Source organism: Nuphar pumila, chromosome 16 (genome assembly GCF_984573655.1).
Source record: "Nuphar pumila chromosome 16, dmNupPumi1.hap1.1, whole genome shotgun sequence".
Taxonomy (NCBI): Eukaryota; Viridiplantae; Streptophyta; class Magnoliopsida; order Nymphaeales; family Nymphaeaceae; genus Nuphar; species Nuphar pumila.
Genome location: NC_143264.1, coordinates 1,224,708 through 1,296,796, shown reverse-complemented (window position 1 = coordinate 1,296,796; position 72,089 = coordinate 1,224,708). Strand labels below are relative to the sequence as shown.

Genomic DNA, 72,089 nt, shown 5'->3' with positions numbered 1-72,089 from the left:
TCCAATACAAAGCAAGAATGTGAGTAGACATAACACATACATCAAGACACCCATTAAATATAGTTAACTAGGTTTCTCAGAAGAGCTTACAACTGTTTTCATGCAATATGTGATAGTTCAATCAATTGTTAATCTTTAAAATATGCATGTCTTCTGAAACCTGAGATCCAAATATTTACATACAAGGGAGTGGTTCGGTGATGATAATGAACGATTAGTCATGGAAAAGCTCCCCCTTAAACCCCAAGGGAATGAAAAGGAAGGGAAGCAGAGAAAGTGCTCCTCACATCTGAGTTCAAGCTTCCACAGAGATAGGAGGCCGTTTATGAGACAGAGCAGCTGAGTTCACGAAGAAGCAGTATGCAAATAAGGGATAATACAATGCGTATACCATATACCTAATGAGTAGCGTATGAAGAGCCAGAAGAGAAAGCTCTAGAAGGTAGGCAGCTCATGACATAAATATGAATAGTATCATTCCCTTGATCTGCAATGTCTAAACCACTTGAATGGTTCAGCAAATCTAATTCTTACTCCACCATTAGTGCTTGCGGCATATCACCACCACATCGCCTATCTGAAGCAGCATTGATCCTCTTCAAACATAGAAGCTATTCAAACCTCCATTGTCTGAGATATTCCAGCTGTTCAGTTGAGGGGTTAGGGACACGTGAGAGATATGCCATCACAGCTGTTTGCAAAAGAAAGCTGGTAGCATTGACTCTATTCTTATTTCTTACTTGTTTTCACGTATGTCCATCATTCTTAACAAAATTATTCTCACAATAATATCAATAACAAAAGCAAAGACTCATTTTATTTTGAACTCTTGACATTTCAAATAACAATAACAAAATACTGTAAATGTTATAAAATACATTTAAAAAGTGATAATATCAAGATAATAATGAAAACATGTTTTTTACAATATTTTCAATTTGTTGTGATATTTTTCCATCTTTTTTATCTTAAATAGAAAACTTTTAAAAGCACAAAAAATTGGAAAAAACATGTGGTGGCCATGATGCACATAAAGAGATAATCATTGATTAGGTACCAAAACAAATATAAAGAAGATAGAACAACACAAATGTGTCATGGTGTATGTTGTTTGATGATGATATTGTTTTGATTGATGAGTCTAGAGCTGGTGTTAATGCTAAGTTAGAATTATGGAGACAGACATTGGAAGCAAGAGGTTTTAAGTTGAGTAAGACAGAATATATGGAATGTCGGTTTAGTAAGCAACAAAGTAGTGATGGGAGTGTAGCGAAGCTTGGTGAACAAGAAATATCGATGGATGACTGTTTCAAATATTTGGGATCTATCATTCAAAAGTATGGAGAAATTGATGGAGATATAAATCATAGGATAAAGGTTGGGTGGATGAAATGGAAAAGTGCAACTGGAGTGTTGTGCGATCGTAGAATGCCATTGCGGTTGAAGGAAAAGTTTTATAGGACGACAATTAGGCTCGCTTTACTATATGGTACGGAATGTTGGCCTGCCAAGAGACATCATATTCAAAAAATGAGTGTAGCTGAGATGTGTATGCTTAGATGGATGTGTGGAAATACAATAAAAGATAAGATTCGAAACGAGGAGATACGTAAGAAGGTAGGCGTTGCATCCATTGAAAATAAGATGAGAGAGAATCGTTTATGGTGGTTTGGACATATTCGGCGAAGGCCTAATGATGCTCCAGTTAGAAGGATGGAGAAATGGAAAATATATATTAGTTAAAAGAGGTCGGGGTAGGCCTAAGAAGACTTGGATGGAGATGATAGGAAATGATATGAATGCTTTGAACCTCACCGAAGACATGGCATTGGATATAAATGATTGGAGGAGAAGGATTCATGTGGAAGACCCAGAATGATTTTTTTTTTTGGTTCATATCGCCGACCCCAATTGTTTTGGGATGAAGGCGTAGTTGTTGTTGTTGTTGTTGTTGTATAGAACAACACATACAAGAAAAGAGTCGCTTAGTTGAACTCATTCATTGTCTTTGTTTCACAACAGAAGATACCTAAAATGAAAAAACTATAAGCTTAGAAGATAAAAAAACATAAAGCCTAACATTGCCAGGTTTATAGAAGATATTGTAAAGCTATGTCACATGCACAGAGATACAGACGTGGGATAATGTTTAAGCAGGTCATAGTGTGTCACATGGCATGTCTAAGTGTTGTGTTATGTCACCTAGATATGCGATGATATATAGCATTTCCTCATGACATGAATGCAAAGGGCCCAACCAACAGGAATAGAAGATGAATGCAGCTAACAAAATTGAATCGAATGTCTGCTCGTACATCTAAAACAACAAAAAAATGGTGGGATCTGGTATTCATTGATCATCTAAATAATTAACTCTGCCTTCTATTAAAAGCAATCAATTGTACCAAACAGATAAGCCTATCCGTCAGCAGTAAAAGCTTAAAATAGACCTGAGAATCTGAGATTGAACTATAATAGAAGAAATCGCAGTGGGTTGTTCAAATGATTAAGATGATAAACTCTGCTTCTATTAAAAGCAAACAGTAGTACCAAACAGATAAGCTTATCCGTCAGCAGTAAAAAACTCCAAATAGACCTGAGATTAAACAGTAATAGAAGGAACCACAGAGTTGTCCAAATGATTAAGATCATTGGAAACAACTATGATTAATCAATTAATCCAGTTAAACAACAAACATCGTTGTAGCAAGAAGACCCATACTTTCATCAACCTGAAAAAAAAATGGAAAACTGAACATAAGGTTTTTCTGTACAAAACTAAAATATGTTCAACAAATTTCAGACACGAGAAAATGAGTGGCACATATCATATAAAGAGATTAATGACAGAAAGGCACCATAACAGTGTCAAGAAACATATATTTTTTAAAAGCAAACATATCAAAATGAAACTGGATTGATTAGCAAAACAACAAGGATTCTACTATGTACAAAATGAAAAAAAAAAACAAGTGCAGAGAAAACTATACCTCATGACTTTCATCCACAGCAGCCAGTAATTTCTTTGGTCGACCTAAAATTAAATAGATGCATGGAATAACTTTAGTGAACTGAAACAAATACATGAGGTTGTAATTAGCCTAGCCAACTCCTCACAAGAGCATAAGAAAAAAAGAAAAATTATATAAACAAAATTTGGAAGCATGCAGCAGCTAAAAGTTATCATGCAACATAAAGGAGTAAAGATATGATTATCCATTTATCCCTCATTCCTTTATACCCTTAAAAGGGGATTAAAGAGGGAAAGGATGGTGAGAACCCAGCTTTTAACCTCTTCCATGAAGATATTAAGTTAAAAAGGAAAAAAGAGGGAATGCTGTTTTTCTTTGCAAAAAGACTAGAACATGCAAACAAAACATTTTTTGATGAACGTGAGCTTGACTGCTCGACTCTACTCTTAAGAAATTGATGCTTGAATTCTTAAGAAATTGATGCTTGAACCCACTTGATCAAGCTTTTGTTGACATCACCTCAACCTAAGCTTGAGCATAAACATCCCTCAACAAAAGGCTTGCCTGAGCATCCCAACGGTTAAGATTAACTCAACTTTGAGCATGAGCAGTACTCAAGAAAGACACACTTGAGCATCCCAATGGTTAGATTAACTCAGGTTGACTTCACTTTATACAGATCGGACATGGATCCAGTAGAGGATCCATATATATCATGTGTATGTTATATTGTAATGTAATATACATTACTAACTAAGGGTAGTCTTGTCATTGTAAAAGATTTGTAAAACCTATTTCACCTTAATGAAGTTTAGTGCAACTACAGGAAATCTGTGTGGCTGCCGATTCCAAGAAAAGAACGTGCTCTCTCCTCTCTCCTCCCTTCTACCACTTCTCGGTTTTCATGACAAAGTCTGCCAACCCAAGGCAGTTTTAACATGGTATCAAAGTGGTGCAGGTTCTGGGCGTGAAGAAAAGTTGTCAAGCCCGTGCTCCATCAGCGTGAAAGGTCGACAGGTCACATTTCTTTCGTCTGTCTTCTTCTTTTGCTTCTTTCTCCCTTCTGCTGAAATATTTCTTTCATTTCAACGACATCATCCTTTGTTTCTTCTATTTTCTTTCGTTGAGTTTCTCTATCGCAGATTTGAAACATAGATCTGTTATCGTTGTAAGGAAACGGCTTTGAATATATTAGGTTCAATAATGAACCAATACACATGCACATGAAGTGCGAATATACCCACTAAAGGGGAAAACACAAGCACATAATGTGCTAACACATAAACCCACAAAGGGGCAAAATGCCTATAAGGCATAAGTTGATATTATTGAAAAGAGGAAGGGTGTAACACCCATTACATGGAGCAAAAGCTCCTCCAAAAGAGTGAATAAATTACAAGGGGGAGACCCCTATTTATAACAAGAGAGGAGCCACATAGGGGGCTCCCAAAGGAGTCGTTGGGAGCCCCCAACGGTCACAAGGGCTCCCCAACGACTCTTTGGGGAGCCTCCCTAGGTGGCGCAAACCACAAGAATGAATAAAATAAAAAAATAAAAATAAAAATAAAATTACAAACATATTCCAAATGGAATATGCGTAAAAAGGGAAAATGACTAAACTACCCTTATGCCTAATAATAGAGAAATATATATATATTATATATATAATTAGGAAGATACATATGCATATATACCATATATGTATATGTATCATCCTTTATATATATAAAATATATATAAGATTACAAAGATTGAATGATACATTTTAACACCCTCCCTCAAACTTTGCGTGGGGGAACGAAAAGATTGAAGAATGCAAGAGGAAGAATCTCAAGGCTTCAAGAGCCTTCAGTCCGAATGTCATTGAAATTTGCAAATGTCTTCCTCCAAAGTCTTTAACGATGAGCATCTTTCATGATCTATCCAAGGTACTTCTTTTCCTCTCATCTTCAAGATCCTGTGGAACAAATCAAGAAGAGGTCTAAGTAAAAGATATTTTTGCACTTTAATCAAGTGAAATATTCCAAATAAGATGAATTAATCAAAGAAATCATATCATATAATTCATCCAAAAGTAATGGTGCAAAAAGATATTCTATGCATAATTCATCACAGGATTTGATGAAACAAGATAATTACTTATGTATGCAAAATGATTTTAGAAAACCAATTTTTCATAATCATATACCATATTGAAGAGTGAGCGGAAACAAATTACAAGAATGCATAATGCATTCATAAAGTCCAACATTGGACAAACACAGCCTCAAAACGAGGAATAACATAATGGACACCACAAGAAGCCTACGAAGAGGCATAAGTTGCACATAATTTATTGAATGAGGGCCAAAAGGCCATAATGAGCATATGCATAAAATATCATGAAATGAATCAACACCTAAAAGAGTCATTAATGATCATGCTCCAATCATACTTTAGTTAAGTAATATGAACCGATAAGATAGAAAGACAAGTGTTTTTATTTATTTTTTTAGCAAGTCCTTTGAAAGCGATTTGAAGAGGGAAATGCTCAAAAGAGTGTATAAAACACAAGAGTTCAAAAAGATTTTAAGTCCACTTAAAAGGCAAAATAATGAGAGTTATTTGAGTAGAGAACCTTACACATTTAGGAATATCTCACTCAAATGATTGCAATTACAAAAACTCATTTTGCATATCAAATATAAAAGGTGACCAAAAAATCAATTTGATTTTAAAATATGCATATTAATGATATGATTCACTTGTATCTTAAAAAGACAAAATATGAATGAAATTTCACAAATTTCAACAATAATTCATCCAAAACCCACAAATCAAGTGTGTAAGCTACTAGATCAAGAACATAAATATAATGCCATTAAAGGCCAAGGACACACACAACGGTGTGTAAAAGAACCTCTTGTCTACATGTAAAAATACTTGAAATGAGTGCATCAACGATAAGACCAAGAGAATACACGCCAACATGGACCAAAAACATCTCTTGTCTACGTAAAAATACACTGAAGACCAAATATGTTCAGCTACTAGAACAAGAGTATCAAGCCAACCATGGGCTAAAACACAATACATCTCTTGTCTACATAAAATGACACTTGAAATGAGTGAAAGAAGCCAACCATGGGCATACATCTCAGCGACTAGAACAAGGACACAAATGCCAACATGGACTACAATCACACACCATGGTGTGAATCAACGTGCCTTGTCTACATATAATAACACTCAAGACAAGTGTGTTTAGCTACTAGACCAAGAGAGCAAAGCCAACAAAGGGCTACAAACACACAATGGTGTAATAATATGTCTTGTCTACATATGATGACACTTAGACAAGAGTTATAAGAGGAGAAGACTTTTGAGGCAATAAAACTTGTAATGACAAACATATAAATAAAACCTTGGACAATATTTTGAAAATAAATATGTGCACATACGCACAACAAGAACACTTGGAACACTTGTGCACAAAAGCATGTAAAAGTATCTTTTAACAAGATATTATAATCGATGGAACGATATAAATGTAAGAACATACACACACCAAGAACACTTGGAACACTTGTGCACAAAACACGAAATCACAAATGTGCAAAATGCACTCATAAGATTCATAATCAATAAAAGGTTGGGCAATAATCTCCAACACTCTTGAATTAAATATACCTTAAAACATTTAAGGTTCCAAGACACCATATATCCATCACATTTACATATAAATAAGAGCATCCATAAGATCAATGGCCAAAAGAAAACGAGTGACACACTCATAATTAGAGATCATATAACAAATCATTCTAGAGTCCCAAGGTACCCATAACTCACCTCAACAACCATCTTTAATATGGTAATTGGACAATCTAAAATGACATAACACAAGGTGCCCTTAACTCACCTCAACAATCATCTCTAATATAACAATAAGGTCATACAAAAAGGATTAATGCACCATATAACTTGTGATGGATAAAATTAAATGTCATAAAAAGGCAATGGGCACTTAGGGAAATCATTTTCCAAATATGTGATTTTACAAAGAGAGTCGATTCAAAGGTCCAACATAATTAATCATAACAATATGCCTTATAATAATTTTGCATAAATACGAAATTATGTTCAATCATGACAGTGGCGGAGCCAGGAGTTTTTCATTGGGTGGGCAGATCTCGGGTCTTGGGGACAATGCTACGGTCTTGAAGGACGATCCATTTATTTAGATCAATGGCGGAGCCAAAAATATTTCGTTGGAGGCACAGTCGAAGAGATAAAACTTAAATAAGCCTTTGAATTATATTGAAATCTATTGGTTATCAATGTAAAAAAAATCAGCAATATTTATCACAATATACTCAAATCATTTGAGATCAGTCTTGCATACATTCAGCTCAAATAAACAGCAAGAAACCAGAACATTACGCTGCTTTCCGAAAGCAGCTTCTAAAACGCACAATCCAGAACCCGGTTGAATGCAGATTCGAACTCGGGGAGTGACAGACGCGGGTCCAGATTAGGTGGAAGCTTAGGGTGTATGTGATACCGCTGCCACGGGAAGACATAAACGTGTCAGCACCACTTGCTGATTGCTGTCCTGGGCGAGTGATTGCCACCTAAAACAAACTGCATCTAAATGACAACACACCACGGACGATAATATTTAGAACAGATTGCTGGATTAAAAGTAAACATACACTTATTTTCTGTTTGTCACACACCAGACAAATTAAAACACACATAGCGGTAGGCATTAGCATACAAGAGTTAAAATCAGATTCTTTCTTTCTTTACGAAATATCGCTGGAGGCATAGTATTTTTTTTTTCAGTTTCAAATTCTGGGGTGGGCGACTGCCTAGTCCTGGCTCCGCCACTGAATCATGATCATTATCAAAAGACTTAATAAACACAACATGAAATATTTAAGCAATGTCATGTGTGAGGACGGATTTGGAATAATCCAAGAATCAAATCAAGCTTTTATAAATTGCAATTATATGCATACCAAATCAAGCTTTTATAAATTGCAATTATATGCATACCAAGATGTAGAATGGCAATAATCTTAAATGAGCAAATTTAGGACATGTAACAAGATATTGCGGAAGCACTTATAATGATAAAAGAAACAATCTCACAAGTTCACTAAGAGACAAAACAAGCCCTAAGGAAGGCAATATATATCATCTCTTTATTGAAAAGAGAGTACCATGTGAAAATGTCTATGAATAGACAATACGCATACAAGCATGAATACTTTATAAAAGAAGTGTATGAAGACACTCTCACAACACTTGAACAAAATACGCAAAAAGCATAATAATAGCAAACATGCAATAATGTATGTATTTTATAAAATGAGCAAATGCTTGAGACACTCAAGCTTTCACAAAGATGGTAATATTAAAAAACTCATAAAAAAACAATATTAAAAAGAAGCTTATAACAATCATGAAATCTTCTCAAAGAGTATATACTCATAAGAAGATTCACAAGGATCAAAAGGCCTTTCAAAGAGAGATCCAACAAACAAAATTCTCAAATAAGGGTACATACGAAAGGAAGAGGGAAAACTATTAAAGTGGAGAAAATCCCAAAGAGAATACTAGGATTGCGTTATGGCATAAATCTATAAACAAAAATTCATAATATTATATGACTTAATAGATTATAACCAATGGCATGAATATGTTTTAAATAAACACAACATGAAATATTTAAAACATATGTAATAAGTATGCAACATTAATGAAGACCATAAATCTTATAATAAAACATATTCTTGAAATTGAATTGAAGAATGAAAAGAGAATAACCATATTTTATGAGATCATTTTTAAAACATAATTCAACCGATATTATAAAAATGTCTTCTTAATTAAACATTGCTCGTATGAAAAAGAACTCATTAGGTAGGAAAATAAAACATCATTTTTCAAAGACACATGTTATTATGAAAAAACCTCATATAGGACATTTTAGAGGGTAAACACATACCTTTAATATGAAATAATTATTATGAGAGTATGTGAGCAATGCTACATCTCTCACAAACATTTTACTTTTAACATAACTTTCTTTAAAAAACTTATTTTTCAAGAAAAGACATACGAAAGAGAATAATATAAAAGGTTCGATGGAATTGTTAAGAATCCAAACTCATAATGACATGAAGAACACATATGCAAAAATATATCTAATTCTTTATAATGCTCAATATTTAAAGAAGTATAATGCATACCAAATATTTTAAGAAGCAAAAGAGAGAAACACATATGCAAAAACATATCTAATTCTTCATAATGCATAATACTTAAAGAAATATAATGCATACCAAATAATTTTAAGAAGCAAAAGAGAGAAACGAGAACTTCACCATTCTTCTTTAAAATTTCTTGAATAGCATGCTTCCCAATGCAACAAAGAGCAACTCGATCCCAACCTTGCTCTGATACCATGTAAGGAAACGGCTTTGAATATATTAGGTTCAATAATGAACCAATACAAAGGGGCAAAATGCCTATAAGGCATAAGTTGATATTATTGAAAAGAGGAACGGGGTAACACCCATTACATGGAGCAAAAGCTCCTCCAAAGGAGTGAATAAATTACAAGGGGGAGACCCCTATTTATAACAAGAGAGGAGCCACATAAGGGGCTCCCAAAGGAGTCGTTGGGAGCCCCCAACGGTCACAAAATGTGACCGTTGGGGGCTCCCCAATGACTCTTTGGGGAGCCTCCCTAGGTGGCGCAAACCACAAGAATGAATAAAATAAAAAAAAGAAAAATAAAATTAAAATTACAAACATATTCCAAATGGAATATGCGTAAAAAGGAGAAATGACTAAACTACCCTTATGCCTAATAATAGAGAAATATATATTTTATATATATAATTAGGAAGATACATATGCATATATACTATATATGTATATGTATCATCCTTTATATATATATATATATATATATATATATATATATATATATATATATATATAATATATATAAGACTACAAAGATTGAATGATACATTTTAACAATCGTCTCTCCTTAAGCTGAGTTTCTTTTCATTCTTATAAAGCCGAGTTTTGTTTTCTCTATTTTCATCTGCAGAGTTTCTCTGTCGCAGATCTGAAGCAGTTTAAGATCTGTTACTGTTCCTTCTTAGAGCCGAGTTCCCTTCCAGTTTGATTCTCATATCACGTAAATTGATTTGCAGTTTCATTCTCATATCACGCAAATTGTTTTTTTTTCTCACGTTGCTGTTGTTTTCTGATTTTCTTCTCTATCGGTTTTGAACATCATGTTACTGCTGGTCTGAAAACTGCCTTGTCACGTCTGCTCTATTCTCATTTATTTTAACCTTTTATCTTACACTCTTTTGTCAGTTTTTCATCTCAGTTTCAGCCACTAGTGTCTTTTCGTTGTCAACAAGCTACCAATGGATACTTCAGGCAATTCGGGTCTTTCTTCCAACTTCCTAGGACAGCTAGTTTCGGAAAAGTTAACTACCAACAACTATCTGACTTGGAAAAGGCAAATTGCTCCTTTTATTCGAAGTCAAGACCTTTCAGGCCACTTGGATGGCTCCACTCCAATGCCTCCAGAATTTATCACAACCGAAGCCAAAGAGGATGGAGGATTGACGAATATTATTCGCAATCCTGCATTTGTTTCTTGGATGAAGCGCGATCAGGCTCTTGTCGTATACATCACTTCCACATTATCATAAGTATTGATTTTCATTCCTGATGATTGCACATCCAAAGTTTTGTGGGAGGTTTTAGCTCAGACATATTCTCAGATATCAGAGGCTAAAGTGTTGTTTCTCAAACGCGAATTTCAGATGTTAAAAAATGGGGCAATGAGCATCATTGAATTCTTAAATCAAGTCAAAAGTATCACAGATCAATTAGTCATGGTTGGATATCCAGTGTCAGATAAAGAAAAGGTGCAGTAGACACTGAATGCCCTAGGATCAGAATATCATGTTCTTGTGACCTCTTTATTGTGCTTGCCTATGTTACTCAGTTTTGAGGAATTACGTGCCACACTCTTTCAGTACGAGATGACTCTGAAGAGCATGTCTGATGCTTCAGCTGGACAATCATCTACGCATGAGGTTCTTGCCACAGGGATGATAGTTGATCGTGCACGAGGAGGACATGGCAGAGGCAGGGAAACTCCCATCCAGGGTGGACGTGGGTTACTACCTACACCAAATTCCACAGTCAGTTTTTCAAGGAATGTTCCCACATGCTATTAGTGTAATAAACGAGGTCACATCAAAGCCAACTGTTGGTTCAATCCACAAAATCGAAATAGAGCTCAAAACAATAGAAATGTTGCTACATCAAGAATTGTAGGTATATTTCGGGTGAGTGATGATGCTAAGGATCTTCTCTTATCTGCGATAGCCAACTTGAACATGAAACAGAATGATGATGAAATATGGTATGTTGACTCTGGGGCAGCGGCTCATGTCACTGGCAATGCAGGTAAATTCTCTATTTTGGTTCCCTATTTTGGTAAATCTAATATTGCAACTGAAGATGGGACTCACCACCCTATTTCAAACATAGGCAACATCATTATTCCTTTGTCTGAATCATCTATTTCTTTATCTGATGTTGTTCATGCACCAAATATAAAGAAAAATATTGTCTCTGTATCTAAACTTGTTGACTCTACCAATTCATCTGTGGAATTTACTCTTATTTCTGTCTTTGTCAAGAATCTTCAAACGAAGGAAATGTTTGTTAAAGGAGAGCGACGTGGAAACATGTATGTCTTCAATGAAGATCCAGCCTCCAGTGTCTTGAAGCCCAAGTCTGATCATGTCTTTAAAAATGTCCTAAGTATATCCAAATGTAATAAGCCAGATCTCTGGCATTCTCGTCTTGGTCATTGTAGTCAAGTCATTATTGAAAAGTTAGTGTCCAATGGTTTTCTTTCAGAGTCTGTTTCACCTTCATTGAAGGATAAAATGTGTCTCAGTTGTCAAGTTTGCAAGAGTCATGTACTTCATTTTCATCAAATAAATAAAAGAGTTTTTATTCCTTTTGAGATAATATGTTCTAATGTTTGGGGTCCAGCTCCCAATCCTTTCTCTTCTGAAAGTAAATATTATGTATCTTTTATTGACAGTTTCTCTCGTTTTACCTGGATATTCTTCATGAAACACAAATCAGAGGTCTTTCTTATTTTTCGTCACTTTCATGCCTATATTAAAAATCAATTCTCCCAAAATATTCAAATTCTCCAATGTGATGGAGGTGGTGAGTATTCTTCCAAAGAATTTTTAGATTTCCTCTAAGATAATGGGATACATCATAGAGTTTCTTGCCCGTATACTCCACAACAAAATGGAATTGTTGAACGTAAACACAGACATATTATGGAAAGTGCAATGAGTATGATGCATGGTTGTAACTTGCCCATCAGTCTTTGGACAGAAGCCTTTCACACTGCCACTCATGTGATAAATCGTCTTCCTATGCCTATCCTTGAAAATCAGTCTCTCTATTATGTTCCCTTTGGTATACACCCTGATTATGATGAGTTATGAGTTTTTTGATGCACACGTTATGTACATATTGACAAATCCAATGAGAACTAAATTTCAAGACAAAGCCTCTATATGCCAATTTGTAGGTTCTGCAGATGAACACAAGGGGTACAGGTGCTATGACCCTGCCAATAAGAAGATCGAAATTTCTAGAAATGTTGTTTTTGATGAAAATAGCTTTCTGGAAAATAAAGCCAACTATGATCGTGAACATGGCGATATAGCTGATAATTGGTATGATCCATGGCTCAGTGCTGAACTTATTTCACATGCTGTTGAACGTACCACTTTGGCTCCTGAAAGCATACATGATGAGACGGCTTCAGATAAGGTATCAAAAACAGAATATCTGAGATACAAAGGGAATGTCTACACCAGAAGACTCAGAGAGCAAACAGATGCACCTGTTGGAGAACAGGTGGCATTACCAAGTAACAGAGAGGCACCAAGAAGATCAAGCAGGATAAGGCATCATATTGAAAAATGGGTAAGTTATGATCACTTCTCTATGGATTTTCAAATATTTCTATCCAAGATTGAAAAACATGAGGAACCACTTGGGTTTTGTCAAGTTGTTCAATCTAACAAATGGATTGAGGCGATGAATGAGGAGATAGAGGCACTTCATGAGTGTCGAACATGAGAGATAGTTGGTCGTCCCCCAGATAAAAATGTTGTTGGCTTGAAATGAGTGTATAAGATTAAGTATAAACCGGATGGGAGCATTGAACGATACAAGGCACGTCTTGTTGCCAAAGGTTTCACCCAAGAATATGGTCAAGATTATGATGAGACCTTCAGTCCAGTGGTGAAAATGGAAACTATTCGTATTATCCTTGGCATGGCTATTGAACATGGGTGGAGCCTTAGTCAGCTTGATGTTAAAAATGTTTTTCTTCATGGAAATTTAAAAGAAGAGGTCCACATGGAGCAGCCTCAAGGTTATGCAAAGGGAGACCCAAAAGAATATGTATGTAAATTAACCAGAGCATTGTATGGTTTAAAGCAAGCCTCCAGGTCATGATTTGAAAGCTTCTCCTTAGAGATTCAGAACCACGGTTTTATTCGTTCCCAACTAGATCATTCTTTATTCATATACAGGGATGGAACCACTATGGTTTTCTTACTTATATATGTTGATGATATAGTGATCACCGGTAATGCTCCAGAGCATATTCAATAAATTAAAGTTTTACTAAGTATGCGATTCAAGATGAAAGATCTTGGAGAACTAAGATATTTTCTTGGTGTAGAGGTGGACAGACAGGATGGAAAAATGTCATTAACTCAACACAAATACACTCTTGATCTTTTGGCCAAAGCAGGAATGACAAATTGCAAACCTGTGCCTACACCCAGTGTTGTCAATCAAAAACTCATCATTTGTGATGGTGAGTTGTATCCTTATGCAAGCAAGTATCGCAGTTTAGTGGGCATGTACAGTATCTTATCTTTACTAGACCAGACATTGTATATTCTGTAAATCAAGTATTTCAGTTCATGGATGTCGTCAAACGTATTCTCCGCTATCTAAAAGACACGGTGGGTGATGGACTCATATATGCTCAATCTTCATGGGTAACACTGAAACATGACATATTGGCCTATACAGATGCAGATTGGGCAGGGGACCCAGATGAAAGGAGGTATGTTTCAGGATACTGTGTTTTCATTGGAAACAATCTCATCTCATGGAGTAGTGGAAAACAGAAAGTTGTGGCAAGATCTAACACGGAGGCAGAATATAGATCTATGGCAGCTACCACAGAAGAAGTAACCTGGATTAGGCATCTCCTTACAGAGATGGGAGAGAGTATCTCAAGTTCAACCCTCATGTGTGATAATAGAAGTGCTATACAAATTGCGTTCAATCTTGTTCATCACAGTCGAACCAAACATATTGAGATTGACCAACATTTCATCAGACAAAAAGCAGCAGACAAAGAGATTGAACCGGTTTATGTGTCTTCAGAAGACCAAGATGTTGATATGTTCACAAAAGGTCTCACAAGTAACCGCTTTTGATATCTGAAGAACAAGTTGCACGTGGTTCAATCCCATGCACAACTTGAGGGAGGGTATTAGAATACAAATCGGATATGGATCCAGTAGAGGATCCATATAGATCACGTGTATGTTATATTGTAATGTAATATACATTACTAACTAAGGATAGTCTTGTCATTGTAAAAGATTTGTAAAACCTATTTCACCTTAATGAAGTTTAGTGTAGCTACAGGAAATCTGTGTGGCTGCCGATTCCAAGAAAAGAATGTGCTCTCTCCTCTCTCCTCCCTTCTACCACTTCTCGGTTTTCAAGACAAAGTTTGCCAACCCAAGGCAGATTTAACAGCTTGTACCCTTATCATGCAACATAAAGGAGTAAAGATATGATTATCCATTTATCCCTCATTCCTTTATACCCTTAAAAGGGGATTAAAGAGGGAAAGGATGGTGAGAACCCAGCTTTTAACCTCTTCCATGAAGATATTAAGTTAAAAAGGAAAAAAGAGGGAATGTTGTTTTTCTTTGCAAAAAGACTAGAACATGCAAACAAAACATGTTTTGATGAACGTGAGCTTGACTGCTCGACTCTACTCTTCTTAAGAAATTGATGCTTGAACCCACTTGATCAAGCTTTTGTTGACATCACCTCAACCTAAGCTTGAGCATAAACATCCCTCAACAAAAGGCTTGCCTGAGCATCCCAACGGTTAAGATTAACTCAACTTTGAGCATGAGCAGTACTCAAGAAAGGCACACTTGAGCATCCCAATGGTTAGATTAACTCAGGTTGACTTCACTTGCTTGCACCCTTACAACCAGCAATAACTAGATAATACATGAAATTTCCCATCACTAATGTCATTGGACAATATACCACTTCTATAGCTGCAGTTACCAACTTCAAAAAAAAAATAAGGAATGATAGAACACAAACAACTGCAGCCAAATGTCAAACAAGCACAGAAACCCAAAAAAACAATATAGAGATTCACAAATAGAAAAGAAAATACATAATTATGTGTATGGGAAAAATGATGAAATATCCAACACTGGTTGAAAACTTAAGTGCTTCTAGAAGTTGGTGCCTACAACAAACATATAACCTTTCAAGTAGGATATCTCATGTTAATTTGAGGTTCATATTATTTTTGAGGTCCCTTTGACTAGTCAATAATACGGATATCAGCTTCAAAAACTTGGTCAAATAACCAAAAAAAAACTACCAAGATAATTTCAGTAAGAAGGTACTTTTTCTGGGCATTATTACCAAATTTATCTGATTGTGTTTTTGATATTTCTAACTATTGTTCAAATCTTTTTTTTTTCACAATTTGAAATCCCCATTCTCGGATCCATTCTCCATCGATGTTTAGCATCCCCTGTCCTTGTTTGGCTTGTTTTTTGAATGGTATCACTTCAAAACATCAAACTACTACTAACTACTTTCGTCAACGACCATGTTATCCTGGGCCTGCTTGATGGACCCAATCACTTAGTTCAAAACAAGCAGCTGTCAGAAGGCACATTTTGTAATGATTATATATCGTATGATTTGATCAATGACTTGCAAATAACTTCCATAACGACATTAACACAAGATATTTTTTTCTGAAATGAAATAAAATGAAAAAGCTAATCAATTTAATACATTTAAACCAAATAGGAAAACAATACCCTAGGAAAACTGCAATTGATAAACATATAAAGAACAAAATGTAGAATGGAACACAACTTGCACCCAAAAGAAAAAAGGAGATTTCCAAATGCAGCAGACTCTAAACACATGATTCATGAAAAGATTCAGACCCAGTCAAAAAGAGCAATTAAATCATGAAAAAACAAACACATCCAATTCATGTTTTAATAGTAAAATCAATGCAATCACTAGACAAAATTTGAGATTCTGCAAGCAAAAATTACTGCACCTCGCTTAAGTTTCTGCACCTTTGCCCAGATAGCATCATCCATTATGCCTTGTTCCAATACTTTCTGTCATCACAGCCAACAAATGACACAACTTGGAGATTTCCAATTAATGACTTCAATAAAAGAGCGTTTCAATCCAGTTTTTATATCTTCTCACCTTCTTCCTCTTACGAACTGTAGCACCTGAGAGACTCTTCCTGTTAAGAGCACTCTGCTGACTCCTACTGGCTTTATTTTTCTTGCTTATCCTCTAAATAAGGCACATTTAAGTTGTCTCAGCCATACAGCATTTTGGTAAGTGAAAAGTTGGAATAGTACACTGACGGAACAACTCACATCAAATTCTTCATCCCTTGTCTTTGCCACAAAAGAATCCCAGTCTTCTTGTTTTACATAAGATGGCTTTTGTGGTTCTACGCCCTTCTCAAGGTCTTTCTTAACTTGAACTAACAGCTTATACTTGTGTTGTCTGTAGCAAGATGAGATTTTTTTCCTAGTGTAGCCCTTATTAAGATCAAAATTATACCTTTCCTGAAAAGAGAAAAAAATCAAATTATCCCACCATGGAACAAATAAAGACAAAAAAAAAATCATAAGTATGCAATCAAAACACAGGGTACATACCGTTAACATGCTTAACACTGATTTGTAATCCTCAACTGGAACATCTCCAATTTGCTTAAAATTGACAGGCAAGAATTGGCAGACAAATGAGTTGATTGACCTTTTAAAGCCCCCAGCATTAGGGCCAGTTGGATTACCGTTTTCATCAAAAACCACAGTCAAACGTCTCGCCAAGTTACGATAACTTACATGACCTATTTTTTTAGTCATATTCCTAGTGCCTGTGGAAATACAAAACAGGTGACAATGGGTGCCAGTTTAAAGATCTTAAATTTGGATCAGTGACCAAATGACCTGTTACAACCCCAGAAAAAGCATTATCATATTCAACAACAGTTGCATTTACCTTGAGTTTCTGCATCAGCAAATTCAGGACTCACTATTGCTTCTTTAAAAATGTTCTCAACATTTGCGTTTGGATCGAGAATGTTCATGGCAATATTATCTAAGATATTGTCTTTATATTGGAAGTCGCCATACTCACTACCATCTTCCGGAGTCAAGCATGCATCCTCGTTCATATTGATTTGAAGCATTTTCAAACCTAGGGGCAGCTGTTCTTGCTCAGTTGTCACTTCCTCCAAGTTATCATTCTGTTCATCATTCACTCTCATTACATCCATTGCGGCAGGCATTGTACAATTATTCGGAAACTCTTGATTATCATCATTGCCACAAGATAATCCTGAGCTAAGAGAAACATTAGGAACTGTGTCCAAATTTGTAACTCCTGCACAAGCCAGTCCATGCCGAATAAACAGCAATTCACAGCAATTTGCTCGCTTCGAAAATGCAGAACATACAACAATGTGGCATAGATCATTTCTCAAAGAGAAAACACAGAGTAAACAAAACAAACTCTTATGCAACTATTCAATTATTGAATTGAGAGTTATTTACAGAATGAAACTTCTTTCCATGGTGGAAATTGATTCCTATTGTAAATTAGATAACATTGCGCGAAATTTAACAGAAACAAGTACCCGATTGACGAAGCTGCTTGCGTCTTAAGAAAAGGACCAACAGATCCTCATGAAGAGCCCGAATCAGCTGTGTCTGCGACGACGCACGGAGGATCAGAGTGGATTGATAGCTCAGTAGGTTCTGCATCCTCTGTTTTTCCAACTCCCCTGCTCCGGACTCCCTCACCCGCTCCTCGCATAGCTTGATCTCCATGTTCAGGCTATCGATCTTCGCCTCCTCGCTCCGCACATTCGCACGCAGCTTCTGGTGGTCCTGAAGCACCCTGCTGATTTCTGCCTCTACCTGCTCCATCTCCGAACCGATCAAATCCTCATCTTCCTACATCACTCACAGAGAAACCCTAAGTTTCCACTTCTTTGTGATTAAAAACGCGAAAAATGGCCAATTCACAGAATCAAGAACACATAATCCGCAGCCATCCACGTTTCCGATCGAAACAAACCCTAAATTGCCTCCTCTCCTGATCAAGCAAACGAGCAAAACCCCAGAATTACATAAAGAGCATATCCCAACCCGAATTCTTCCACGACTCAGAAGGAAGAAACCATAAAAAATCGTCTTTTGCTTAAGTACGCAAAAGGCTTCAATCCGATACAGAAATCGCCCCCATTTCTCGATTCAAAACCCCTAAAAAATCTCCCTTTTCTCAGGAGTAACAAGAAGAAACGATTTGCTCGTAGACAGAAGAAAACCTAAACCGGCATTCCTCTTCAACGAGGATTGAGGGCAAAAAAAACTAATTTCTATCACGCACCAAAAAACCCTAGTTTCCGTGCAACACCCATCTCACCACCACCACCCATCTCACCATCACCACCCACCACCCTCTTCCTCTTCTCTCTCATCTTTTCACATTTTCCCACTCGAAAAAACTTTCTTTTTGAGAACTCCTCCTATCAAAAACTAGGCAAAACTTTCTTTTTCTATGAAAGTTTTTCTCTAACTTCTCGTATTAAAAACTAAGCAAAACTTTCTTTTCCTATGAGAATTTTTCTCTCTTCCAAACGTGCCCTAAGTGAAGTGTTATTTAAACATAAAACTGACACGCGAGTTCCAAATTCGAAAGAGCACAAGGACAAAGGATCTTTTAATTATGGCCCTTAATTAATAAGACTGCTTTTCGTTATTTTATTATCTAGGGTATATGTTTGTCGAAATGCAACTAAAAAACATTGAAAATATTAAAGTAATGTTCGTGCCCATAGAGTCGTGTCTTAATGACACGAACTCAAAGTGGCGTACCATTGCGACAGCGAACAAAACTCACCACGTTTTTTGGATGCCTAAGGAAATTCCTACTTTGTAGATAGGCAGTGGGATTCAGATGGCCCCACTGCCTTTTATCACGTAAGAGGGCAAGCTCATTAAAGGCACATTGGGAAGAGAGAAAAACTCCGAAAAACTCTCATAAGAAACAAAAGTTTTGCCTAAGGGAGTTTTTTATATGAAAAGTTTTCTGAAAAAAAGTTTTTTTCTTGTTTGTGTAGCATAAGAATACAGAGTGAAAAAATGAGAGAGGAGAGGAGGAGGGTAGTTGTGAGATGGATGGTGGTGGTGATGGTGAGATGTGGGTATTAGCGGTGAGATATGGTGAGATGGGTGGTGGGTAGTGTGAAAATAAATTTTTTCTTGGTACCTCCCCCTCTCTCATGGATGAATGATTCCTATCTTTAGAAAAACTCTCTCAACAAAAAAAGTTTTTCTCATTTGGAAGGGTCAGCAAATCTTTACGAATTTTTTATTTTGCATCACTTTTCCTGCATCTTTTTTGCTTTCAAATATGCTATAAGAGAAAACTCTCTTAGGAAAAAAAACTTTTGCCTGTGGGCAAGTTTGGAAGCAAGAAAAAATCTCATAGAAAAAGAATTTTTTGCTTATAAGAAATTTTAATATGATAATTTTTTAAATGAACTTTTTTTGCTTGTTTGTGTAGCATGAGAAAATTAAAATGAAAAATATTAGAAAAATGAGAAAGATGAAGGGGTGGTGGTGGAGAAGCTTCTCCACCATGGTTGTTGGGCGAGAAAAGTCTTTCCTCGTACCATATTTGCCTAATTAAGCCTCAAAAAAGAAGAATCAAGAGGGAGAAAAAAGAACAAAGGAGATGGTGCTCCCTTGATCGTATGTCCTCCCCACCCTTGTTAGGTAGGGAAGTTGACGCCTTCCTCGATTCATCGTCTCTTATCCCGAGACTCCCCGATGAGGTGACAAAGCTCTGCCTGCTCCGCCTACCCTTCCCCCACCACATTGTCGTCTGCTTTGTCTCTTCTCACACAACAAGGCCATCTCCCACCTTTCTTCCTCTCTGAGCAAACCCTCAATCTCTTGCTTCCTTGCCTCTTTGTTCTCACCTTTGGCCCTTCCATCACCATTGTTGTAATGCCTCACCTTGATTATAATTTTTTTTTAACATAATGGAAGACTTTTTTGAACCAATCTGAAACCATCTCTAAACTCAGGCGCATCACATAGTTAGAATTAAACGATAACAATTTAAATGACAAAATGATTTCATTTATATCATAGATAAAATTTTAAAGTTTGTACACAACACACAAAAGAGGACAAAAAGGTATAATACAATCCAACACGATGATGTCTATCATAAAATTTGGGACATTATGCATGGATATTGAGGCAATTGCGACAACGGGTTGCTGACGGGGTTTGGTGGCCGGCTGTAGTGGGAATACAGCATTGGCATCCGACGATGAGATCCGATGGTGGTGGCAGCCTGCAGTGTCGGGTGGTGCCTGACAATGATAAGGGTCGACGACTGAGAGAGAGGGAGACAATGACTCTTGAGGTGGGAGAGAACGATAGTGAAGAGAGAGAGTGAAATAGGAGAGGGAGAAAGATAAAGGGGGGAAATAAGGAAGAGAGAGGGAGACATCAAGAAGCGATGGGAGGTCGGTGAGAGGGGAGAGAAAGAGAAGAGGGGGTAGAAAGAGAGAGGGAGGGAGGGACTACCACGTCGCAATTTTCTAATGGGTCGGAGTCCCTTCTATGGGAAAATACCCCTATGCCCCTCACCTTCTCTAATTTATTCTTTTATTTTTTTGTTTCACCCCTTACTCTCTAAGTTCTCTCTTACTTGCCCTTATGGGCTTGGGTTATCGAATCTTGATTCAACTCACGTATGTGTCTAACCCACTTTCCGTAAAATGGGTTTTATGGATTTTTCGATCGATCAAAATCCTATACAGAATGATCTTATAGCTCTATTTCTTGTTCAGATCGGATATCGAGTCTAGTTCATTCCAACCTATATTTAACCTATAATCGATGGGTCTGGGTCGATCTCAGATATGTACTTACATAATCTTACTTAAAAATCTTGAATTTATGATTAGAAATTATCGAGTATTATAATTGCCTTCATTGCCCCTCGTTCCTCCCTCTTGCTATAACTCCCCCTTCACCTTGTTCCACCTCTCCCCTCCATCGACACTGAGGCTCTCTGTGGGGAGTGTGTGTGTGTGTGTTAAATCAACACTTTCTCTTGGTAGAAAACGTTCGTTCACCCACAGGTGAAGAATGTTCCTGATAAAAAATATATTTTTTAGAAAAACTCTCTCAAAGAAATATCCTTTCTCGTTTGGAACAATTGGAAAATTCATATTTTGTTTTCTACCTTCACTTTTCCGACATTTTCTCACTTTCAAACAAGCCCTAATGGCATGTTTGGAAGCAAGAAAAAATCTCTTCGAAAAATAAAATTTTGCTTATGAAAAGTTTTGACATGATATTTTTTCTAAATAAATTTTTTACCGGTTTGTGTAGTATGAGAAAAATAAAATGGAAAAAACAAGAGAGGAAGAGGATGGTGGTGGAGCTTCTTCGGTGTCATAGTTGTCGTACCTGTTGGAACCATTGTCTAGTGGAGTACTAGAGGCAGCATTTGTAACACCCCAACATTTTTATGTAAAATTTTGGATAAATTTTTTTTATAGCAGAAGTGAGGAAACCAAGTGTTGGGTGAATTACAGATGAGATAGAGAATTACTAAATAATTTTATTTATAGATAAAAATGTCAATTACACCACATAAATGAGAACCAAACAACTAATCAAAGTCCAACATAAAATACTAAAATAAATGAGATCCCTTGGCCACATCCAGATGACGCCCCAATGCTCTGATTTACTCGCTACCTGAAAAAGATTTAAAGCAGAAGGGTCAGACTCTCCTGTCATTATATTCATATGTAGTGCTCAGTGTCCCGTGTACAAATATGTGCAACAATTTTAAGTTTTGAGCTATCATGTAATTTGGAATATTCTACTGATTTAAACATGCTTTCTACATCACTATACAGTACAAAACCCAATACTATAGCAAAACTCATTCCCACAAACATGATCTTATTTCCATTATTTCTATGGATTCCAAGTCAATAATTTCCACATTTACTCAAGAACAAGCTTCTAAACCAATTCAATTATTTTTATGTTTATCTTACTCTTACCATGTGGGTACGCACAGGCATTCAACATCGTATCGAACTAAGACATACGGGGGTCTGTTATTTAGTAACCCATATGACTAGTCGTACAGATATCCAAAAGGGACAGTCTGTGTCTGAGAGAGAACTCTCCAGAGGCTAGAACAATAATTAGGATGCACCCTTGACACTTCTGTAGGAGACTTGGATTTACCACCTAGGATGCACTGATAGTCCTGGCTCCCTAACTTCGTGGACTACGGACCTGGTGAGACGCCTAGCTCTCACGAAAATACAAAGGTCCACGAAGCTTGTACCACCTATCCTCTCCAAGGTAGACCATGGGTCCGGTAATATACACTATCTTTCAGGTGTACTCAGAGCCTGGAGAATCTGGTAACATATATCGTCTTTCAGGTATACCAAGAATCTCGAAGGTTTTTATATTTATGTTTACATTTAACATTTCTTTAAAACCAGGTGCGAGTCATCGCACCACGAGGGGTCTGGTAACATACACCATCTTTCAGGTGTAGCCAGAGCCTCGCAACTTTATGATGTTGCATACATTTTTATTTTTCATTTATTTTTTTGTGTGAGCCATCACACCACATGGGATTTTAACAAAAATCCTGAACCCGACTCAGAGTTCACACATTTTTGTATGCAATTTATGTCAAGGGTGTTGTAAGCACCATCAAAGCAGCATTTCTCAGAACATGGCTCGACTCGGAGCCCACATTTAAATATTTGTTTTTGAGCCATGGCGTACGCATTCGTACCCACGAATGATGCCATCCACGTGGCATATGGGCTCGACCCCTTAACGGATATGTTTTTTTTTTTAAATGCCCAGACCATGGTTTGGTGAAACCGTAGGCACTTCCACGGTTCAATGGGCTCTTAACTCGATGTGGCCCCACAGTTGCCACCATGAGTGTACACGATCCAGAACAAGCGACCTCCTTGTCACCCCCGGTTCGGGTGGAGCTTGACCACTCTGCCAGGTTTATTACTCTCACATGTGTGAGGCTCCAACAAACATTCTGAGAGGAGTTAAGCTTTGCTGGGCTGCACTGCCCCAAGCAGTTTGGCATCCCCACGTAGTCTTACTTGGCCACAATAGGCCCTCATTGGTATGCAACCATGTTCCAGTTAGTGGTTTGCGACATGGTCACAACGCTCGCACGGTGACAACGTTCTCAAAGCCGACAACCATGCACCCCGCTCATGCTAGAGCAGCAGGGTAGGCTCCACTCGTGTGTCCAGTCATGGAGTTCTGCTGATTGCAGCAACTCCACACCATTTATCACGTCAACCCTGACGTCCAACCATGAATGATGACAGCAGGCTGCTGCCAGCCCGCACCTTACGCACCATGGTTTCGACCCAGCAGAGCCCACGGTGTCAGTGGCACACGTGATGTTTAACAACACCAACGAAGAATCTCTCTATGTTTTACCGTGTGGGCTGAGTTGCAACAATTTGGGTTTATTCATTTCTCTCTATTTTTTTTCTTTTATTAAACTCGTGACCATAGCCCTATTGGGAATGTCGACCATCATGGTTGTCCATGATGGCACCCCATGAACTGGGCGTCAAACAGGGATTCTGCTACGAATATAGTCTTAATCTACCAAAACAAAAGTAACGACATACGTATATGCAAGTAAAATTTTGAATTTTACCCTAATATGCAGGTTCCCGGTTAACAACATGGGTCTATGCAAGGCAAGCATTGTCTCAGTTTGATATACATTTTCATGCTCCACGACCTACGTGGGTGTAACCTCGTGTTTAACAGCATATGTAGAGGTAGGTAAATAAAAAGATCTGTTTAACAACACGAGTAAATATAGACAACAAAAATATCTATTTTCCTTAACATCGAGGAAATACCACCCAATAATAATAACCCCTATCGGGTTGAGGTTCAGTCCAAACTGAACCCGTCACTCCCGATTTGGGTTCCATCATGTTAGGTCTTTCATAGAGTTTTAAAAAGAAATCGTCTATGTGTAGTTAGCAGGTTAACCATGCTACCTGAATAGAGTATTCCAACTTGTAACCTTAATGTAAACAACCCATCCGTGCATGCACCATGTAAAAGCGTCATTCACCAAAAATTTTAGATAAAATGCAACAATCATATCCAAATGCCTAAATTTAAATAAAGGTGTATTAAGTCCTCAGTAAGATCTCAATGCATTATTTCACACTGTAACGTAACTATGCAATATGTATATTTTTCTCATATGAATGTGTATGATGTCTAAAATAATCTTTCAGAATGTTATTTCAACTACAACTTAGTCATACAGGTACCTATATACTTATTTTTCTTATATTCACTACCCGAACATTCCGAATACATAGCAAAGATGCATATGCTTGAAAAAGAATATTTGATATTAGTACAACACAATCTCATGGTCACACAGTTTTTTTTTATGGCTTCGCAACAGATCGCGTGCACTTGTAGCAGTAGCACGTGCTCCCTGCGTCAATCACGATGAGGTTGTTGGCTGAACCTTCATTCATCGTGGTTTAAGGCGAATTGATGGTTCGAAACCTATCCGAGTATACCTCATGACCGACCATCAACTAGTGCAATTGGTGCCATCTAAGATTAAATCAATGGTACTGCAGCGTATTTGTGCTACAAGGCATCAAGCACTCATATAAAAATAATACTCCTTACCTGTTTGGAGTTTCGAGATGGCAACGACTGCGCTTTCCTCGCTTCGTTGGAGTGACACGTCACCATGAGATGGAACGTCCTCACGGTCCAGCAATGGAGGTCGAACACGGTGGGAGAGAGAGAGAGAGAGAGAGATAGAGAGAGAGAGAGAGAGAGAGAGAGAGAGAGAGAGAGAGAGCACATTAAGGGGGCTGCTCAATTTTCTCAATGGACCTCTATTTTAACTCCACCTACTTTGGTGAGTTTTCAAATTTTAAAACCCAATCACACGATTTTTGGTGGGTGCTCTTGTACTTCCAAAAACACCCTCCTCCCCTTTGACTAAAATCTCTCCAACTTCAACCTTTTTCATTGTTTTTGTGATACCCTTCTATCCCATTTTGGTGGGATTCCCCTATCTTCTTGGAATAGGAAAAAAAATAGCCAACTCCCACACGTTTTTCGTGGGAGATGAGCTATAAAGTAGGGATTCATGGAGTCCACGATTTTATCTTTTTACCAAGAAAAATCATGGCCTTTTTGTGCAAAAAGGTATCCCACACACAGAGGGTTTCAAACCGTGGTCCTTGCACCAAAAGGGCAACGAACCCCACCACTTGTGCTATCATTTATTTTGTTATAAAGTGTGTCAACTTTATTGCATTTATCCCTTTTTAAGTCGTTCCAGATTTCATGTAAAAAGGAAATGTGTTTCCTTTCTACGTAGGCACACCACGGGTTTTGAACTAGGGTTGTGGCTCCACACAACCATGCATCCTACCACTACACCACACCACCACTTGTTTGATTTCGCAAAGAAATTTCCTATATAGTTTCTTGAGACATTTCCCTAATTGGTGAATTTTCGCATTTTCATGCGGGTTTTTCTCAAGTTTTCCCATCTCCGTACTATCTTACATTTAATGTGCTTTGAATCTCACGCTATCGTCCTGGAATAATCAAATTCTTCAACTTGGACTCATGAACCAGGTCAGATCTTCGGATCTCACTAAAGTCCGGATCCAAGTCTCATTTCTAGTATTTGTTATCGGGTTCACTCTACTAACCCGCAAGCTTTGAAATTGCATTGAATATTACAAAAACCATATTGTTTCACACAAATGCATATTTTTATTCATTGATAATTCCCTAAAATTCGTGGGTTTTAATGCATCCCTGGAGTTGGACAGAGCAGCCCGATCGTAGAGGCGAGCCACCTTGGTCAAAAGCCATTTGACACAGTCGTAACAGTCATCGTTGCTCAAGTCACCATGACACTAGAAGAGGTCGGAGATGGGACAGTTGTAGGAGTCGACAATGGTCTTGTAGAAGTGGTTCTGGGCGGCCTAGGCAATGAGGGAGTTGAAGAGGGCAGTGAGGGTCTGCTCGAATGTCAAACAAGTTGGGGTGGGTTTGGCAATGAGGAGGAGGGTGGTGGACATGACTAGGATGGTGGTGATCGATGATATCAGGTCGGGACCCATTAAATCATCATGGGGAGGGTGGTTTTTTCAAGAGGGATGTGAGTGGTGGTGAGATGATGGGTGGTGGAGGGTGTAAATCACCATTTTCTCTTGGTACACAATATTCTTCCATTCCCTAGAGGAATGTTTTTTTATAAAAAAAGTGTACTTTTTAGAAAAACTCTTTTAGAGAAAGACTCTTGTTTGGAAGGGTCATAAAAATGATACAGTTTTCCCACCTTGTATCACTTTTCTTATATGTTTCTCACTTTCACATTTGAAAGTGAAAAAATAGTAGTAAAAATGAAGATAAGGAAGAAAAAATATAATTTTTCCACCTGTTCCAAACTAGAGAAATTATTTAAAAGAAAAGTTCTTCAAAAAATCTGTTTTTTTTATAAGAAAAATTCCTCCACCTATAGGGTCAGAGAATTTTTCTATCAATTTTTTTTTTTGCATTAGGGCAACCATTCACCCACAATACATCTCATCCAATGGCTGCCATAGGAGGAGCTTCATCTCACCCACAGCCATTTTGAGGTCTCCCTCTCTCTCTCTCTCTGATTTTTCTCACAATTTTTCACAATGTTTTTCTTTCATTTGAAAAAGTTATGGTATCAAAATTTCTTATTGGCAAAATTTGCGTTTTCTATAAGACTGTTTCTTGCTTCTAAACATGTCCTAAATGAAAATTCTCCCGTGAGAGTTTATTTTCATGAGAATCCCTCAAAGAGGCCTTTTGGCTAACATCAATTGTTTGAATCCCTCAAACGGCTAAGAAAACGTGCCCCAAGTCATGTGAATTTTGATACTGTACTCAATCCGATACGGTCAGGTGTACCGAGTCGCTGGATTCTTTAAGAACGGATTTTTTTCCAACGGTCAGATTAAAGGACGTCTTAAAAAGGGCCAAGAAATATGACCGTTGGGCGGTGAACCCCTCTCCCTACAACTATTTCATTTCCCACAACAAGCTCTCCCTTTAAAAGCTTCCTCTCTCCCTCACCTGATCTTCGTCATCCGATCTCTCTCTCTCTGAATCTTCTTCCTCTCTACTATCTCGCTTTCTTTGAGCGTTCTTGAAACAGCAATGACAGAAATGAAGGACGCCCACGTCGTAGAAATCCCCGTGGACGATGAACACCACCAGCATCCGACGCCCCCTTCCTCAATCCGCCACCCTCTTCAAGAAATCTCCGAGAGCCCCGGCCATCTCTTGCTCCTGAAACTCTGGCAGAGGGAGGAAGGCCTCTCCGTTCGCCGGATCGCGATCAAGGAGGCGCGGATCGACGGCAACCGGCGGGAGGTCTTCCAATTGTGCTGCCTCTTCTTCGCCTTCCACGGCTTCTTCCTAACTCTCCTCTTCGTTTCTTCCAACAATTACAAAGAAAATTCTTGTAGGAAATGGCGGGTGCCCTGTTTTTTGTACTTGGTGACCTCTTTGGTCGTAATAGTCTGCGTCCAGTGGAAGGTCTTTAGGTATCAAAAGATGTCATCACAGTTGCAGAGGGAGCGTAGCGATGGCAGGTCACTGAGCAGGTGCATTCAAGAATTGAGGATGAAGGGGGCGAGTTTTGATCTGTCGAAAGAGCCGTTCGGCAATGTCAGGAGGATTAAGAGTTCAAGCGTCGAGATCAAGCTGAATCCTCTTAGATGGTGTTCTCAGAATCTTGTTACAATCTGTCTAGTTTGTGTCACGGGTCTTGTGTTTCCTGCCTGCAGATATATTTTGTGTGGTTAATCTTAGCAATTGTTAAAGCACTTTTTAACTTCAAAAGTTCTCCAGAGCAAGATGGAAGTTGGCCCATTTCTTCCTTTCTTGATGTACATATGAGTAAGAATTAGTTCCTGGACAAATCTGCTTATCTTGCTTCAATCGGGTAAGAATGGTTAGGTAAGATTTAATCTTCGTGGGTTCTTATAGCTTTTCTTTTTCAATAAATTCTTGGCAAGTGAAGTATTACTTTTGGTATGACTTATTCTGTAGGCTATTTTCTGTTTCTTTCCTTTTTCATTCCATTCAATTGGGTAAGAATGGTTAGGTAACATTTGATCTTGATGGGTTTTTATAGTTCTTTTTTAAGTTTTTTTTTTCAGTAAATTCTTGGTAGCCTAGGTGAAGTATTACTTTTGGTGGACCTGGGTTTTCTTTCTTTCTTTTCCTGAACATGTATATATAGAATTTAAATACCACTCTCAAGCGGTAAACATCTTGTTTAGATTTTCTTTTTCTTATTTCTTGTTCTTGTTGTGTCTTTTGACGTACAAATGCATATTGGTGAGTTGAGATAATAGGTAGTTCCAAGTGCATTTGGTACATGGCTCAAGGTTAGGCCTCTGTATTTACATTTTTTCTTTTATCATTTTTGATACATTATAGGAAAACCTTTTTTGCTCTCTTATGGATTTTCTTCAAATTCTATATATGGTTAGGTCAGGATGGAGAATTCTAGCACGGTTGAATCAAGAGCTGAACATATTCTTGTAAGTTGGATGAAGGTCAAAGTTACAAATCTTAATCTTGCTAAAAGACAGATACGTAAATCTCTTTCCTTTTACTCAATACTTAGTTGGCTTACCTTCGTTCATCTTTTTTTGCATCATATAACCAGAAACATGAAGAGAAAAAGTGGGAGCCAGCCAGGGAGGAGCTTAAGTGAATTAGAAGCCTAAAAATGTCTCTCCTTATATCTTCTTCTCCAACAACTTCAAGTCATGTTTGAGTTGCTTCATACGAGCAGATTTTAACTGCCCAGATCATCATGTTTTCAGGCATTTTGCAAATTATCCCCTTTCTGAATTTAGCTGGACAGCTTTAAGTATAGCTTCATACTATAAATGGGTTCTCTGGTTTTGTAAAACTAGCACATTTGTGGAGATTTTGAAGTTAATTTTTTATATAAGCATGATTTTTATCTTATTCAACTCTTATTTTTTCAGATAACCTCTTTGGTGGAGGTTTAGAGGTCTAAATTTGAACTTCTACCTTAAGTACCATGGTGGCAAAGCAATCTGCCGATGACTTATCATCTGCTGACCATTTATCTGCAGTGGGCTTTTATACCATCAGCTCCAACCTTAACTTTTTTCCCTCTTTGCTGTGCTAGCGTTTCCTCTATTATTATGCAGTGTATTTCACTTCAATTCAAACTGATCTTTTCCAGCGAATGTTCTTAATAGGACAAACTTCTAATAATTTTAATCACGGGACATCTTCAGTGTGATCATCACATAGCATATTCTTCGCTTCTCAAATGCAAGGCTGCATCTTTCTTTTTTTTTACGACACTGTCGTATGATATATAGCAATGGCATGCCACTTTTGTACTACATTATGGTGATCAACGTAAACAAGCACACATTGTCTCGTGTCTGAAGGCCCGGGACATTTGAAAGTAAGATCCAAGCCTTTGGCACGAGACAAGATAAACACAATGCACTTCAGTGAAGATTTAGTCATTTAGTCGTTCATAACGACTTCTTTAAGGTGCGTGTGAAGCAAAGAAGTCTATGAAAGGCAATCTTGGATTGGATTTTGATTAGGCTGGAAAAATACAACCATATCCCAAGGATTTGAACCAATCTGAAATGAACAAAACTCATAAGTAATGAAAATATTACTAACTTTTAGCAAAATTTTAAGAGAATGATTCTCTTTCCCATGCTGCCCAGCCCGGCCATGGGTAAAGTCAAATAGTCTCACTTAGTGAATCCTTTACACAAAGTCCATTTGCATCAAATTGAAACAAGCAATGATTATTTTTTGTGAACCTCGCTGACAAGATATTCTCACTCCGTGAATCCTTACACAAAATCCATTTTCATCAAATTGAAACTTTAAGAGTGATTATTTTTTGTGAACCTCGCTGACAGGATATTTCTCTTAATAGAGAAAGCAAATGAACATCCTTTAACATAAACTTTTTTTATTTTCAAAACGCAATGAAAGATTATCTAATCTGGAAATAAAGTAGTTGCATCCACGTTGAATCATGCATGTTATTTTAGTCATGCCACAAATGCTTTTTGGGATATCATATGCGGGCGATATGATTATTGCAATGTCCTAAAAAATTAACTTGAAAATCATGAGAGTTTTTGTTTAAATTACAGCAGAAATCATTTGTTAACAATTTCAATTTTTACAGATCTATCAAATCGTATATTGAATTAAATTGAATATCATAGCATGTGCGGGCGATATGATTATTGCAATGTCCTAAAAATTTAACTTGAAAATCATGAGAGTTTTTGTTTAAATTATTGCAGAAATCATTTGTTTAACAAGTTCAATTTAAGAGATTTGAGCCACTTACAGATCTATCAAATCGTATATTGAATTAAATTGAATGCATAATTAACTTAATTCAGTCACCTGAATTTAAATTATCATAGGAGTTCATAAAATATCTCAAAATAAAAAATTAATGTTTATTCAAAAAATACTTTGAGAAAGAAAAAAAGATTGCCTCTCGACCTGCCATAGATCTGTAAGTGGGATTTGAGCCACTTACAAATCTATCAAATCGTATATTGAATTAAATTGAATGCATAATTAACTTAATTCAGTCACTGAATTTAAATTATCACAGGAGTTCATAAAATATCTCAAAATAAAAAATTAATGTTTATTCAAAAAATACTCTGAGAAAGAAAAAAAGATTGCCTCTCGACCTGCCATAACATCCTGTCATCACAATACCTCATCAATCAGTACCTGTATGAAATTTTTGGGTTTGACTCATCGAACCCCAATAAAAGGTACTAAACTAACATAGGTAAACAAAAATCAATATACATGAAACATACATCAATGACACTTAAGGCAAATATCCATTTCAGATATGCATGATATCACAATTTCATAACAAGAATAAAATTTAAAAACCAAAAATAGTTTTACGCATGAGCAAATAAATAATTCATGTACTTATCAATGCAAAACATTTGTGCTTTAATGCATGAGTGATTTTAACTTTATTTAAATTTCCTTAGGATTTCACTTCTTAGTCCTGTGGGAACACATCCTTAATCTGGATCATGATCATGATTCAGGTGGATTTTCAAACAAGTTGTGACTTAACTTTAGACGAGCACCTTTCACCAGTCTTAAGTTATGGATGACCTAGTAGAGAGAGCTCCTAACACCTCTAACCTGATGCATTAGACTCTACTCATGAGTTCTTTACCTGTTACCATGTGGCTACTGTGGAGGTTTTTCTATTTTTGTGATTGAGAATGAGCAACCTTTCGTGCTCAAAACTTGATCCCACATAGCCTAAAGTATAATTTACCTTCCCATTGTAAACCTCAGTAGAATTAATGTTCACAAAATCATTCTTTTAATTATAGTAATTCTATTGTTTTTATACACACACATAATTAATCTATCTCTAAGATTCGTGCCTCTAATTTGAGTACTTTGGATACATAATTCAATATCGGTATTACTTTCATGTTATGCATGCTAACTGCACACATTCACACTCATTTGTGTATTCAATCATATGCATTGAACAATATTCACAACATGCATCCATACATTGCTACATGCCACACACACACTTTGATGCACAAGCATTTGAAATTCACTATAAGCATCTATTCAGTGGCCTGAAATAATAATTCACCTGATATCATGCTTATTTAAAACTTAATACATGCTTTCATATGACACTACAAGGTATATCCACATGTTAATTTATCATTTGCAACCAAGCATCACCATTGGGAGTTTATACCGCACATAACTTGACCGACTCGTATTTAATTCAGGATCGGGTAAGGCAAACATGTAAGACTTCAATTCATATGTGCCACTGATTAAAAAATATATATATAATTTGTTTAAACCTATACCAAGACCACCTATTTTATCTGCCCACAAAAAGTCATTGGTAGTACCTTGAAATAACAACTTCTTTGTGTTATTGCCAAAACAAATCTCAAATGAAGCTTGCCAAGGATTTGCGAACCATTTTTTTTAAGGCGAAATTGTTGAACCAATTCAGTCTCAATCTCATTGGGGAATGGTCTGACTCATTGCGGATTGAATTTAGGTCTAATCTATTATTCGATCAGTCCCGTGAATCCTAAAGGTTAGTTATACATGCCGCATGTTATTTTAGGAACCAAACAAACCTAATCAAGACAAAATTTGGCTGCATCCATTTGATCTTGGCCCATAAAAACGATCTTCCTTTGTATGGGAAAGTATACAGAAACTTGGAGCTCTACTATCCCAAAACTATATTGAAATGAAAAACCAATTACATGATCACATTGTTATATTTGAAAATCAAGCATTAATGAGGTGTGTTGCCATATGCAAAGGTTTGATAATTCCTAGAATCCTTTTGAATCTTTTCATTGATTTCTAAAATATCAATGACTTTGCATATGTTATAGCTGCATCGATGGCTTGATTTTTTTATAATCTAACTATGATAAATGTATCAAATACTGGTATTAAATACCTCTAACACACATAGTCTACCCATGACACAAAAAGTCGAAGAACATAAGGAGTAAAGGCAAGACTTTATCACAATAAGGTTGCTTGGTTGTGTCAATTCCTATTTTCAAGGATTAAACCACAATAGGACTTCCCTATGTATGATATAACATAAACTAGACACAACAATGTTGTGCTATGTCTCAATGCTTTCATCTTTTAACATGATGCTTCTAAAGATTTTAGAAGGCCTTGGCAACAAATTAATTACCAACGTCCCTTCAGTCGAGCAGAAAACATCTAGGTAATTTAAATATAACAAATTGCAAGCTAATTTTGCCATCGAATGAAATGACATATCCACTACTCCCAATTATGATGATACAGTGGTGGAGTAGACCCATAGACATGATCCATATTTTCAAAATCGAATAGAAAGTGTAATTTGGTAATACACAATGCCTAAGTTAATTAACAAAATAACTAGAAAACAATAGAGAATTTGATGAGCAGAAATGTAGCTTAACGTCCCTATAAAGCATCAATAATGTTTTGGAAGTCTAGTAACAATATTTTGCATGCATTCCCATGTTTTTTTTCTATTGAATAAGACGTCTAAAACTGGACAAACTTAGTCCCAAACAAGGACTGGTCAGATCCATTTTAGGATATGGTCTCAGGTCTGATCCATAAACGGATCAAACCCAAGTGTCCAAACATTTTTTTTAAAACAAGCCCAACCCATTTTAGGACTAGTCTTTTACATAATATATGTATATATATATTTTGTTAGACTACACATCATTGATCAGTCCTGACACAACCAGGGACTAATCTAAGTTTGGTTTTACACACATGTGCATGACTGATCCAGGTATGGATTAGTCCATGCATTCATATATCAATTTTTTGCAATCGAATTTGGTGCTTAATGGGTTTGAATCGATATCGATTTGATTATAGATTAGGATCGATATACGGGTTCAAATATGCACGTACTCGGAGTATGCTCATGCATGCGAGACTTAATTTACATGTATCAAATTAGAACTCCTACTTTGTCAGTGCTGAAAAACTAGAGTAAAAAATGTGAACATCAAACTCACATGGTGTAGGCATAAACCAAACATCTTTCAAACAATGGTTGTATTTCCTCGATCAACCACAACCCCACTCACGTGTCAATGTTCCGATATGCATGAAGAAAGAAGGTAATGAAGAGGGGGAAAAAAGAGAGAAGGGAGAGAAGAATAGGAGAGAGAAAACAATAGAAGCAAAGAGGGCGTGAACACCTTCTCTTTAAATAGTCCAACCGAAAAGTTTCCCAAAACCATTTTGATTATCTTTCTTAGTTTTTCTTGACTTTTATCAATTTTCAACTATATATATGTGTGTAGCTTAAACCTTATATCGTATAGGATATACCATAACATATATACATGTATAGTGGCTTGCCTCGTAAGCAGGTTCCAACCATGGTCAATGGGGCCTACTAGGGTGGGACATCCCACCGTAGGGTGGTTTTCTTGCATAAAACCCAACTTACAAAAATATCCAAGCTTAGGTGTTAGGATAGTTTTCAAAATTTTATTTAGAAAACCATTAAAAAAATCTATTTGGACTTGACTTAGGAAGGCTTTTAAAAAATATCAATTTCATATCTTATATACAGAGAGAGATAAATATATATTGAAAATGTAGAGCATCCATTGGATTGTTCCCATATAGGGGAACGTCCAACCCATGGACTCCACCTTTCCATTAAACCTAGTTTATTCTTCCATGGATTTAATTGGAATTTATTTTTCATAGGGTTTGTCTTTTGGATTCCAAATCCAATTGGGATCCAAACCCAATTAAGAAATCCAATCGAATCCATGAACTTATCCAAACTCAATTACAAAAACCTAAATCCAAAAATCAAATTGTATTTAAATTATAATTGTAATTCAAGTCCAATTTAACTTCAAATCTAAATCAAATTTTAAACCCTACTTTAATGGCAATTTAATTTAACATAAAAATTAAATTTTAAGTTGACATTAAATGAAATCCCGATTTCACTCAAATTAAATAGTTAAAAATTTAAAAAAATTATTTAATAATTTTCAAAAAATGCAGATGTTACATCTTTTTTCTGTGAATGCCTACCGAGACCGATTAGTCCCAACCCTAGCAGAGACTTATTGAAGTCTCTTGGATTTCGGCCAACATTGACCCACGAATGGATCAGTGCTCTCTCATACCTGACCAGTCCATACCCATACTCGACAATGGGGTCCCTATGTGCCCAAGCCTATATTTACTTTTTAACGCATCTATCTGTCGTAAATCTATCAAATATTGGGATTATATATCTCCAACACATACACAGTCTGTCCATGGCACAAAAAGTCAAAGAACAAAAATAGTAAAGGGAATACTTTATCATGATAAGGTTGCTTGGTGGGGTCAATTCCTATTTTCAAGGATTAAACCACAGTAGATCTTCCCCATGTATGATATCACACAAACTAGATACAACAACACTGCACCATGTCTTAATGCTTTCATCTTTTAATATGATGATTCTAAAGATTTTAGAAGGCCTTGGCAACAAATGAATTACCAACATCCCTTCAAGTGAGCAAAAAACATCTAGGTGATTAAAATATAACAAATTATAAGCTAATAGAAAGTGTAATTTGGTAATACATAATGCCTAATTAATTAATAAAATAATGAGAAAACAATTGAGAATTTGATGAGCAGAAATGCAGCTTAACGTCCCTTCATAACATCAATCATATTTTGGAAATCTAGTAACAATATTTTGCATGCATTCCCATGTTTTTTTTCTCTTGAGCCATATGTTTGAAACATGATAGACCCACTCCCAAACAAGGACTTGTCAGATCCATTTCAGGATCTGGGCCCAGGTCGGATCCTTGGATAGATTAGACCTAAGGGTCCAAACATTTTTTTCCATAACAGGCCTAGCCTATTTTAGGGCTGGTCTATTATACATATATATTGTTAGACCACACATCATTGTTTAGTCCCAGCCCAACCAGAGACTGATTCAAGTTTGGTTTTACATGCATGTGCATGACTGATTTAGGTATGGATCCATCCAAGCATTCAAATATCAGTTTTTGCAACTAATTTTGATGCTTAATGGGTCTAAACTGATATCGATCTAATCATATATTAGGATCAATATATGGGTTAAAATCTGTACACACTCAAAATATGCTCATGCATACGAGTCTTAATCTATGTGTATCAGTTTAAAACCTCTACCTTGTAAGTGCTGAAAAAGCAATGTTAGAATCACAAACATCAAACTCGTGTGGTGTAGGCACGAACCAAACATCTTCCAAACAATGGTTGTGCTTTGTTGATCAACCACAACCCCAATCACATTTCAGCCCTCCAATATGTGAGAAAGAAGAAGGTATTGAATAGGAGAAAGGAGAGAGAGCAATAGAAGAAAATAGGAGGTGGGGGGCGTGAACCCCTTCTCTTTATATAGCTTTGATTTTATTTTTCAAACTTCTATAAGTTTTCTTTCTCTCAACACATTTTAGGCCAAAAAGTTTTTCATCACCATTTTAATTGTCTTTCTTAGTTTTTCTTGACTTTTATCATTTTTCAACAATATATATATATATATATATATATATATATATATATTTGTGTAGCTTAAACATTATATCATATAGGATATATCATAACATACATGCATATATAGTGGCTTGCCTCTTAAGGAGGTTTTATTCATAGTCAATGGGGCCCACTAGGGTGAAACTTCCCATGTTAGGGTGGTCTTCTTGCCTAAAACCCAACTTAAAAAAATATCTAAACTTAGGTGTTAGGATAGTTTTCAAAATTTTATTTAGGAAATCATTAAAAAAATCTCTTTGGACTTGACTTAGGAAGGCTTTTAAAAAATCTCTTTGGACTTCCCACATAGAGGAATATGCAACCCATGGACACCTACATTCACATTAAACCTAGTTTATTCTACTTTTTCATTCCATATATTTAATTATAATTTATTTTCTATAGGGTTTGGATTATAAATCCAATTAGGATCCAAACCCGATTAAAAAATCTAATCAAATCCACAAACTTATCTGAACTCAATTGCAAAAATCCAAATCCAAAAATTAAATTGTATTTAAATTCTATGTGTAATTCAAGTCTAATTTAACTTCGAATCTAAATCAAATTTCAACCCCGGCTTTAATGGTAATTTAATTTAATATAAAAATTAAATTTTAAGTTGACATTAAATAAAATCTCAATTTTACTCAAATTAAATACTTATTTTTTATTTAATAATTTTTAAAAATTACATATTTTACATCCTCAACTCCTTAAAGAAATTTCGTTCACAAAATTTAACTAGGATTACTTACCGAACAAATTATCCTTATTTCTCAAAAAATCATCAAAATGTTTAGATGTTACAATTATAGTGACAACAAAATTAATAAATTGCATATCCTTCTCTCTGTTGTGGTCGGCTAGGTTGAGACTAACCTCCTTGATTATCTCAATTAAAATTGTAAAAATATTCAAAAAGTCGCCCAGGTGCTCTGGAGTGACCTCTGCCTCGACCGAAGGCACCCCCTCTTTCACGACCTCTCCAGGCAAAGAAGGTCGTAGTGAATGACTCTTCTTGCGGAGACTGCTTACTTATCATATATAACATTTTCTCTTGATTTAGCAAGAGTTCACTAATTCTCACAAAAGAGGGCAACAAACAATGATTGAAAAACAAGGTAACAAAACTTTCATAGTCTCTCAAGAGACCATTCAATGTGTAGTAAACCAAATTTTCATCAGATACAAGTTCACACAAAACACATAAAGAGTCAGCAAAATTTTTGATATGATTGAGATACTCTACCATGCTCTTTTCTTCTTTTTGAGCATCCTAAAGGTCCTTCAGTTGGAGGATGCATATACTAGACTGAAAGGAGTAGGATCACTCCAACATAATCCAATTCTCATGCACAAATGAAATATGTATAATTTGCCTCAGGATAGGCTTTGTAACAGTTGCATGAATCGAGCTAAGGGCCAATTGATCTGCCTATTTCCATACAATAAACTTTAGATTTGATTTCACCTCTTTCCCTTTTGTAATGAATTAATTGTGCGCAAGATAAAAACTATCAACATATTTCATCATATCTTGAGAGAACATAACTGACTCAATTTTTGATCTCCATAGGAGATAGTTGCATCGATTAATCTTGATTGACAATAAAGAAGAAAATGCATTACACTAGATGGCTAGATTCAGAATAGGGGATGAGAGACCCGCGAAAGATAGAGTTGAACTGGATGCCATGAAATCACGACCAGCTGAAGAGGGACTTCACACACAAAAAATCATTGTAGGGTGTGTGACTCTGATACCATGTTAAGAAAGCACACATATCTAGAACATGAAACACACATACACAAAAAACACTAATTTTAACGTGGTTCAATTAGTTTGACCGACATTCACAAATAAACATTATCTTTCTCTCAATTCATGCAGAAAGGAGTGTGACTCTCTTTATTGATAAAACCTTTCATGTATGAGTTACATTTAAGTGCGAGAACTCTATTATTTTCAATATCCTTAGAGTCCTCACAAATAGGAGAGACATTATTGAGATGAGTCCTTCCTCTCATAAGAGACCTACTTAGTTCAAGCTTCTTCTTTTCACAAGTCCCTTCAAGAGGAAGCTTCGTGAAAGACTCTTATATAGGGACAATTGGGTGTCCCTTCACGAGGAGGACTCTTGGATGTCTCCTTGGAATTTGTAGATGATCTTGGATCTAGATCTGACCTTGGATTCTTTGTCTTAACACTTTCTATGATTCAAAATAGAGCCTTTGTTTGTTAACCTTTGTGGTAGTGTGCAAGGCAACAAGGGTGATGTATCATATTTTTGTTTAATGTGCTATGGATTGATCATTTTGTTATAGTCTGAGAGGCGACATGTCGACCATGGACTTGAGTTGATGTCCGCGGTGTAAGACTCAACAAGTACTTCCCCTTTCACTAGCAATAGTTTCTCATTTGAATTTGACCTTGCATCAAATGACACTTATCCTGGGTATTGAATTCTTGACCCCCTTCAACTTGAAAACCTTAAGGCGACCCACCTAACCAAGTGTATAGAGCCCTTATAGGTGAGGGCAAGGCTACTACTTGATGCTCATTTTTTAACATTTGAGCTTGGTTGATGTTAGTTGACTAGCTATATTGATGACGTACTTTGCATAAAAAGAAAGGTATTCTAGTTTTTTTTATTGGCTTAATTGTGGTCTTCCTAATAGTGGTTGAACTAATATTGTCGAACAGAAGAATCATATTGTTTCTAACAATGCAAAGCAGCTGCTCATGGCTCAGTATATGTTTAAGCTTGTAAAGAGCTTGTTCAAACTCGTAAAATAGACTCGGCAAGCTGAATATGAACTATGGATACTCATCTCCACTAGACTCATTTAAGCTCATTAGGTAGTAAAAATGTATTTTTGATGTATTTTACATGTATTTTTATAATATTATTTTTTTCAGCTCTAAAACAATGTGTTTTTTATATAAACAAGCCTGCTCGAACTCTGCTTGTTTAACTCGGGCTGATTATGAGCTCTAAATTAACTTGATTCACTATAAGAATGAACAAAAATTGAACGCTTCATGCTCATCTCATTCAACTCATTTACCATGCAAAGGAAGATATTTTTATAAAGTTTTTTTTTTTTTTTTTGCAAAATACTCTACACCTTACTGGTGATCTACAAAATAGTCTATGCCTTATGAGATTTTGCAAATTGGGCTCACCTTTTCATTAACCCTTGCAAATTAGTCTGTTAGTTTAAACAGCCATTTAAGAGCGGGCAAATTGATGGTTCTGCCCTCATGGGATGACCATTTTGTAAGAACCGAACAGAAAATAGACTAATTTGCAAAAAAGTGAGTAAAAAATAAACTATTCTTCTCACATTAATGACTATTTTGCAAAAAACAAATAAATCAATGACTGATTTGTAAAAAGAGAGCACACATTTCAAAGGACATAATGATCATTTTTTTTTGACAGAGAAAGCTAGGTTTAGGCAGACCCCTGCCAGTTATACAACCATACCATTTAGGGTTCGAACTTGCAACGTCCTAACATAACATGCACTAACTACTCCTGCCAGACAAGCGGAGCCCGTTGGTTATTTTTTGTTAATATATAACCATGATAAGCTCGACACCAACCTAATGGAAGGATGTGCAATAGGCAGGTACCAATTTGCAAAATCTTATTAGGTAGGAACTATTTTGTAAATTGTCAATAAGGTCATGACTATTTTGCAAAAAGTTTTTTTTTTAAATTAATATGAAATTTACCTCATAAATTAATATAAAATCTACCTTAAACTTTATTGGTTATCCCACTTGCTTTGCCCCTATATAAGCATTTTATATATATGTATTTTTAGGTAAAGATACTTGTTTTGCATTAGACCCCATTATTTCAATCCGAAAGTAGTCCCCAACGGTAACCAAACCAAATACATGAAAATGAGAAGCATTATACGTTTAGTAATTAGTATGCTGGGTCACACGTGACTCTAGTCCAATTAGATTTCAGAGTTGTATGAATCAGAATCACAAGAGGCTTCTTGTGACTCTGATTCTTACTCGAACAAGAAAGCGACCCTCATTTGCAAAGGCAAGGCAAATGAGAGCCAGTTTCCCACCACTCATTTTCATGAACAACCATGAAACAACCCTCGAGATCAGATTCGAGTTGGCTAAGCCCATAGTGACAAATATCGCGAGATTTATAAAAATCTTTGCATAATATCACGAGAAATTGCGTGAAAGTTTAAAACGACAATTTCTTGCGAGATTTTCAAAATCTTGCCAGATTTATGAAAAAACATAAATACCGTGATTTAAATGCGATATTTACATTTTAAACTGCTATTTATCATGAAAAAATGTGTATTTTTATTTTTAAATAATTTTTATTAATAATTTCTTATAAAAAATAAATTTTATATTTTTAAATTTTTTATTGCCCAGATTTTGCCCAAAAAAAACATGAGATTTATAAAAAAATTTCAAATTCTCGTGAGTTGTTGAGAAACGAGAAATTGCCGTTTAAAACGTTTATCACTATGGACCAATGCATGAAAGCCCAAATCTCATACCAAACATGCGTGCAGAATTAGAGAGACTGAAGAGTGGGCATTGCATTGGACAACCCACAAGCCACGGGCAGCTCGTCCTGAATTTTGGTGGGCTGGACACATACTGAGCCCTAGCTGACATGGGTGGTTCAACGTGAATAGACTCATGACCTGTTCTAGTTCAATTTAGGCTCATGAGTCTGACAGTTAGAACAGGTTGGATTCAGATCAAATTTTGCCAGATCTTAATCCAAAGCTGAAATGTAAATAGTAAGTCTGAACCCAGATCCAGATTCGAATCAAATCGGATAAGGTAAGGTTGAATCTCAGAAATACATGTGAAAACATTGGATTTATAAATTGACTGACCGAGCTTTGACTGGGCGATCGCAAAGGGTCACGTTCGTCATTGACCAAGAAGACCGCCCTATTTTTTTCCTTTCCATGCCGGCCGGATCTGGGTGATTGGTCGGAGTGCCTGATAAAAAAAGCGATAAAAACTGAGCGTAAAAATAAAAAGGGAGGTCGAAATAAAAAAAATCGTCGCCGTCGTCTAGTTAGGGAAGGAAGAGAAGCAAGAGAGATTTGTTTTTTTCGTGTTTTTTTTTTCTTTCATTTTTGCTTCGTTCTCTCTCAAGAGGTTCGAAAGGGAACTCCTGAAAAAGATGGTAAGAATTAAGATATCAATCGAGCATTCTAGGGTTTCTTGTTTTGGGTGAGATTCATTGCTGTTCCATTTGATTTCTTATCCTCTTTTTATGTTTTTTATTTTTTGTAAAATTTGCTTAACAATGAAGGGACTACTGTTTCATGGAGGGATTTCTCATGCTCTCTTTTTTTTACTATTTATATTTTTGCTGATTTTTTTTCTTGGTTTGTGTGTTTGCTGGAATTTTTAGTTAATGGAGTTTCTGGTTTCGAACTCGTTTCATTCTGATGTTTTTATTATTTTTACTATTTGATTTTGTGTCTTTGTATTTTTTCCTGGGGTTTGGCCATTTTATCGCGGAATTTAGGGTTTTATTTCTCGCAAAAAAAAAAACTGTAGTACTCTTTGTTTGCATTTTTTTCCCTTTTTTTTGGGGGGCGATAAATGGGTTGATTTCTTTTTCATTATCGATTTTTGTTTTGATTCATGACAGGATTGTTTTCAATTCACCCTCTCTCTCTATATATATACATATACAGTGTGTGAACGATTGTAATTCTGGTCGTAATATAAAGTATAGTAACTATTTGCTTTTATATTTAGCTTGTCTAACTGTGATTCTCTCGCTTGTAATATTAACTCTTGTTGTGTTTGTTCACTAGGGTTCTCAATATAGTTCATACATTTTCTCGTCTGCGAATGAATTGCTGTTAACGTGTTATTGTTTTTGTCGCAAAAGGAACATATATCCTAGCATTGGTGTGGATAGTATATTTCGATTCGAATAAATTGAACTTATTTAGTCATTTTTAGGCGATTTGGGTGAAGTGGAAGATCTCCGTGTTTTGTTTTTGACTGGGTGTTTTGTCGGTATACAGATTAGAGCGGGTGGAAGAGACAGATTCCATAGCGAGTATGCACCGAGATTCGAGGAGAAGGGCAATTTCGGGCCGGCAATTGGAAGGGATCACAACGAGTCGCAAGTGTCTCGACATCTCTGGGTGGGCAATATAAACCCACGTATAACAGAGAGCATTCTCGCGGAACAGTTCTTGAGATTCGGCGAGCTCGAGAGCATAGCCCTCTATCCCAACCGGGGCTATGCTTTTGTTAACTTTAGGAAAGAGGAGGATGCATCTCTCGCAATGCGAGAACTTCAAGGCATTGCTGTTGCGGGTTTCGATCTGAAAATTGAATTTGCGAAGGGGGTTAGTTTTGAATCCGTTTTATCATTGTTACGGTTTTATTTATTTCCACGTTTATTGTCCAATCAACCGTTCTTTCTCTGCCAGTACAGTTTCTCATTAGGTTTCCATGCAGATCATTATCTGGTAGTTGAGACTTAGGGAATGGCTGTTGAGGTTGCAAATATCGGCGGGCACACCATTTACAATTATAACATGAGTTTTTAGTCAATAAGCTAGCACTGCATGATCTACAACAAAAGAACATTACTTATAGGTGCATATTTCACTCTTATGTTACCCGGCTATTTCTCATCTTCATTTTTTCCTCTGGTTCCACATAAAAGCAAATTAAATTCATTCTAATCAGTTGAAATTTATTCATTTTCGTCATTCTATAATGCAATTCATTTTCTAAATATAATTCAGATGACTTTGACACTCTTATATACTACAAATTTACGGTTACAAACATTTGGCACCATATATATGCACCTATGGTTAATGAGCAATGCTGAATACCACAAAAACTCATGTTATCACAATTCATAATGCTAATACCATCAGAATGAGAGGCTGCTTTCATATACAATCTGCAAGAGCATGGATGCCGAACACACATGTAACCAACCAAAGTGGAATGTGTGACCCTGAAACAGAAATTCTGATGCACAGTTCTTTCTCCTAATGCTCAGTAATTACAGAGCTACATGGCTTTTCATCCTAATTGAAGATATTTTTTAAGCTTGCACATTCAAATAATCAAACTTAAGCAGCATAAATTGATCACTATTTATCCTTTAGCTGACATGTACGGGGTTCAACTTCACTTGATACCAAGCATGAAACTTGACCTGTCCTTCAACTTTAGCACAAATCAAGCTTCAAAAGGAGGGGAAAAAGTTACAAGCCCTTACACAAGCAGTGTTGCTACAATCAGTTTAATATGAACATTACACCACATGGTACAGCAACTAAGTTCCTTCTCACGCAATGAAGACTTGCTAAATTTTTGAGGATGCTCTATATTGGAAGCTGATACGTACATGCCACCAATCTCATTTCAATCCTACCACACAAATCATCACTTGAAATGTTGAAGTTAACATGAATATCTAAACTATTAAGTGAATGGCAAGAGGCTTATGGTGAATTCAAAAACTTAGAATAATTAAACTGCAAACTGAATCCATCTGTGGTACAATTCATCTTATACATGAATATCTACACTATAAGTGAATGGGAAGAGGCTTATGGTGAATTCAAACACTTAGAATAATTAAACTGCAAACTGAATCCATCTGTGGTACAATTCAACTTATACATATTACACACTTTTCAATGATTCTAGTTTATAATTACTAGAGGTATCAAATTGGCTGTAGCTTGAGGCAGTGATGCACAGTATGATATCAGGATTATAAGAGTTTCTGTGGGATTTTGATGCTATTAACCACTAATATTATGTTATATTAATGTTAGAATTATGTTTGAGCAAGTCGTATGTGATTGACTACTAATAGTAAACGATATGATCCGACCTTCAGAAACTGCTGTAATTGTTCTTCGTCCAGGTTATATGTTTTGCTCCTGCAGAACTGATTTTTACCATACTGATACATTTAGCAGGATACCAGCTTGTTTCACATGCCTGAAACAAAAAATTATGTTCGAGGATATGTTTTGAGCATATAGGTGGAGCTTTAAGAATATTTTGTCTCCTTATTAGAGGAGGCATTTCAGGCAATATCATGTTCTATGTGCAGGCTTTTCACAGTAATGTATTGAAGTTAATAGTTGTTATTTATGTATTTAGAAAGTCAGTTTCTTTGTTGGGTTCTTCTATGCAAAATGTGCCTTCCATTAGACAAGTAATTTTATGTGTTTTTTCTAAGTTCTTGCATGATGGAGAAAGTACTGATAAAAAATTGCATTGATGATAATATCTTGTGTTTTTAGTTTTTATATTCATTTCACATTTATAACTGCATCTGGGAAAATGTCACCATGATGGATGATGACATTGCTATTCAAATTTATTAATTTATTGGCTAGACAGAACCCTGATGATTTTTAGCAATTACTTGTTGATTGAACTGGTAGTGAACCCTTTTTGCCTATAGAGTTTCTGGAGCAGGGTTTTTGAAATTTGTTAGACTTGGATACATTGAAATAGAGATTTGATTGTCAAAAATGGATAAATACAATGGTTTATGGCATTTGCCTTTGTCTTGGCATTCTGGATTTGGTTTTATTGTGTATTTTGAGTGTACTCTTGTGCATTTTCTGATATGCATTTATCACAAACTGATTATATGTGCAAGTTTCTCTGGGTGAGATTCATTGCATGTGGAACTTAGAAATTATTGTTGTGGCAATTTTGTTGTCTGTTATGGTTTTCAATCAGAATATTGCAGTGTTTGCAAGAAAAATTCAGAAACTTATGAGCATACGGGTTGCAAGATGTCATGGTTACCATAAACTTTCTGGTTAGTTCACTTGCAGCTTGCATTAACATGTATCTAACTAACATTTTTGGAGAGCTTCTACAAACTTATTGAAGCATGACAAATATATATTGGCTTTGTGTAACGACATTATCTTTATGTTCCCACAATACTCTGCCCAGCTTTCCATCCATTACAACATTCTACACAACTCTCACATTCTACCCCCTGGACATACAACAAACACTATACCTCTAACAGCTTTCCACCCCTTGAAGCCTCCAAAATTTTAATGGTTAAAAACAATGCTCTGCTTGTAATACTAGAAGCCAACAGAGTATAGGAATATTTTTCCTTAACCATCTGAACATGCAAATAACTTGTATTTGAATTTTTCCATTTTTGAAAATGTTCTTTTTTCCTATTACATTCAATGACTACGTCTTGCTCCATATTTCCTCCAAGACTTCACGCATATGATTTTTATGCTTAAGATGAATCTGTGATGCACATTTATTATTCGTGATTTCTATAAATAAATATTATTTATCTCAACTCAATTATAATGACCTCAAGTGATAGGCTAGAACACATCAATATTCCTTGCTCTTGGCTTTTATCAATCATGCACGTGTGAGCATTATTATGGTTGTGCACCAGCAGTATCATCTTTCTTGTGTGCTCAACCATCATCAAATCATAGATGGTGATTGCATAAACAAATGTGCACCGTGACCTAACACTACAATCATTGTTGTACTTTCGTGGATGGTGACTATTGAACAAGTGTGCACCATGACCTACCACTACAATCACTGTTATATTATTGCAAGAAGCACTAACGACACCAAATAATGTCTGATGAACAAGGTTGTGATTGCCGTATCTCATTACTCTTCTCATCAGCAATTCCAAACCGTCGTTTTCATTACATGGAGCACATTATCATTCATATCCAATTATCACCAAAATTTTCATGTCTTGCACCAGCACCATTCACTTAAGCTACTTGGCCCTTCCATGGTGGGTCTGCAATAAGAAAGTATCCCTGTTGAGATTTTGATTCTAACGAGCACCAGTGTAACTGAACCAGCCTCCATCTCACCTGAAGATAACATTCACATTTTAGGAATAAAGAAAAACCTCTCAACAACTAAGTAGGCGCTTACCTGTCAATCTCAGCAATTTTCATCTTAAGCAGTAACAATTTCCTCGTTGCCTTTATATATCAAGGTAAAAGTAAGAAGAAACTTCCCGTTTTGACTCGGTTGATGTTAGCATCTGTTTCTGCTGTCTTCTTATTGTTGATGTGAGAAGGTGTTCCCTGAAATTGAAGTTCTAGAACTGTATTAGACTTGTTTTCACGTAGGTAGAGTTTTTAATATTATATCATTGGTATAGATCAAATGATTTTAACCTACCGTGAAAAGTTAAATACAAGTTGATGAAGTTAGCTGAGCACCTTTATTCATCTGAAAATTCGGTGCTCCATTTGATTGTATACAACACAGAGATGAGGGGAAGGGTGACTATTGATTAGGCCGGTACTGGCAGAATTGTAATGTTGTAATTGATGCTTCTGGTCTGTAAGGCTTGATTTTTTGTGTGGCTTTTGTGACTTCTTGTCACTGTACGACGTTAAATTTTTAATAAGATCTTTTATTCATTTGAAAAAAGGTTAACTCAGTGCCTTTAGCTAGAGAATTCGATTGCAAGGTGTTTGGTACCCTTTATTATGAAGGAGACTGGGTGCCTTTAGCTAGAGCATTCAATTGCAAGGTGTTTAGCACCCTTTATTATGCAGGAGATGACCTTGAAATTTTAACAATTTGGGAATTTTGTTTCAAGCATGCATCTTTATTCTTGGGTAGCACATTCTTTGACTTATAACAAGTGGCAAGAATAATATTCTTAGACATCATCTAATTTTGCATGTAAGATAATCACAAACCAATGTCTTCTTCAATTTGAATCGATGTAAGATAATCACAAACCAATATCTTATATCTTCTTCAATTTGAATTGCTACTATAACATGTAGGGATGCACAACGAACCGAGCCGGCTCGAGCTCGGCTCGAAGCTTGTCTGTTCTTTAAATGAGCCAAGCTTGAACATGGTTCTAAGGCTCGGACGAGCAAACAATCCAAGCTTGATCAGACTACCGAGCTTGATAAAACCCGGTAGGCTCGATAAGGCTTGGTACAAGTATATATAATATATTTGCAATTCTATTCAACAAGTTATTATTAGTGTAATGGGTAGGCTGTTGGGTTTTTATCAAAAGGTTCGTATTTCGAATCCCGTTTTTTCAGCTTTCCTGTTGTTAATATAGAGTACTTTTAGTATGTATATATTATTTTCGGTGTTAATGACTAAAATATGTGCTTTAACTTAGTGGTGGGTCACTTGAGAAACTTGAGAGAGGGTTAGGGTTCAAAACCCACTGTCAATATTTTTAAAAAATAAATTTTTTTGGAATGCCTTTAAGCTTGGCTCGAGCTCGGAACCGAGCCGAGTCCCGACAAAGTCATTCAAGCTTGGCTCCGAGCTCAAGCCGAGCTTGGACAGAAATGTTTTGCACTGAGCCGAGTTCGAACAGGCCAGGCTCGGCTCGTGTGCATCCCTAATAACATGTATATGCAATATTTCTTTTTATAGGACGTGCAGTGATTAACTCATGTGCCTGCTTTTCAGATTGACACAAGTGACTGATGAAATGGCACTTTTGGGTTAATGCTTGTTAGCTTTGATCACGACACTAAAAATGATTAGCATTACCATGCAAAAGATAAGGATATATCATGTATTTCACTTTGGGCATATGCTTTTGCCTCATGTTTGGATAGGGCATTGTGCATTTGCTTCTGCTATGTTAAATGATTCATTCTTCACTGGGGTGTCTAAACCACAATATCAGGTTGATGGGCATGGTGGTTAACTTCAGTAACTGGTTATTGGTAAAAAATGCATCTTTTATAAATATAAACTCCATTTGATGGTAATGTTGCCTATGATAGCATTTGATTCTCTGGTAGCAGCATAAGCCCAAGCTAACTATTATAGTATCCTAAACTGAACATAGTGGCTGAAGTTACGTGTCACTCTCATCATTATGAGGACAGAAGTGGTTGAACTTCTTTAATATAATAACAATTTTATGCAGGAGTTCTGTCTCAACAGTTGCACAATCTGTTAGTTATTGTGAATGCAAAAGTAAGTTTCTCAAATTAGTCCATAGCTTGGGTCCCATACCCGGCTGACTAAAATGTCCTCTGGTATATGCAGTACCTTTTCAATGTGACATTTTTTTTCCTTTTAACAAAGTTTCATAATTTATCTAAGATCTAAAAATTCTTACTTTAAGACTGCTCGCCTGCTAAATGTGTCACTTCAAATTCACCAAAAATATGCTGAATAAGTCCTGTTCCATAAATGTTGAGGCTTGCTTTTGTCAATTTGTTGCTTGCATGCACATGAATTTTGGTAGCATTTCCACGACTCTCTTTCTCCATTCTCCAACCAAACTCCCTTCCCCCCCCCCCCCCCCCAAAAAAAAAAAAAAGGAAGGAAAAGTGAAAAGAAAAACCATATGTTCTTTTGTGATGGGGTACCATGTATCTGCTCCAATCTTCTTGGTAATGTGGGCCCATTTAGCTTAAAAATGAGAGGAAACAAAGGTAACATTATAAATGCATATCCATAAGTTGAGGAAACAAGTCTTGACAGAAATGGTGAAGGCAACACATGATTCAGCAAAATCAAAGAATACAATTACTTGCAATTAACTTGTGCACCTGAAGATATTGCATTATCAGTGATTGTGGATCTGCATACAAGTGAGACAAGGTGTAATTAGCAATTATCCCACAAGCCCTCTCACATATCAGCAAATATTTAAATTGTGATGAAAATTGCCATATGCATGCATGTGTGTGCGTGTGTGAGGTATTTATACACAAAAATTGGTAAAATCACAAGTATGATTTATATCCATTGTTGACCCTGAAGCAAAATCAGAGCACAACAACTTTTAATTATGGCTATGTTTTCAATCATGAGAACAATTAATATGAAGTTAAATAGATAAATATATGTTGGAAGCAAGGCTTAATATTTGGTCAAGTAGTGCCAATTATGGAGGATTCTCCCTCATCTTCATCACTGAAGCCATACTTGAGCGTCTAAATGTGGTTTTAGTTGCTTAAGATTGCTTATGGGGATTCAACCTCGACATGTGGCTGGCTGGAATGGAGTAGTTAGCTCCTTGGGTGAGAATAAAAAAGAAAAAATGGTTTCTTATATGGAAATAGTGCATATCACTGGCCTGGTGGTACATTATTCGAGAGAAATAGGAGAATCTTTGAAGATGTACACGGCTGTTTGACTGGAATTCACTGCAGTGTATGAGGGGCCAATTATCCTGTTGCTAAATCTACTGGCTGGGACTGGTGGTTAGTTTATCCTAGGATTCGTGGGACTGGAAAATTTCCCTTCTCTGGTTTGCTTTATGTTTTTGTGACCCTTCACCAGCTTTTTAATTAAAAATTAGCTTTCCATTAAAGAATAAATGGTTTCATATGTGGCTAATTTAGTCTTTCATCTATTTGTCTGAATTAAAGCAAATGTATATGTAGTTTTTTATGACATCAGTTTGTGTTGGTAGTTGGTACTTGGGTTGGCCTCCTCTTCTGATTGGCTTCATTGACATACTTCTAATGTGTCCTTTGGAGCATATTTTTCACAATCTAGTTACAAAAAAAGAAATCGATGCTTGCAAGATCTTAATTTTATTTGTGTAATGAAGCACAAACACAAATACACTCACAATGCTACTAAGAGCATACAAGAAAGCACACATGCACAAGTCCACAAAGGCAATACGCTAGCCACCAATGGGCAAATACAAGGCCACAAGGGTACACTCACAATATCTCATAATAGTACACAAGAGAGCACAAGATAAAAAATAATAATTTATTTACACTTAAAATGCATAAGACAAGCTTACCAGTAACCAAACACATGGGAGAGACCCCATATAAATAGATAGAGGGAGTAAGAGGACTGTCCCAACAGCTAGTTGGGCTAGTCCCAATGGCTAGAACATATTCAAAATAAAAAATAAAAAAATGCAAAAATGCCCCTAATGGGCGTCACTTATTACAAGAAAAGGCAAAGACAAAAATGCCCCTAATGGGCACAACCTATTACAAAGAGAAAGACAAATACATAGAAATATAAAGGAAATATATATATATATATATATATATATATATATATATATATATATATATATATATATATATATATATGTCAACACATACATACATAATGTATATACATATTAAAACATATGTACATATGCATTCGTATATATATAACAGCTATACAAGTTAACAATTTGGCCATGAGCCAACATTCTCAGCAAATTGCAACCTAGTCCAAATACTACTTTCCAATTACCATACAATATGTTCAGGTAAGAATAAGCTTGTGAAGAAACAGTCAATTCAGCATCCATTATATGATGGAGAATCAGTTGTATGCACCATACTGTTTAGTCCAGAAAATATGGAAAAATAACATGATAAATTTGTTTTATAGTGTTGGAAAAAGAGATTTTTGCTTGAAGTAAAAGGCATATGATTGCCTGCCACATTGATGTTGGATTTTATAGATGGGGAAACATTCCCCTCACAATATGCAGGATTTAATATGATTTCATTTGAATCATGAAGTCCCTGATATAGTTTACATATTACAACAGTTTGCTTCTTCTTCAAATTGTGTAAGGAAAAGTTAACATATGGTTTATGTGACATTCTGTCAAATACTTTGTACACGTCATCCTTTTTCCAGTTTTTGCTTATCCTAGGTATCTCGCTCGACAAAATTTATTTTGTAATCTATCTTATGTTTTAGTTCTTCCATCTACTTTGTTCTATTTTGAATATCTAAAATATCCTTTTCAATTCATATAAGCAGAGATTGGCCTTCGTTTCCATTTTGTTACTGCAACAAGTTCAATTTGCTTGAAGATTGAATTGTGATCAATTCTGTTTTCTCTGTTCCATTGGTTTTATGCGGTGCTTCTGTTATTAGCAGAATAAAAGTCATAAAATTATTCTTGCTTACTTTCTGGCATAGGCTAAGCCCAGTCGACATTTGCATGTGACTGGCATTTGTCCCTCTGTATCTGGAAAAGAATTGGAGAATGAATTCCATAAAATTGGAGTTCTTGAACGTTTTAAGTTTGATCAGGATCTAAGCATTGCTTGGGTTGATTATGTGAAGTCAGATGATGCTGGCACTGCAGTTGCAAGTTGAAATGGGAAAAGAATTGGGAAAGAGGAGCTAAGAGTTGACTATGTAAGGTCTGATTCAGAAAAGCAGGTGACTGCAACTGGGAAGAATAGTTTTCATTCTAGGATACTGCTAAGCTGAATGTCAAATGCCTTTGTTATTATGGTTTTCATGTTTGGAAGGATTATTTTGTGCCATGTCTCGTAGAGGAAGATCGTAAGAGCTTCCTTTGGGAAATTAATTTGTATGCATCATGAAGTTACACTAGTAACTCAAAGTTTTGAACATCTCTCTTGGATTAAGCTTGTACCATATAAAATATTAATAGAAGGTACCTATTCTCTTCCATTTTATCTTTAAATATTCCTGTTAAATGGGTATAGATTGCATTCTCAGTTCTCATATTGTTTGACTCAGAGGCTGTTATCTTTATCTTTTTCTAAACTTCTTCTGGTATTTTCTGGAGTCCAGTGTAGGAAAATAATGGTGGTAGATAGTCTAAGCAGCTGACTGTTCCTTCTGTTTGGCTTGTACTTTAGTAATGATGGTAAGAAAAAAAGTGTCATGCCAAATCAAAGAATACGTTGTTCCTTATATATGAGAGGGGCTGCATTCAAAATTTTGCTAATTATAGGTTGTTAAATTTATGAACCATACTAGAATGCAATAGGGAAGAATAATAAAGCAATTTTTAGAAAATGAATTATATTTTTGAGAATATGTTAAGTTCACAAATCATACTATAATGCTATAGGAAAGAGAAATAAAGAAGTGCTTAAAAAATGAATTATAATTTTGACAATCAATCGGTTTCATGCCAAAAGATCTACAACAAAGTTCGATTTTCTATTAAGATAGCCTATTAAACAATTTAAGAGAGTGGATGACAGACCTTATTGATGTGGGATGTGGGGGGCACTTTATTGGCAACTGCAGACAAGATATGAGGGTGGTTTCATATTGTGTATGGTATATAACCTTGAAGCTTCTTCCGCTAGGGTACAAGTATGAAACTAGGGCTAGTTCTTTTTTTTGATAATCAACTAGGACCTGATCTTAGAAAGTGAGGAAATCCCAACAAGCCTCTACAATCAAATGTCTTTCTGTGAATTATGGAGTAAGCTTGCCACAAAGTTCAAAAGCAATTAATTTTTTCAATGTTAAGGTGTTACAGACCTTTTCCTGCCCTGGGTCCGAACATCCAGATCCGCCCCAACCAGGACCTACCCAACTGGAGTCTCGCCCTGTTGGGAATGCGCAGAGGGAGTTTTCCTTACTCCCAGGACTCCTAGTGAAACCCGCCAAGCTTGGAGTTATGCTCAGGACTCTGGTGAGACGCCCCCCTAGACTCTTATCTAGTCATATATTTTGTTATTTTGTCTTTTTATAAATCTATATATAGATGTATCTTACTTAGTTTATTTTCAGTGAAGTTTATTTAGAGATTTTTCTAAGCTTCGTTTTTTGTTTATGTTCTTGTTCTTTGAGAGAACGTATTTCTCCCTCGCCTCTTCTTCCATACCCATCATCGATTAGGAGGGAATGCCTTTTCTCCCTCCCTTGCTTTTGACCCCCTATTCACTTCACACTTCCCTATGTAACCGATCAGGAGAGATAACTCTCTCTCTCCCCCAACACTGCACGCCCCTCCTGCTCATGGTGCACGCCTCTCTCTGGAGCCGTGCTTCATGTCCTGCTTGCCTGGAGTGGGAGTTCGGGTTCTAACAGTGGTATCAAAGCATCGTTTCCAGGAGTCACGTCACCCAGTTGTTGCTTTGGGACAACACAACAAGGTCCCAAGTATTAGCTTTCTCCAGAATCTGCGAACAAGAGATTTAAGAGAAGAAAGAGAAAAGGAGGCTGCAATGAGTCACAGTTTTCGTTAAGAGAAACCGTGACCTCTTTCATTAATATATAGGCAAAAGCCCTAATTAGGTTGAGGGTATTTACAAGTATGCCATTAGGTTGTGGACATGGTACATGCAAGTAGTTTGGATCCGGATCCAAACTTAAATACAAAACAATACACTGTTTAATAGTCTCCCTCAAGTTGTGCATGATTTTGGATCATGGACAACTTGCTCTTTAGGAACCAAAAACGACACTTTGTGAGTCCTTTAGTAAACAAATCAACCACTTGGTCTTCTGTTTTAATATAATGAGGCTCAATCTCTTTTTCTTCAATCTTCTGCCTGATAAAATGCTGATCAATCTCAATGTGCTTGGTCTTGCTGTGATGAATGGGATTGAGAGATATTTAAATAGCACTTTGGTTGTCACAAAAGAGAGAACAATTAGCAATCGACTCTTTTAGCTCTGTCAACAAATGTCTAGTTCATGTTACATCTGCTGTAGTAGCAACCATCGCCCTGTATTCTGCTTCTGTGCTAGATCTAGCCACTGCTTTCTGTTTTCTACTACTCCAAGAAACAAGATTGGCACCAATGAAAACGCCATACCCTGAAACTGACTTTCGATCATCAGGATCCCCGACCCAGTCTGCATCTGAATAAACAATGATGTCATGAGCAATATTCATGGATCTGCTTTTGGTGTACAAAAGTCCATCTCCAACAGTACTCTTCAAGTACCTCAGTATCATTTTTACTGCATCCATGTGTCCCGTCCTTGGCTTATGCATGAATTGAGAAACTTGATTGACTGAATAGGTAATATCGGGCCTGGTAAAGGTAAGATATTGAAGCATTCCTACTAGACTCCGATATTTGGTGGGATCATGATACAAGTCTTCGTCTTGCAGACTTAGTTTTTGGTTAAGCGCACTAGGAGTAGCAAGAGGCTTGCAATCTTTCATTCCACCCTTTTCTAACATATCCAGGGTGTATTTATGTTGGGTTAAAGTAAGTTTATTTCCTTGATTATCCACCTCTACTCCAAGAAAATACCAAAGGTTCCCAAGGTCTTTCATTTTGAACCTTTGACTCAGAAGATCTTTAGTTTCTTGAACATGATTCTCACTACTTCCTGTAATAATTATATCATCAACATGTATCAACAAGAAGGTAGTAAACTCCTTACCTCGAATAATAAATAGAGAGTGATCCAATTGCGATCGATAAAAACCGTCACTCCACCACTGGCTTTTGTGTGTTTTTAGGAGACTCACTAATCTCATGGAGATGTAAAAAACAACAAAAGGTATCGTTATCCTCTACCGAAGCTAAATACCGAGCCATAGCGACTACTACTATGGAGATTGTATGGATTCATCAGCTACTAGAAGATATGGGGATTAATGTAGAAGGGCCCACTAAGCTATGCTGTGATAACAAGAGTGCAATTTATATTGCCAAAAACCACACATTTCATGAGCGGACCAAAAACATTGTGATGGACTGCCACTATGTCCGAGAAGCATATCTGAAAGGAGTCATAGATCTTCCATATGTAACTTCAGAATATCAACTGACAGATTTCTTCACCAAATCGTTGTGCTCTCCACGATTCAACTTCCTTCTTGGCAAACTTTCGGTCATTATGCCCTAAGTTTGAGGGGGTGTGTTAAATTGTAATTCATAAGACAATGTATTTTCTGTATATATTTTATATATATAAAAGAAGATACATATACATATATATTTCATATATATGTACATGAATCCATCTACTTATATATATAAAATATATATTTCTTTCTTGTATTAGCTGTAGGGGTATTTTAGTCATTTCTAAATTTTACGCATATTCATGTTTTTTAATATGATTATAATTCTCCCTTTTTAATTTTTCTTATATTTATAATTTTTCCATTTTTATTTTTGTTCTCTTTTTATGTAATATTTCTGTACACAGTTAGTAGTTGACTGTGTACAGTGTATAACAGTCAGCCACTGACTGTTGTACAGTCTGAAATTAGAGATGTTGGGCTGATTCTCAACAGCTCTAATAAGAGTTGTTGAGAATAGCCCAACGACTCTTTATCTTTAAGTGATTGTAAGCCTTATAAATAAGGGCTATGTGAACCCATTGTAAAGGGTAACTGAGAGAGGAGTTTTGTCTCCTCACATTTATTAAAACAGTGCATTTACTGCACTTTTCTTTTGTGGTGTAAAGCATTTGAATGCTATTTTATGCTATCATTTGAAATATCAAGTTATTTGAAAACTTGATTGTTTGCAAGGTCTTTTTACATATGGGGCCAAACTTTTCACACACGGTGCAGTGCCTTACTCTTGGAGGCAAGTCTTCAATGCTATCTGGTGTGCAATTGAAAAAATGTGTCAAGCAGGGAGATCAAACCTTCCCCATCGCTGTGCGCACTGAAAAAATGAAGGTGGAAACAGCAGTACTGCCGACCCTTGCCCCACTATTGGCTGATTTTTGAGGAGTTATGCCCTCGGAATTGCCGAAGCGTCTGCCGTCGAGATGCAAGGTCGACTACAAAGTAGAGTTGACCCCAGGAGCGAAGCCTTCTGCCATGGTCCCTTATCGCATGGGGCTGACTAAATTGAAGGAGCTGTGCAGACAACTGGACGAGATGCTAGAAATAGGCAAGAGTGAGTCTTCAGGCCACAGGTCGTTCGAGGTAGCTACGAGACAACAACCGTTGACCCCACACACTCTAGCCACGTAGAAGAAGGGAAGGCCATCTTTTTCCTATCAGTTTGTTCGAGAGTGGTATGAGCAGACCGAGCTGACGAAGTGATGCATAGCAGGTCCGGAACGTCCCCGACGTCACATACATAACAACAAATGAACAACGATTTGGGTCTCATCTGGGTCCTAGACTGGACCCGAGACCCGGATCCACCAGCAGCTATAAAAACCCGGTCTTAGGGTTGCGTGGAGGGGGAGATTTTTTGAAAAGCTTCAGCCGTCACTTTTCTTTCCTGCATTCTTGTTTCTTCATTATTTATTTGCATTCTGTTTTCCCTTCATTTCTTTACTGTTGATTGTTTCCCCTTTAATTATTGAACCTTATTAAGATTAATAAAGAGTTGGGCCACACCGATTCACGGTGGGCTGTTGTTTTCACTCCTCCTCCAACGTGGCCTGCATCAAATGGTATCAGAGCCTTACGAACGGAAAGGCACGAGAGAAGATCATGAAGCGGATGCTCGACATGGTGACGGAGATGCAAGAAGATATGCTACGCCTAGAGAAAGAGGTAGCCGGTTTGTCAAAACGAATGGATGGAATCGAAGATCGGTTGGTCGTTCTTGAATCAACGATGGAACAACGCGCATTTTTAACACCAACGCCGGTAGCAGATCCAGTTGACAGCGCAACGGCTTGCATGAATCCCATCTTCGTAAAAACAAGCCAGCCGATGCACCCTCAGCGTGAATCCCATCTAACAACAGATAACCATGCCTTGCTCCACAATTCAAAGGTAAATGAAGGAAAGGACAATGGTACTCAAACAATAGACCATCTTGAATTGCCAAAAATGGATAATAAAGGTGTGAATGCCTATCCTGAAAATAATATCAAGGCTGGGGGTGTGACACAATCTCTGATGCGTCTTCTTGAAGATACTGACTCAAAGGGACCTGATTACTTAGACCTTCCATTGGTCGAAACAGTTTGGGAATTGACTGCAAATAATATTATTATGGTTTCAACAATGGGGAATGGCGAGCCTCTTTACGGAACATTGATCATTCCAACATTAATTGATCTTTTGAAGCTGTTTGGGTTTGTTTTTGGGAACAAGATCCTGAATGGGGATTTCTCTATGGACGGTGAGCAGAGCCACCATGCATTTGGGGCAGATATAGTGAAGTTTTCAGCAGGTGGTCCAGTTTTTGGTAAGCATGCTTGTATTGTTGGGATTCTAGCCAAACCCTTAAGACCGCGTGCTGGAGGGACAGAAATTCAGCTTGTGCTTTCATGGGGTGCCATAGCAGATGGTATAGACGATCAATTTCAAAACCAATCTACAGGCTTTAATTTGGAATCGTCCAGAAATATTGATACATGTTGCCATGCATACCGTGGTGACAACAAGTCGTCAGAGCCGACTTTCCAACCAGGGGAGAATGATGTATAGCAGGTCTGGAACGTCCCCGACGTCACAGACACAACAACAAATGAACAACGATTTGGATCCTATCCGGGTCCTAGACTGGACTCGAGACCCGGATCCACCAGCAGCTATAAAAACCCGGTCTTAGGGTTGTGTGGAGGGGGAGATTTTTTGAAAAGCTTCAGCCTGTCACTTTTCTTTCCTGCATTCTTGTTTCTTCATTATTTATTTGCATTCTGTTTTCCCTTCATTTCTTTACTGTTGATTGTTTCCCCATTAATTATTGAACCTTATTGAGATTAATAAAGAGTTGGGCCACACTGATTCACGATGGGCTGTTGTTTTCACTCCTCCTCCAACGTGGCCTGCATCACGAAGACACTTCTGCACAAAACGGCCAAGAGGATAAAAAAATGGGTAGATAAGCATCAACGTCCCGCTGGCTTCCGTGTTGGGGACCATGTGTTGGTGAAGCTCATCCGGATCTCACATGCATCTTCTGTGGATGACACCACGGGCTGATCAGAAAGTACGAAGGACCATTCACCATCACCAAGAAAGTGAGCAACCTAGCGTATAAGTTAGATTTGCCCCCAAACTTCAATGTGCGCCTAATGTTCCACGTGTGCAACCTTAAACCGTTCTATGCGGATGAGGGGGATCTAGAACGTAGCGTGCCACAACGCGCTCCTATCCTACAGAGTGTTAAAATTATATGTATACAAATACCTGACAACGGTATTTCTGTTTTTTTGTATGTAGTACAGTCCACTAGAGACATAAGTGTAATATTTTTTTTTCTTTTTCTTTGTTTATTTTAAAATCTTTGTAACAGTCATATTATGACTGTTGGGACTACCTCCCAACGATCATAATTATGACCGTTGGAAGGTAGTCTAACGACAGTTGGACTACCTCCCACTACTTGAGTGAGGCTCTATCCCTCTTATTGTTTCTCTATGCTCTTAGAAGCATTTTGTGAGCTTATATAAAATCCTTCTCATATAGGCTTTTGTGCCTTTGTGTTTTTACTTTTTATGTGATTGTAATCGATCCATTAATGGTCACGACTTTGTTGTGCACTTGTATAGCTCTTTGTTGGCATTATATTCACGCATCCTTGATTCATTTCATGGTATCAGAGCTTGGCTCTTGAGAGAAGGTGAATCACGTATCTACTTCACGTGAAGAAGTGCTCTTCAATCCTACAAGCTCAAATATTCAAGTATTCATCATGGGAGAAAGAAAGTCGGCCACCGTCATCACTTACAAGCTCAATGAAACCAATTACTTGATGTGGGCAACGACGATGAAAATTCACATCAAGGGTAAAAAATTATGGGGTTTTGTTAGTGGTTCTACTTGTGAACCACAACTCATTTTGACAAGAAGAGAATGAGATCAAGTCAAGGCCTTGTCCAAAGAAGAAAAGGGAGAAAGCCTTGTAAGAATATCAAAATAAAATGGAAGATTGGGAACCAAGCAATGCACAAATACTCTCATGGTTTATGAATACCATGGAGTTTAAAATCGCCACCAATATCATCAAGTTCAAGAAGGCATGCGATGCATGGGATTTTCTAAAAATTACCTTTATCCAAAAGAACATGGCTAGACTCTATTATCTCTAAGATAAGGTGCACAATTTTAAACAATGAGGCAAAAGTATGAGAGATTTTTACGGTATCTTATCCCCTATTTGGGATGAATTAGCTATGTTGGAACCAAAATGGGAAGGTTCGGCTATTGATATGAGAATGTCCCAAATCGAAAGAGAAAATCTTTTCTCCTTTCTTTATGGTCTTCGACCGGAGTTTGAGTAAGTAAGATCTTCCTTACTTCATAGGACCACTACTCCTTCTATAAGTGAGGCCCTTACTCAAATTTGTAAAGAAGAGACAAGACTTGGAATGCACAAGTCTAATGATGAGGTTCTTACCATAACAAGACCCAGAAACTTTGTGAAAACATATAAACCACCTCGCTTTGAGAAAAAGTTCAATGGGGAAGGACATAATGGAGGAGGATACAAAGGTAAAAATATTTATCATCATTGTAAGGAACCAGGGCATATAAGACCGGAGTGTCCCAAAATTAAAAAGGTGGCCGCCTTAAGTGAAGAACCTCAAGAATCAAGAAAATGGAGCAACTTAAATAAATTAAACCTTGTTCAAAAAGCAGAGGCTGTCTCACAACTTCTCAAGGCCACTCCTTCTACATCCGGTGATATCATCTCTTTCTCTTCTTCTCCAGGTAAGACTTCTTGGATTTTAGATTCGGGTGCCTCTTTCCACATGACTCACAATAAGTCTCTCTTATCCGATTGCACTAAATCATATTTTTCATGTGTATCAAGTGCTGATAGTACCTCTTTAAAAGTCAAAAGCATAGGAAACCTTGATGATATTTCAAAAAAAAAAATTGTTCCAAAAGTGAGAGCTATTCTCAAACTGGATTTAAATCTTTTTTCCGTCTCTCAAATTTCTGACTACGGTTGTAAAATATTCTTCTCATCTAAGGCTTGTTGGATGCAGAATCTCCAGTCAGGGAAGCTGATTGGGCAAGGCCATAGACGATGAGACCTTTACTATATGGATTCTCTGTGTTTACCAAAAAATCATTTTGTAATCATGTCAAAGACATTAATCTAGATCTTTGGTATAAAAGATTAGGTCATCCAAGTATATCCAAATTATCTCTTTTTTCATTTTTGAAAAATTTTCACATGTAAAGATTGTATACTTGAAAAAATGCAAATTATACATTTTGGATCTAGAACCTCTATGTCACATGAAAATTTTGAATTAGTGCATTCGGATGTATGGGTCCCGCTCTTGTTATGTCAAAAAGGTGGTTATTCGTATTATGTTACATTTATAAATGATTTTAGTAGACATACTTGGATTTACTTCCTAAAACTCAAATCTGAAGTTTTTTCATGTTTTAAAAACTTTTATAATCTTGTTAAAAAATAATTTAAAACAAACCTTAAAGTCTTCCGCTCCGACTCTGGGGGAGAGTTTCTTTCAAATGAATTTCAACTATATTTAAAAAATCATGGAACTGTTCATCAAAAATCATGTCCTAGGACCCCTCAACAAAATGGGATTTCTGAAAGAAAACATCGTCGTATCATTGAAACTACTGGAACTCTACTTATTTCAAAAGAAATTCCAAAACAATTTTGGGCCGAAGTTTCCCTGACTGCAATTTATCTAATAAATAGAATGCCTTCTCAAACATTGGAAAACAAGTCTCCTATTGAAAAACTCTTTAAAATTTCACTTGATTTGAAAAGGCTAAGGGTACTTGGCTGTAAATGCTTCGTGCTTCTTGAAAAATATAACAAACTTTCTTCCAAAGCCATAAAATGTGTCTTTCTTGGTTATGCTGATAATAAAAAAAGATATCAATGATATGATAAACTTTACGTTTCTAGAAATGTTACTTTTTTAGAAAATGACAATGGATTTGATTTTGAAGTTCTTAAAGAAGGATCCGAGTATGTTTTCTTATTTGATTTATTACCCAATAAAGGTATTGGTAATGATATTAAAACTTTCGAGTCTATTAATGACTCAAGTAGCGAGCCATCTCATGATCTTCTTCAATACTCCAGACAAAATAATGGGGAGCATCCATGTGCCCTTGAAAGATATAATCAACTAACAAATACTGAAGAAACTAGTGTTAGAAGGTCGGAACGAACACATAGGCCTCCAAGTAGGTTTGTCTCATACAAATCCTTCTCCCCAAACTATAGGGCTTGACTTTTAGTCATTCATTCTTATCATGAACCATCCAACTATAATAAAGCCAAAAACATAAAAGAATGGGTTAAAGTCATGAAAATTGAATTAGATGCATTACATGAAAATTGAATTAGATACATTACACAAGGCTCACACTTGGACAATTCAACCTCTTCCTATCGGAAAGAAGACAATAGGGTGTAGATGGGTGTTTAAAATTAAAACAAAAGTGACGGGTCTCTTGAGAGATATAAAGCAAGGTTAGTTGCAAAAGGATATTCTCAAGAATATGGTATAGATTACAAGGAGACCTTTGCCCCAGTAGCTCGTAGGACTACAGTTAGGACTCTAGTTGCAGTAGCATCCATTAGAAAATGGCCGATATATCAGTTAGATGTTAAGAATGCATTCTTAAATGAAAACTTAAATGAAGAAGTATACATGGATCCTTCCCTTGGTCTGACTATTGAAAATGACATGATTATTCGTCTTCAAAAGGCTCTATATGGGTTTAAACAAGCCCCTAAAGCATGGTATGATTGGTTTAGTGGTACGATGTTAAAATTTTGATTTAAATCTTGTTACACGGACACTACTCTTTTTGTGAGATCTACGGGTACCTCATTGATCATTCTTCTTTTGTATGTTGATGATATGATCATCACTGAGAATGATAAAAAGGAAATTGAAGATATTAAAATTTTGCTTAAAAAATCCTTTGATATGATTGACCTTGGCTTTTTGAGATACTTCTTAGGAATTGAAGTAGCCTATTCACCAAGAGGATACATTTTATCTCAAATCAAGTTTGCAACTGATATTATTGAGCGTTTGGGAATCACTGACACAAAATATGGTGATACTCCTGAAGTGATAAATGCGAAAATGATAGTTGAAGCTAGAGTGTTATTAGATGATCCAACTCCTTGTCGACAACTTATTGGATCATTAATGTACCTGTCTATTACAAGGCCAAATATTGCTTATGCCGTACACTCTGCAAGTCAATTTCAACATGTGCCCACGACGGTCCACATGAGTGCAATATTAAGAATAGTCTGATACATCAAGAAAACCATATCTAAAGGACTATTCTTATCCTCTTCCTCACTCTTAAATCTTATTGCTTATACTGATTCTGACTGGGGAGCAGATCCCAATAACCGTCATTGAACTACTGACTTTTGTGTATTTTTAAGTGATTCCTTCATTTCTTGATGTCTTTATCATCTACGGAAGTTGAGTACAGGACAATGACTACTACAACCACTGAAGCCGTGTGGATGAGAGCACTACTTTCCGATATGGGTGTTGATGTGTCTGAATCTTCAAAACTATGCTGCGATAATAAAAGTGTCATCTATATAGCCAGCCATCACACATTTCATGAGCGAACGAAACATATTGAGATGGATTGTCACTATGTTTGCGAAAAATACTTGAAGGGGACTATTACGTTGCCATATGTCCAGTCCGAATTTCAGATTGCAGACTTCTTCACCAAAGCTTTTCCGCTGCCCCGATTTTTGTATCTTCTTAGCAAACTTTTGGTGATTTCACAGTAAGTTTGAGGAGTGTTAAAATTATACATATACAAATACCCGATAAAGGTATTTTTGTTTTTTTGTATGTAGTACAGTCCACTAAGAACTTAAGTGTAATATTTTTTTTAGTTTATTTTAAAATCTTTATAACAATCATATTATGACTGTTGGGAGACAGTCCAACTAGTCGTTGGACTGCCTCTCACTACTTGAGTAGAACTTCACTCATTTACTGTTTCTCTATGCTCTTCGAAGCATTTTGTGAGCTTATATAAAATCCTTCTCATATAGGCTTTTGTGCCTTTGTGTTTTTGTATCTTTTATGTGATTGTAATCGGTCCATTAGTGATCGCGACTTTGTCGTGCACTTGTGTAGGCCTTTGTTGGCATTATATTTGTGCATCCTTGTTTTGTTTCACAAAGAGCCCTGTCTGCACAATAGGCCGAGAAGCGTGTTAGCAAGATCCTTCGACACAAGGTCAATTACTTGGTGAAGCGAAGAAATATCTAGTGCAGTGGGAGGAGACAACAGAGCCGATGTGGGAGCCTGCATTCTGGATGAAGAGTTGCTATCGGACCGAAGTCAAAGTATACCACGAAGCATATGACACCGAGGGTGGTGCATGATTTGAAGGGGGAGCCTGTTCCCCTGTGACCTACTTTGTACAATTGTGTCTAGAGTCTGTTTTGCTTTGGTTGAGTCTTGATGTAAGTGTCGAGTCAACTTTCTCCGGGCCACTCTTGCACTTTGGTTCAAGTTGATAAATACCATGAAGGGTTAGCCCGTAGATCTGAACTGTAATGAGCTTGCGGGCAAAATTGTGAATGAATGCAAATGCGTTGAGCTTTCTTTTGTTCACCCTCATTGTGATTGCTTTTGAGTGATTGCAATTTCTCTCCCTCTATTCTCTCTCGCTCTCTTGCACTCTAATTGATCAAAGCTTACACAACGGCAAGCGAGCGATGGAAAGGCTTGCGGCGGTAAGGAAGGACCATCGCGCTGCACTGGCCTATTGAAGAAAATAGGCCCGTGACAGTCATCACTCTTAATGTATTTGCTTTATAACTATTCCTCTAATGAATTTATATTTATGCATTTCCATGGCAAACCAGCACAATGCTTGGTGATTGGCTTTCTAATGTGTTTCTCCCACTAGTGCATACGTTTACTCATGGATGGCTGAACATATGCCTGCTTGTGCTTTGGGCCCAAGTGTGCACTTCGGATCCTTGATGTTTTTATGCATTGTTAGCATATCTTTTCTGTGAGCTATTGCATGTCAATAAACGTAAAGAAACAAGAAATTACAATAATAGTACTGCATTTTTGCTATTTCTGAGCATATACTCCCTTGAGATTTGGAGTACATTCCTACCATAACCTGAATATGACCTAAGCAAGCACTTTTCCTGTTCATGATAGTGAGGTTCATAAGCAGCAATGCTGTTCTGTTTAAAAGATTCCATCTATAAAGTTATGAGATCAGTTGTTTGGCTTGATAGTCCACTTGTATAACTTGATTGCCTAAATGGTAGCTTTTAAAGTTCAAGAACTGAAATCTATGCTCTTTTGACATTAGTTTTAAGAAATGTGGTTTAAATGCAATGTAGTGGTCTACTCCATAGCTCTAACATTAAGTACCTCATGCTCTGGTGCATGTTTGCCTGTCTTTGTACTCTTAAATGGGTTTTCCAAGTAGTCTTTCTTATGCTGCAGTGCTGGAGAAGGGGAAGAAATTTCTTTCCTTTGCCAAGGATTTGCTTAGAATGCACTTCTAGATTTTATAAGCATTAGCTAATCAAACGCCTTCCCTTTTTCTGTGCACATATTAATGTCGGTGGATGTGCAAAAACATAAATTAATGCATGTTGTGGATGGACCGCCGAGTACTTAATTTAGTAAAAACTGCTGCTGATACCTTTACTTTTTAGATATGCTGCAGAAGCTAAGAGTGACAAGAATTCTTATTCTGCAGCCATGTTTGATGTGATGGAATGGTATGGTATGAGATGCATGGTTTTAAAACCCAGTGTTTCGTTCACAAGGCTCGTCCTCGAGTGACTCGTGACTCGGCTGGGTCAACTTGGTGACTCAGCCAGTTCATGTTAACTTTATATTTTATATAAAAGATATAAATATATGTATATACTATGTATATTTTATAGTATTTTACCAATATATTATATATAATATTTTTATAATATATTTAATGTATAATTTTATTAATACATGTATAACCATATTTTTATATGTAATATGCATAAAATTTATATTATATTCATATAATATATGTAATTATATATAAAATATATCATATATGTATATATGCATGACTTGCCCATGACTCGGCCGGGTCAACTTGGTGACTCGGCCGAGTTTTGTACAAAACGAGTTTGTACTCATTTTTGACCCAGTAACTGGGTGATCTGAGCCGAGTCAACTGACTCAACGAGTTGACTCGGCGAGTTTTCAAACTATGATGAGATGTGCTCTGTGATATGCATCATATGTTCAAGCATGGCTTTCCCTTACTTGCTTCGAGTCACATTGGCATTTATGACTGTTTCTTCTTGATTTATTGTAATTTAAATGTTTAATTTTGAGAATATATTCTCACTGTTAATTTAGAGCTGTGGAACGACAGGAGCGACAGTTATCATCATTTTCACCAGGTGGGGAGTTCCAGCAGCATCCTTATGAAAGAAACCTTGCTGAACATGGAGCTTCATTTCCTCGAAGAGATTCAAGAATTTATGGTGCTGGTTTGGAGACATTTAATAAGGGGGAAAGGGATGCAGAGCCTAGCGAGGTGCTATGGATAGGATTTCCAGTGCAACTTAATGTTGACGAGATGAGCTTAAGAAGGGCCTTCTCTCCCTATGGTGAGATTGAGAAAATCACCACATTTCCAGGTCGTAGTTATGCTTTTGTGAAATTCAGGAGTATAGTGGCAGCTTGCAGAGCAAAAGATGATCTCCAGGGGAAGCTGTTCAACAATCCTCGTGTGAACATTTGCTTTTCAAAGAGCGAAATTGGTCCAGCAGAGCGTGTAAAGAGTTCAAGTGATCCTTTCTTGTCACCTATCAAGTTAGCTGGTAATCCTGGATATAGTAGTAGAACTTTAGGTGCAATTCGCCAGGAGAGAGAGATTGTTGATCAAACTGGGGATTTCCTTTTGACTCCTCCACACTTTGCTTCAAATTTTGAAAGTAAGTTAGGAGATTTTAGTTCTAATGGTGCTGATAAGGATATAGCCACACGAACTGGCCAGGGTTCTGCATATAATATTGTTGGCATGCATGAAAAGTTGAAATTTCAGGTGCATGGATCTGAATCAGCATTTCCAGAAAAGATGCAGGACTTCCCCAAAAGTAATGTGATTGAAAAGGGTATACTTTTTCAAGGTAACCCACCAGGAGGAGCACATCATGATAGCCCTCACTTTGAGCATTCTTGGGATTTGCCAGATGAAGATACACTGTTCAGGGAAAGAAAGAAACTGAAGGTGAGGTATTTTCCTGATAAAGATCTTCCAGAATATCCCTTCTCAAACTCATTGCTAGGAAAACATGGTCCTCGGAAGCCATTCCATGTAATGCCTGAAGTTAAGATGTATGATAATGACACTGAGGCTCATTATTTCGGCCTTAAACAGATACCTGGATTTGAAAAGGGTGATCCATGGGGTTCAAATGACAATGTTGAAACAGGTTCTGGCCCTCTGCTTAAGAGATGTACAGAGTGGAACAGATTTTCTCATGTGCCACGTCGATCTTCTTTAGATGAGGAATGGAAATGGCAGGGCACAATAGCAAAGGGAGGGGCTCCTATCTGTCGTGCCCGTTGCTTTCCAGTGGGAAAAGTTCTCGATGTTACATTGTAAGTAATGTGATTGGTTGGCTTCCTTGTGCTTCTCCCCAGATATTTCCATCAATAATTGTGTATGTGGTAGGCTAGGAATGCATTAATCAAGATAATCAGCTGTGTTAATGCACTTTAGCCATTGATTTTATCCTTTAGTGGCATGTATCTTTCATTCAACATCAACTTATGGATTTGTGATGTCTTTGTATCTATGTAGATGTTTGTGGTTTCACCTTCTGTGCACTAGTGGAATTTTATTAGTTCATTTCATTTTGCAGGCCAGAGTTTTTAAATTGCACTGCTAGAACTGGCCTGGATATGCTTGCGAAACATTCCTCTCAAGCGTCTGGAGTCGGTGTTGTTTTCTTTGTTCCTGAAAGTGATGCTGATATAGTTTTTTACAACGAATTTATGCATTATCTTGGAGAGAAGCAGCGAGCTGCAGTGGCTAAATTGGGTGAAAAGACTACACTGTTCCTTGTTCCTCCATCAGACTTTTCTGAGAAGGTTCTGAAAGTTCCAGGGAAGATGAGCATCTCTGGTGTCATATTAACGTTTCAACATGCCAATACCAATTTCAGTTCTTTTCAACATCCATTGGAATCCGTGAGTTCAAAGCATCTGCCACCCATGCATCACCTTGCAGAGGATGTCATATATCATGAAGACCAATCTGGTATAAAGGTGCCTTCACCAGATTCCAAGTTACCAGCTTGGAATCAAAGGTTTGCAGGTGCATCTTCGGAACCTGTTTATTCAGCACGTTATCCCCTGCCCTCTCTGCATAAGGTTGATGGACTTGACAGTCTTTCGTACACTGGACGCTCGTTGGGTTCAGCATCATCATCATCAATTGGGGACCCCACTATGCAAGTGTTATCTGAAACTGTCAGTGAATATGATCAAGTTTATAATCAAAATCAATCCTTTCAATCACGTGCTCAAATTTGGAAAAGAAGTTCGGGGATTGGGGATCATATTTCCTTTGATCCTTCATACGGGCCTCATTCTTCTGAAGATTCTGCAGCACAAGAGTATCTTTTAAGGAAGAAAAGGCTTGGAGAAGGAAGCTCAGCACAATACATTCCTGAGAACCTGACAACTTTAGCTAGCAGTACGGTTTCTCATCCTCAAACCAAACCTCAATTGTCTTCACCCATGTTGGTTCCACAGCTCCCTCCTGAACAGCTTGTACAGTTGGCATCTGTTCTCATGCGAAAGCAGCCATCTGAGTTGCCTAATTCGTCACTGAAAGAAAGCCCCAAACTGGTTTCTGTGTCACATGAGCCTCAGCACATGTACAGAGCTGCTCAGAATTCCAATCCCCAGGGCCATGCTTCTGCTGCTGCTGAGTTTTTAACTTCCTCTGGACAAGTTCAGCACTTGCCACAGCATGCATCAAAGAGTCAACCTGTCCCTCTCATAGATGATGCGGAAATGCAGGCACGAAACCCTGAAGCTCCAGAAAAGCTGTTGCAGCATGGCAAAGAAGAGGTCGAATCTGATCCACAGAAGCGCCTTCAGGCAACCCTGCAACTAGCAGCATCCCTTCTTCAGCAGATCCAACAACAAGCAAAGTCAGCTGACAAACATTAGTTTTGCGACCTGGGAGTTGTTCCTATGCACCAGAGGTATAAGTCCTATAGTATATGCTCTTTCTCTAGCCAGTTTCTACTTCATGGCACATTTCAAGTACAACAATTAGGAGATCTAAAAATTAACATTTTGTGGGTTTGGGTCATGCTTGATAAATGGCTCCTAGATCCTTTTCTTATCATGTTCAGGTTAATCTTTTCTCTTTTTGCTCATGTTTGTTACATGCAGTAATAGTGTAGTTTCTTGATTCAGTATGTAAGTTGACTGTCTTCACCATTTTTGGTCTCAAAATTGCTTCATTTTGCCCAAAGAGCTTTCCAACTGTCAAGCTACGGCTCCTTGACATCTAAATATAAAATCATGTACTGCTTTTTTTGACTTCTAATTAAGACTAGTTAGCCTAGTTTGTGTCCCAATATGCTTGTTGCTTCTGAGTAAAACTATCCTAAATTGCTGTGTAGAGGTTTTCTATACTGCAGTGATGGACAATAAGAATCAGTAATGTCAAACCTGTAAGAGTTGCATTCCGCAAGAATTTGTTTTATTTTAAGCCTCCATTAATCACTAGACCTGGAAAAGCATTCTCTGGCTAAATGGTCTATGCCTTTCTTATTAGTTGTCCTCTTTAGACAGGTTCTGCTTTTTTGTCCTTCTGGCTGGCAGATATCTTTGAAATCATAGTTTGAATCAACTGCATGTTTGTATTTAAAACTTGATGTTAATACAAGTTTGACCCTTCTAAATCCTATAGGCCCATATGTGGGTGATTTGGAGGGAGGGGGTGGTGAACTACACAGGTGCTGAATGCCGTATTTTCTCACTTGTTCTGACTCATTTCTATGGTTTGATTTTACTCAAGACCATTATTTTAGACGGTGGCTGTCGGTTTTCTCCTGAGGTCTTATGGATTGAAATTGTGGATTTTAACTTCTTTTTTGTTAAACGTTGATGGACAAGTGAGGGCATTAATTAAGACTGCATGGTGAACTTTGTAACTTTCCAGCCTGCGTTACTTCATGGCACATTAATTTTCCTTTAGATTCGTCTTTCTAAGCTTATATCAAAACAGATGTGATGTCAGGTTGCTTTTTCCTGGATAGGTTGGTGAAATTGTAAGGTGCATTGTGACTTCCCTATGCTGTCATTAAAATGCTCTACTTATGGGAGCTAACACAGAGAGACTGGTTCTTTTTACTTGCCTCTTCGGATGAATTAGATTTTTCTCAACTGATGGAAGCGATTGGTGAATGTTGTAGGCAGATGTGAAAAGACGCCTTTCCTGGTGGAGCTTTTGAAAGGAGGCCCCAGATCCTTGCCAGTTTGAGCATTTTCTAAGATGCAGGCACAATGATGAGAGAGAGAGAGGTGGTGGTGGTGGTGGGGTGGTTTGCAAATGGGTTGGATCCAGGATGGGGTTTTGCAATTTTTGGCTGTTCTGGATCCTACTCTCATGTATTTAGCTGTTCCGGAGAACTGAACATATTAGGCCATTTTTCTTGTTCTGCCTTGTTAGGCCCCATAGTTTGAAGTATTTTATAATAGATCTGAACCGTTAGATGTGTTTAGCATACTCGATTTAGTGGAAATCGACTTTTGAATCATGTTTTTCGATGAAAAAATGTATTTTTATGAGCTGAAAAAATTGAAGCCTTTGTAGCTATTAATTTTGGATCACCGGAAAACGTTAGATTCCGGTGATCCAAAAGCCAGTTTCCACTAAACAAAACCTATAGATCACATCTATGGCGTTAGTTGCGAGAAAAAATAACAAATTTTAAAGAGGCTTAACGGGGCAGAACAAGGGCATTACTTTAAAGGGTCCAACTCCAAGTTCCACCCTGGGGTGCATTGGAGGTGGAGGCACCAACTAATGGTGGGGAAGAGGAAGGAACTGTGAAGGCAGCTAAGCAGCGCATTACAATGATGGTGGTGGAAGCGGCACAGGTCACTACCAAGAGTCAGGGTGAACTGCAGGAGCTAGGGTCTTTTGAATGAGGGGAAGGAAACCCCAACTTTACATTTGATGCTCCTGGCCCAGGTGGTAGGTAGAGAGAAGAGTTACTCCAAGGCATCACTTGTGGAAGGGGCGGCGAGAGCCATTAAAAGCAAGGAACGTCCTCAAGTTATCATCTCGTCATCTCACTACGAGAAACTTATGGAACCGATGAAGTGGACTGCACTTGCAGGGTTCCTGGGAAGACTATCAGATAAAACATGGAATATTGTTTCGTGTTTGACTCCCTCAAAGCCCAATGGCCATCAATTCCAAATCCCATCTCCTCTATTAGGTTCTCTTTGGGAGCCTGTCGTCGGAGGAGTTGGGATGTAATCGGGGACAGTTATATGATGTGACATTGAATATGGATAATTAGCTAATGTTGGAGAGGAGTTGGAGAGAGTTGAGATTTTCGGCTGGGAATCAACGGACTCCAATTCCAAACTACCTATTTGAATCTCTTCAAAAGAGGAGGTATTTGCAACTCCTTGAATCAGGGTGGGTTCCTAAATTTTCGATGGTTCAAAATTTTTACCCCATTTACCTTGGTAAATCTTATATTTTTATGTTATATATATATGTATACATAATCTATATGCATATATAATATATACATGTATATACACATAATATATATGTGAAGTAGAGGGTAGGTGCTTGCGATACATGCTTGATGGGGATTTCAGGGTTTTTTTAGTTTAGTTTTTAAATTCTGACCATACAAATGTGATCTATGTACTTGATTTTATAGGGATCAGTTCTTGAAGTGTTAGATTCCAACACATGAGTGGGTTTTATAAGATTAAAAAAAATCAATGGCCTAAACTTTTTGTAAATTTTTTAGGCTCCCAATATGATTTTTTTCATAAAAAACACGTGATCTCGATGTGTATTCCTCATAAATTGACCATGCACAACACAGTTACGGGGTCGGAACTACGAAAAAATACCAGAAAAGCAGAAAAACCCATGCATGTATCACAAGTACCTAAATGTTTAAGCACCTACACTCTACTCTACTCTCTCTCTCTCTATATATATACATATTATATATATATATGCATATTATATGTTTACATAATATATAGCAGGGCCGAGCCCAAATACCATGCTACCGTTTCAAGGTGAGGAATATGATTTAGTTGCAAGCCTATTCCAAACAAAAGAAAATAAGGAGTCCACAATTCCTCCCAAATTCATTTCCCTTGAATTCCACTCCTTGCAACTCCTTCCCGCAAACAGAGCCTCAGGGATGGGTTGTTGCTGATTTCAGTGGAGGAGACGGAAGAGCAATGGAGGATCGTCACCCAGTGGGGGGGTGCCTGGCACGTTGCAGGAAGAACCTTAGTAACAAATCCATGGAGACCCGACGTGCCTCTCAAGATGGTTCCCATGTGGATTAGACTTCGAGAGCTCTCTCTAGAGTTGTGGTCAGAGGACGTGTTTGAAGGTGTTGTAGAGGCACT

The 72,089-nt window shown here is 37.0% G+C and overlaps 3 protein-coding genes across 6 annotated transcripts in view; 2 read left to right on the top strand and 1 right to left on the bottom strand.

Annotated features, from left to right (window-relative positions):
• Positions 1-18,980, bottom strand: part of LOC149812613 (uncharacterized) — a 19,277-nt gene extending 297 nt beyond the window's left edge. Inside the window, exons 1-7 of the mRNA XM_089992212.1 lie at positions 18,076-18,980; positions 17,439-17,822; positions 17,093-17,313; positions 16,805-16,999; positions 16,626-16,718; positions 16,468-16,531; positions 2,991-3,034 (exon numbers count right to left, since the gene is read on the bottom strand). Coding sequence (XP_089848338.1) covers positions 2,991-3,034; positions 16,468-16,531; positions 16,626-16,718; positions 16,805-16,999; positions 17,093-17,313; positions 17,439-17,822; positions 18,076-18,367 — 1,293 coding nt within the window. The 5' untranslated portion in view covers positions 18,368-18,980. The remainder of the gene's footprint in view (positions 1-2,990; positions 3,035-16,467; positions 16,532-16,625; positions 16,719-16,804; positions 17,000-17,092; positions 17,314-17,438; positions 17,823-18,075) is intronic.
• Positions 18,981-27,754: 8,774 nt separating this feature from the next.
• Positions 27,755-28,405, top strand: LOC149812612 (uncharacterized). Its single transcript, XM_089991292.1, has one exon. It carries the CDS (start codon positions 27,755-27,757, stop codon positions 28,403-28,405), a length of 651 nt encoding a protein of 216 aa, XP_089847418.1.
• A 13,423-nt stretch (positions 28,406-41,828) lies between these two features.
• LOC149812611 (uncharacterized) lies at positions 41,829-70,194 on the top strand. 4 transcript variants are annotated; one of them, XM_089992209.1, is made up of 5 exons: positions 41,829-41,964; positions 42,824-43,153; positions 65,812-67,046; positions 67,310-68,662; positions 69,888-70,194. In XM_089992209.1, exons 1-4 carry the CDS (start codon positions 41,962-41,964, stop codon positions 68,625-68,627), a joined length of 2,886 nt encoding a protein of 961 aa, XP_089848335.1. In that variant the 5' UTR covers positions 41,829-41,961; the 3' UTR covers positions 68,628-68,662; positions 69,888-70,194. The 4 variants fall into 4 exon arrangements, with proteins under 4 accessions (XP_089848335.1, XP_089848333.1, XP_089848336.1 ...); XM_089992207.1 differs by having other exon boundaries at positions 69,884-70,194; XM_089992210.1 differs by lacking the exon at positions 69,888-70,194 and adding an exon at positions 69,728-69,809.
• Positions 70,195-72,089: the final 1,895 nt, after the last annotated feature.

Bases quoted from the DNA above. Each gene is read 5' to 3' on its own strand.
- LOC149812611 (XM_089992209.1), top strand. The intron at 43,154-65,811 runs GTTAGTTTTGAA...GTGGAACGACAG, and splicing joins AAATTGAATTTGCGAAGGGG to GAGCGACAGTTATCATCATT. The intron at 67,047-67,309 runs GTAAGTAATGTG...TTCATTTTGCAG, and splicing joins AAAGTTCTCGATGTTACATT to GCCAGAGTTTTTAAATTGCA.
- LOC149812612 (XM_089991292.1), top strand. From the start codon at position 27,755: ATGACAGAAATGAAGGACGCCCACGTCGTAGAAATCCCCGTGGACGAT.